General features: G+C 56.5%; 4 protein-coding genes and 1 non-coding gene across 6 annotated transcripts; 2 read left to right on the top strand and 3 right to left on the bottom strand.

Moving 5' to 3' along the window:
* Window positions 1-2879: 2879 nt before the first annotated feature.
* TRNAP-AGG (transfer RNA proline (anticodon AGG)) lies at window positions 2880-2951 on the bottom strand. The gene has a single exon. It is a non-coding gene; the product is annotated as a tRNA-Pro (tRNA).
* Window positions 2952-3900: 949 nt separating this feature from the next.
* Window positions 3901-9446, top strand: OPN1SW (opsin 1, short wave sensitive). The gene is made up of 5 exons (XM_065664893.1): window positions 3901-4246; window positions 5125-5293; window positions 5751-5916; window positions 7578-7817; window positions 9324-9446. Exons 1-5 carry the CDS (start codon window positions 3901-3903, stop codon window positions 9444-9446), a joined length of 1044 nt encoding a protein of 347 aa, XP_065520965.1.
* Window positions 9447-10288: 842 nt separating this feature from the next.
* Window positions 10289-24114, bottom strand: CALU (calumenin). 2 transcript variants are annotated; one of them, XM_065680127.1, is made up of 7 exons: window positions 24012-24114; window positions 20154-20390; window positions 16352-16545; window positions 12734-12900; window positions 12500-12560; window positions 11846-12045; window positions 10289-11676 (listed from the first exon to the last, which is right to left on the bottom strand). In XM_065680127.1, exons 2-7 carry the CDS (start codon window positions 20372-20374, stop codon window positions 11572-11574), a joined length of 948 nt encoding a protein of 315 aa, XP_065536199.1. In that variant the 5' UTR covers window positions 20375-20390; window positions 24012-24114; the 3' UTR covers window positions 10289-11571. The 2 variants fall into 2 exon arrangements, with proteins under 2 accessions (XP_065536199.1, XP_065536139.1); XM_065680067.1 differs by lacking the exon at window positions 16352-16545 and adding an exon at window positions 16616-16809 and having other exon boundaries at window positions 24012-24113.
* An 8488-nt stretch (window positions 24115-32602) lies between these two features.
* On the top strand, window positions 32603-39746 carry IRF5 (interferon regulatory factor 5). Its single transcript, XM_065679824.1, has 9 exons — window positions 32603-32979; window positions 34682-34873; window positions 35402-35591; window positions 36122-36177; window positions 36291-36318; window positions 36397-36633; window positions 37401-37790; window positions 38697-38815; window positions 38890-39746. Exons 2-9 carry the CDS (start codon window positions 34700-34702, stop codon window positions 39121-39123), a joined length of 1428 nt encoding a protein of 475 aa, XP_065535896.1. The 5' UTR covers window positions 32603-32979; window positions 34682-34699; the 3' UTR covers window positions 39124-39746.
* TNPO3 (transportin 3) lies at window positions 39389-68181 on the bottom strand. The gene is given in 24 exon segments (XM_065679707.1): window positions 39389-40273; window positions 40408-40493; window positions 41027-41139; window positions 41261-41428; window positions 41611-41767; window positions 41916-42010; window positions 42372-42488; window positions 43907-44047; window positions 44590-44650; window positions 44932-45008; window positions 45907-45998; window positions 46707-46898; window positions 46983-47122; window positions 47852-47943; window positions 48270-48377; window positions 48942-49088; window positions 50608-50746; window positions 51894-52069; window positions 53970-54113; window positions 57770-57926; window positions 58232-58305; window positions 59670-59870; window positions 67806-67880; window positions 67882-68181. Coding segments are annotated over 23 exon segments (2775 nt in total). The 5' UTR covers window positions 67930-68181; the 3' UTR covers window positions 39389-40273; window positions 40408-40432.
* Window positions 68182-68754: the final 573 nt, after the last annotated feature.

Below are 68754 nucleotides of genomic sequence, written 5' to 3'. Positions count from 1 at the left end.
TGAGCTCGATGGGTGCCGCGGGTGGTACCGGTGGCAGCAGAGGTGGTGGCAGTGCTGGAGCTGCCCTGCCCTGGGCAGGGAGTGTGCACAGGGCTCCTTCTCCTGCTGTTCCTGCGGCACCGGCGGCAGCACCAGCTCCTCTGCGCGGCCCATGAGACACACCTCAGCCCCACGGCACCCACCTCAGCCCCACGGCACCCACCTCAGCCCCACGGCACCCACCCCATGGCATCATCCCCACCATGGCAAACACCTCCTGTACCGCAACGTCCACCACCCCACGTCCACCACTGACCCCACGCCATGCCCACCATCCCATGAGCACCATCCCACCCCAGCTACCACTCACCATGCCCAGCACCCATCCCACTGCCCCATGTTCACCATCCCTCCGCTCAATGACCATGCTCTTGCCATGGACACCACCCACCATGCCATGCCCACCATCCATCCCACCATGGCCACCATTCCACTGTGGCAACTATCACCCACCGGTCCATGGCCACCATCCCACCACACAATGACCGCGTTCTCCCCATGGCCACCATCCCACCATGCCATGCCCACCATCCATCCCGCTATGGCACCCTTCACACCCCACCGTGCCCCCCCATTGCCCCCCCATGCCTGGCACAGGCACCTTTGGCGCGGGCGCTGCCGGGGCTGGGCTCCTGCTCGTGCCGGTGCCGCAGTTCCTCGCGCAGGGCTGAGACCTGGTCCCGCAGCGCCCGCGGGCTCTCCGGGAGCAGTGCTTCTGACACTGCATGGCTCTGCATGGCACCCACCCCGGGTACCTGCAGCGCCCACAGACCTGCTGAACTCAGTGTCACTGGCAGTGGCACCAGCACTGGTACCAGCCTACGGGTGCTCCTCCTTTGGGTGACCACCCCTGGGGTGCCCACAGTGCCTGTAGTCCCACTGGAAACAGCGTCATCAGCAGGGCTTGGACATGGGGACCAGCACCCACCCAGGGGGACATCCTCCGGGGAGCCAACCCTGTGGGGTACCCGCAGCACCTTCAGGCCCGCTGAGCACAGCATCACCAACAGGGACCCCAGCACCAGCCCTGTGGGTGCCCCTGTTTAGGGTGACCAGCCTTGGAGAGACCAGTCCTGGGGTGACCTTTACCCTGAGGCTGCCAATACCTATGGGTACCCCTCTTTGGGGTGCCCATCATTGAGGTGTCTATCCATAAAGGGTGCCAGTACTTACGGGTGACACTCTTTGGGGTGTCCCTCCTTGGGGTGACCGGCCCTTGGGTGACTAGCAATGAGGTGACTATTGTTGATGCGCCGTCCTTATGGGGTACCAATAGTAGTGGGTGCCCCACTCTAGGGTGCTCATCCATGAGGTGCTGGTACCAATGGGTGTCCATCTTTGGGGTGCCGGGCCTAGGGGTGGCAATACCTATGGGTGCCCTTCTTTGGTGTTCCACTCCTTATGCTGTAGCCTTCCTTATGGGTGTCCCAAGTATTGACGCTCATCCTTATAGGATGTCCATCACCCTTGGGGTGCCAGTACCTGGGAGTACCTCTCTTCGGGGTGCCCCTCCTTATGGGTGCCCCTCTTTAGGGTGACCAGCCTTGGGGAGACCAGTCCTGGGGTGACCATTACCCTGAGGCTGCCAATACCTGAGGGTGCCCCTCTTTGGGGTGCCCATCATTGAGGTGCTCATCCTTATCGGGTGCTCCTGCTTAGGATGCCCATCCTGGAGGGTGCCCCTGCCCATGGGTGCCCATTTGGGGGTGCCCACCCCGGGTGGGGGTCCCACTGCAGCACTTACTGCCCATGGATGGGGACTCCCTGAGCTCCATGCCCCGACCCCAATACACACACCCCTCCCAGTGCCCCGGTCCCCTCCCAGTGCCCGCCTCCTCTCCCCCCCCCCCCCCCCCCAAGCTCTGGGCTGCATTTTGACAAGTGTTCACTCTGGAACCTACCGATGACTCCTGCCTGCGGACCGGGTGTTCCTAAGTCAGGGAGGGGGGCCTGACCCAGTACAGCCCAGTATAGCCCAGTATGACCCATTACAGCCCTATACGACCCAGTACAGACCGGCATGACCCAGTACAACCCATATGACCCACTGCAACCTAGTATAGCCCAGTCCAACCCAACCCAGCCCAATGCAATATGGTACAACCTGGTGCAGTCCAGTTCCATACAACCAAGTACAGCCCAGTACAGTGTGTTTTGGTACAGTACAACCAGACCTGACCCAGTACGGCCCAGTACAGCCCGGGACAGCCCAGTACGGTACGGAACAGCCCAGTATGTCCCAGTAAAGCCCAGTAAAGCCTGGTATACTCTAGTATAGCTCTGTACAGTATGGTTTGGTACAGTACAGTACAACCAGACCTGACCCAGTACAGCCCGCTATGAACCAGTCCAGCCTAGTACAGTATGGTACAGAACAGTACAGCCCAGTATGACCCAGTCCAGCCCAATCAGACAGTACAGTGTGCTACAGCCTAGCACAAACCAGCACAGCATAGTTTGGTACAGTACAACCAGCGCTGACCCAGTACAGCCCAGTATGACACGGTACGGTCCAGTATAGCCTGGTCCAGTATGGCACAGTCCAGTACACTCCAGTACAGCATGGTACAGCCCAGTAGACTCCAGTACAGCCCAGTACAGCATAATACAGTACAGTTCGGTACAGCACAGCACAACCGCCACCCCACTTCTCTCCACCAGCCTTTATATGAACCCCCAAGCCCGGGGGGAGTGGGGGGGGGAGCCCAAACGCCCTTAATCTCCCCGCTAAGAAGCTTGTGCTCATGCTTCCTGCCCCACTGAGGCCCCACGGCGCGGGAGGGGCAGGAAGTGGGGTGCATGAAGGGGGGGAGCGGGGGAGAAGGAGGAGAAAAAGATGTGGGCTCGTCCGGGATTTGAACCCGGGACCTCTCGCACCCTAAGCGAGAATCATACCCCTAGACCAACGAGCCGCTATGTGGGAGTGCGGCGCTGCTGCGTGCTGGGGGGGGGCGAGAAACACCCGCATCGGGGGGGGGACCCCTGAATGTGACCCCCAAATGAGCACACACCCCTGCAGGGAACCCCAAAGCGACCCCTAAAAGTGCACCCCAAAATGAACACACAGCCCCAGCAGTGCAGCCCTAGAGTGACCCCCCCACACAAACGTGCACCCCCCATCAACGTATCCCCCCTCAATGCATCCCCAATCGTGCACTCCTCAGCACTGCACCCCCAAAGTGAATAAACAGCCATGCATCCTCGGCGCTGCACCCCAAAGTGATGCCCCCTGAAATGCACCCCCAATCGTGCACACCCAGCAGCGCACCCCCAAAGTGATCCGCAACCACGAACCCCTCAGCAATGCACCCCTTAGAAATGCACCCCCAAAGTGAATGCTCCCCTGCAGTGCACCCCCAAAGTAACCCCCAACTATGCACCCCCAAAGTGCCCCTCATTAATCCCCCCCCCCAGGGTCCTCTCCACCTCTATCCATCCCCTTGGAGCGCTGGGACCACCCTGAGGGTGCCCACGGTCCCATTGGGATCCCCCCATCACCCCTTGTCCCCCCAGGCCACCCCTGACCAACATCACCCACCTTGGGGTCCCTGCTGTGTCTCTGGGGGTGTAAGTGTCCCAGACCCCTCCTTTACTCCCCAAATCCCCTTTACCCCCCCCAATCCCTCTTTTACTCCGCCTTTACCCCCAAAAATCCCTCGGGAGCCCCACAATCGCCTCAACCCGGGTTAAGGAGCGGGATTAGGACCTGAGCCGGGCTTAGCCCCTCCTAATCCCCAAGTTTGCCCCTGGCTGAAGCCTTGATCCCCCCCTCAGCCCATAAGCGGCTTTGGGACAAGGGTATATGAGAAGGGGAGGGCTGGGACCCCCGAGCCCCCCCCCTCCTCAGCCGCCCCGAGCACGATGTCGGGTGAGGAGGAGTTCTACCTGTTCAAGAACGGGTCCATCGGTGGCCCCTGGGACGGTCCCCAGTACCACATCGCCCCGCCATGGGCCTTCTACCTGCAGACGGCCTTCATGGGCTTCGTGTTCATGGTGGGCACCCCCCTGAACGCCATCGTGCTGGTGGTCACCATCAAGTACAAGAAGCTGAGGCAGCCGCTCAACTACATCCTGGTGAACATCTCCTTCTGCGGGTTCCTCGCCTGCATCTTCTGCATCTTCACCGTCTTCGTCTCCAGCTCGCAGGGCTATTTCGTCTTCGGCAAGCACGTCTGTGCCTTTGAGGGCTTCATGGGGGCCACCGCAGGTAGGTGAGGGGGTGGCCATGGTCGTATAAGGGGATGGAGGTGGGGGTGACCACTGGGGGCTGGAAGAGTTGGGTTGGACGCCGTCAACTTGTAGGGTTGGAAGAGGTGGGGTGACCACCAGGGTCTAGGGGGGGCTGGAAGACAGGTTGACCACCATCATCTGGTAGGGTTGGAGGAGGTGGGGTGACCATGATGGACTGATGGGGGTGGAAGACTTGGGTTAGACACCATCATCTTGTAGGGCTGTAGGAGTTGGGGTGATCGGCATGGTCTGGTGGGGCTCACGGTAGGGTTGACCGTGGTCTGGGTGGGTTGGAGGAGTTGCGGTGACCACCATGGCCTAATGGGGCTCAAAGTAGGCTTGACCACCATGGTCTGCTGGAACTAGAGGAGTTGGGGTGACCACTATAATCTGGTAGGGCTGGAGGAGTTGAGGTGACCACCATGGTCTGATTGGGCTTAAGGTCAGGTTGACCACCATGGTCTACTGGACCTATAGGAGCTGAGGTGACCACCATGGTCTGTTTGGGCTCGAGGTCAGGTTGACCACCATGGTCTACTGGACCTATAGGAGTTGGGGTGACCACCATGGTCTGATTGGGCTCAAGGTAGGGTTGGCCACTGGGGTCTGCTGGACCTGCAGGAGTTGAAGTGACCATGATCAGCCAGTGGGTACTTGATCGTGCCTGTAGGTAGGGGTGACCACCATCATCTGATGGGGCTCAGAGGCGTTGGGTTGGTCTGACCGGGATCAAGGCAAGGTTGACCACCACGGTCTACTGGACCCATATGGATTGGTTTGACCCCCACGGTCTGGTGGGGCTGCCGAGCCGGGTGGCTGTGGTGCTGGTCCGAGCCCCCTCCGCGGTGTCCCCAGGGCTGGTCACGGGCTGGTCCTTGGCCTTCCTGGCCTTCGAGCGCTACATCGTCATCTGCAAGCCCCTGGGCAACTTCCGCTTCACCTCCAAGCACGCGCTCGTGGTCGTGGTGGCCACGTGGGTCATCGGCATCGGCGTCGCCATCCCCCCCTTCTTCGGGTGGAGCAGGTGGGACATGGGGGTGATAACGGGGGGGGGGGACACGGGGGGCACTGGGTGATAGAGAGGGGTATGGGGTGACGTTAGGGTGCCATAGGATGACGGAGGGGTGCCATGGAGTGCCACTGGGGTCGCATGGAGGCGACACAGGATGACGGAGGGTGACATGGGGTGACACAGAGGGGTATGAGGTGACATGGGGTGGCATGGGGTGAAACGGGTAGCACTAGGGTGACGTAGGAGTGACACAGGGGAGTCATAAGGTGACATTAGAGTGACACAGATACGCCATGGGGTGCCATAGGGGCGCCATAGGGCTCCATGGGAATGCCACAGGGGTGCCATAGGGTATCATGGGATCCCACAGGGATGCCATAGGGATACCATAGGGTGCCATGGGGATGCCATAGGGGTACGATGGGGTGCTGTGGGGTGCCAGGTGCGGTGCTGAGCGCGGTGCCCACAGGTACGTGCCCGAGGGGCTGCAGTGCTCCTGCGGCCCCGACTGGTACACGGTGGGCACCAAGTACCGCAGCGAGTACTACACATGGTTCCTCTTCATCTTCTGCTTCATCGTGCCCCTGTCCCTCATCATCTTCTCCTACTCCCAGCTGCTCAGCGCCCTGCGTGCCGTGAGTGCTGCACCGGGATGGGACAGGATGGGAGGGAGGGAGGGAGGGATGGAGATGGAGGGATGGGGACAGAGGTGGAGATGGAGGGATGAAGGAAAGTAGGGATGACCAAAGGAGGAGACAGAGTGCTGCTGGGTAGGAGGGAGGGAAGGAGAGATGGAGAAATGGAGGTGGAAATAGGGGGAAGGAGAGATGGAGAAATGGAGGTGGAAATAGGGGAAAGGAGAGATGGAAAGATAGATGGAGAGATGAAGGGAAGGAGGAAGGGAAGAATGGAGGGAGGAAGGAGAGATGGCCAAAGGAAGGGAGGGAGGGAGGGAGCGAAAGAGGGATGGGAAGCAGCAGAGATGTAGGGATGGAGATGTAGCGAGAGAGACAGAGGGAGGAAGGGAGGTGGGATGGAGATGGAGGTGTGGGGAAGGAGAGATGGAGATGGAGGCAGAATGGGGCAGGACGGAGGCAGAATGGATGTGGGATGGATACAGGTGCCCATGGGTGTTTGTGCCTGGGTGGAAGTAGGATGGATGCAGGTAGGATGGATGGAGGTGGGATGGATGGATGTGAGATGGATGCGGGTGTCAGTGCCTGGTTGCATGTGGGACGGATGGATACGAGGTGAATACGGGATGGATGAATATGGGACAGATATGGGATGGATGGATGCAGGATAGACACAGGTGTGGGTGCCAGGGTGCAGGTGGATGGATGGAGGTGGGATAGATGCAGGATGGATGGATATGGGATGGACGGATGGATATGGGATGGATAGAGGTACGATGGATGCAGGGTGGATATGGGATGAATGGGGGTGGTCCCCATGGGTGTCAGTGCCCAGGTGCAGGTGGGATGGATGAATACGGGATGTATGGATACTGGATGGATGGATGGATGGATGTGGGATGGATACAGGATGGACGGATGGGGGATGGGTACAGGATGGATGGATGCGGGATGAGTGCGGGATGGATGGATGTGGGATGGGTACGGGATGGATGGATGCGGGATGAGTGCGGGATGGATGGATGCGGGATGGGTACGGGATGGATGGATGCGGGATGGGTGCGGGATGGATGGATGTGGGATGGGTGTGGGATGGATGGATGCGGGATGGGTGCGGGATGGATGCGGGATGGGTGCGGGATGGATGGATGCGGGATGGGTGCAGGATGGATGCGGGATGGGTACGGGATGGATGGATGTGGGATGGGTGCGGGATGGATGGATGTGGGATGGGTACGGGATGGATGGATGCGGGATGAGTGCGGGATGGATGGATGCGGGATGGGTACGGGATGGATGGATGCGGGATGGGTGCGGGATGGATGGATGTGGGATGGGTGTGGGATGGATGGATGCGGGATGGGTGCGGGATGGATGCGGGATGGGTGCGGGATGGATGGATGCGGGATGGGTGCGGGATGGATGCGGGATGGGTACGGGATGGATGGATGTGGGATGGGTGCAGGATGCATGGATGAGGGATGGGTGCGGGATGGATGGATGCGGGATGGGTGTGGGATGGATGGATGCGGGATGGGTGCGGGATGGGTGCGGAATGGATGGATGCGGGATGGGTGCGGGATGGATGGATGCGGGATGGGTGCGGGATAGGTGCGGGATGGATGGATACGGGATGGGGTTGGTCCCCGTGCCCGGCGCAGGTGGCGGCACAGCAGCAGGAGTCGGCCACGACGCAGAAGGCGGAGCGGGAGGTGTCGCGCATGGTGGTGGTGATGGTGGGGTCCTTCTGCCTCTGCTACGTGCCCTACGCGGCCCTGGCCATGTACATGGTGAACAACCGCGAGCACGGCATCGACCTGCGCCTCGTCACCATCCCCGCCTTCTTCTCCAAGAGCTCCTGCGTCTACAACCCCATCATCTACTGCTTCATGAACAAACAGGTGACACCCGGGGACCGGACACCACGGGGCGCAGCCGGGACGTCCAGGGACGTGCAGGGAAACCCGGGTGGTGGGGGCAGCACAAGACACATGGAAAATGGGGACACCATGGGACACAAGGGCAATGGGGACACCCCAGGGCACCCAAGGGCATCTGGCAGCCAGAGACACCCCAGGACACCCTGGAGCGTGATGGATGTGTCTGTCCTGTGTCACCTAACACCTGTGTGACCTGCATCCATCCATCCCTTATCTGTCCCATATCCATCCATCCCGTATTCATCTCGTATCCATCCGTCCCACTTGCAACCAGGCACTGACACCCGCAAACATCCCACATCCATCCATCCGTTCAGTATCCATCCATCCTGTGTTCATCCATCCCACCTGCACTTGGGCACTGACACCCATGGGGACCACCCCCATTCATCCCATATCCACCCTGCATCCATCCTACCTCTATCCATCCCATATCCATCCATCCGGCATCTATCCCACCTCCATCCATCCACCTGCACCCTGGCACCAACACCTGCGTCTATCCTGCATCCATCCATCCCGTATCTTTCCCATACCCATCCATCCCGTATTCACCTCGTATCCATCCGTCACACATGCAACCAGGCACCGACACCCGCATCCATCCCACATCCATCCATCCTGTATTCATCCATCCCACCTCCATCCCTCCTACCTCCATCCATCCAATGGGAACATCATGGGATACACAGATGATGGGGACACATGGACATTGGGGACACCATGGGGTACACGGATGATGGGGACATCCGCTCACGAATATCTGGGGATGAGGGACATCATGGGATATGATGGGAACATAAGGATGATGGGGACATGCAAGGAAAGCTGGGTGATGGGGACACCCAGGGACATCAGGGCAATGGGGACACATTGGGGTGCTCAAAGACATCTGGAGACAAGGGACACCCCAGGACACCAGGGCAATGGGGACACCAAAAGGCACACCAACAATGGGGCCACCATGGGTTTGATGGAGACATCCAATAGCTCAAGAACATTTGAGGACCAGAGACACCATGGGACATAACGATGATGGGGACACCCCTGGGTGCCCAAGTATGGCCAAAGACACCAGGGCAACGGGGACATCCCAGGACACCAGGGCAATGGGGACACACTGGGGTACTGAAAGACATCCACGGACCAGGAATGCTGGGGACATTTGTGGAGCAGGATCACCCAGGGATGCCCATGGAGACCAGGGACACACAGGGACTGAGGCCATGCAGGAGCACCCAGGCACCGGGGACACCCTGGGATGCCCCTGGGGACAAGGATAACGCAGGGATGCCCATGGAGCGGGAGCCGTGAACACCTTGGGATGGGCATGAGGGACACTTGGGCATGGCCAGGCCATCTCCACGTCCTCAGAGCCAGGAGATGGGGCCAAGGTGCCACCAAAGGGGTGGAAGATGGTGCCAGGGATGGGGACCATGGGGCTGATCCCCTCCATTCCCCCCGCAGTTCCGTGGCTGCATCATGGAGATGGTCTGTGGCAAGCCCATGACGGATGACTCGGACATGTCCAGCTCTGCCCAGAGGACAGAGGTCTCCTCCGTGTCCTCCAGCCAGGTCAGCCCCAGCTGAGGAGCCGCCAGCCACAGCCCCCCCTGCTATGGGGCTGGGGCCACCCTGGGATGTAGGTGTTGGTGGAACAATAAAGCACCACCCTGGTCCCAGTTCAATGAGGAGCTTCTGTGGCCCCACAATGGGGTGGAGATGGGGGGACCATGTGTGGGGCTCAGCCCCACAGTGCTGTGCCCCATGGAGGTGTCACTGTGGGGCTCGGCACCATTGGCCTGCCCAGGACACACAGGCAGGGATGCGGGATGGTGTCCACCATCCATCCATGTGGTTGAGCTGCTTCTGGACCCCTCATCCATGGGGCTGGAGTGCTTCTGGATCTCATCTATGAGGCTGGGGTGCTGCTGAGCCCCCCACACACATGGGGCTGGGCTGGATCCCAGCATGAGACTGGGGCAAGGATGGATCCCATCCACAGGGTTGGGGGGAAGCTGGGGCCTCATCCATGGGGCTGTGGTTCTGAGCCCCACATCCATGCGGCTGGGGCAAGACTGGATCCCATTCATAGGGATGGTGTGAGGTTGAACTGCATCCGTGGGGCTGGGGTGGTGCTGGATTCCATCCATAGGGCTAGTGTGGGGTTGAATTGCATCCATGGGGCTGGGGTGGTGCTGGGAGCTCATCCATGGGGCTGGATTCCATCCACAGGGCCGGGAACCAATGGGCAGGGTGCCCCCAGCCCCACACATTCCCCCATGGTCTCAGGATCCCCATATCCCAGCTCCTGGTGGGGGTGGGAAGCGATGCCATTGGAGCCCATCCCGCTCCAGGCGAGCCGAGGGGAGGGCACCCCTCCAGGGCCTGATTCTGGGATAAAGCCAAAGGAATTCCATCAGGAGGCAGCATGGGGTGGATGGAACCGGGATTTATTGAGCCACAGTTGGACACAACTGAACCCATCCCAACAAACACCCAGGGAATAAACACAGTGGGATGAAGGGACGGGAATTCGGGAAGGGAATTAGTGTTTGGAGTCGTTAATGCTGCTCCCAGTTGCAAATCCATTTGGGAAGAGGAAGTTGGAGCCAAATCCCAGATTGGGATCGTTGGATCCACCACTGAGCTCTATCCACATCCAACCGGGAAGAGCACCTATCCCTGTGGTTGGTGGTTTAACCCCTGGAGTGGGATTGAGGGCAGAATCCGGGTGGATTTTCCATACACCCCCTCAACCAGTGACCAGCACCAACCTCTCAACCAGAGTCGGATCCATGTTGATGCCAGTTGGTGCCAGGATGGAATCATGACACTCCCGGATCCACGTGGTTTAAAAACAAGGGAATTATGGATAATATTAACATTATTAATCATCATCATCCTGCCCTGGCTGGGCCGTTCCTCCTCGGAATGGGGGTGTTTGGCTGGATTAAAGGCACTTGGAGCGACATTCCGGGGTGGAAAAGAGAGAAAACACTTGGATGGGCGACAAGAAGCCCCCACCACATTGGTGGTTCATTAACAGGCCCATTAATGACTGGAGGACACGGTGATGGCCAACTGAGGCCAATGGAGAGGGGGTTTGGTGGTTCCAGCTCTTCCAGCAGGACAAGAGCGGTTGGGATGGCCAAACCGGGTCTATCCCAATCCCAGCTCTACTCCAGCTCTGGTTTAGTGCTGGGTTTCCATCACGTTCAATGGATTTTGGGCTTAGTAAAGTCAATTACTTGGGTCTTGATCGGTTGAGTTTGCTGCAGTCCACCCCAAGGAGGAAAGGCCAAGAGCGAGGGTGGGTGAAGGGGAAGCCAGGAGGTGGCTTCTTGGGAGGAGGAGGAGGAGGAGGAGGAGGAAGAGGAGAAGTTCCTTCACGTCACACGGAACCCTCCGAGTATAAAACCCAGGAGACGCGGCTCAAACCACCAGAGAATGAGTCAATCTAAAAAAAACACCCCCCCAAAACCCCCCCAACTGAACCCCAAAAGCGCCGTTAAGAAGCGTTGGGTCTCCCAACGGCATCTCCCCATCCCTTCGGGAAGGAAGGAGGAGATGGAAAGAGGACGGGAAGAGAGGGTTTCGTTGGCGACATTGCACCTCAGTGCCTGACCCCACTGGGCTCGGGAGCCCCCAAATGTTTCCGACCATCAAATCCCAGGAATTGGAAGCAATAAATTATGTGGGAATGGCTCCAGGCTCAGAACTCGTCGTGTCTCACCAAGGCCTCCCCGAAGTCCGTGGCCTGGCTCCCCACGAACAGGTCGTACTTCTCCACGATCTCCTCCTTGGTCAATTTGCCATCCTGCAGGGAAAGAGGGATATTCCCATCCTCAGCCCTCCATCACATCCCATTTCCCCACGGTTTTCCCTTCTTTTGGTCTACCAAACCCAACTCAACCCCTCCACGGATGCTCAGCACAACCCTGGTGGGACACCCACGTGTCCTCCCCACGCCACGGGGCCATTCCCACCTTGTTCTGGTCGGATTCGTAGACAAGGTGCCGCGCTTCCGCCTCGGCGTGGTCGTAATCGGAAGGGAGGATCCAGTCTTTGGTTTCCTCTTTGTCCATTTTGCCGTCGTGGTTCTTATCCCGGAATTCCACAAACTGCTCCCGTTCTGTTTTCACCCACTCGGGTTCGTCGGCATCGCCGTCGTGGCTGTACATGTCACCTATAGGACACAGTATCTGCTTGGACGCCATTCCAGCATCTCTTCCCAAGGGAAGAACCACCGCTGAGATGCCTCCGTTGATGGACATGTTGACAAGATGCCCCTTTCCACCTTCAAGGATTCACTTTATATCCCTAAATCCCCCTCCAAATCCACGTGGAGAGGAAACCAGCATTTCTACTGATGGACTTTGGAGTTAGCAGCCCCCCACCGCGGATAATTCCCAAGTTTTGGGCAGATACACCCATCCCTCCGGGATGTGGGAGCTGCTTTTCCCACCCCGAGCCCCCAGCACCAGGATATAACACAGGAATCCCACCACGAGGTCAAAGCAAGGTCTAAAGTCAGGAGGTCAAGAGAGATAAAATTCCAAGGGGGGGAGGGATGGGACAGCACATTCCAGCAGCAAATTCCAGGCTGGATGAAGCAAGGAAGGGACACAGTGACATCTCACCTATGTACTCCTCCAGGTCAATGAAACCATCTCCATTCTTGTCTATGTCCTCCATGGTTTCCTGCAAGGAGATGATGGTGGGGCCTATGGAATCCCCTTCCTTTCCCAGCACTGATCCAGCCTCAGGATGTCCAAAACCCCCCAGCACCCAGGATCTTACCACAGGCCACTTCTTGGTGCCCACCCAACCTTCTCCATCTGCTCGCTCAGCACGAGCAGGATGAGGCCACCCACCTGCACAACGATGTCCTTCATGTAGTCGTACTCCTCGGGGTGCAGGAAGGCCGTGAACTCCTCCTTGGTGGCCGTCAGGTCCCCGTCCTTGTCGGCCAGCTTGAAGCGCCGCTCATCCCGCACCATCATCTGCTTGTAGTTGAAGCCATCGTCAGGGTCCGGGTCATCTGAGGGGAAGAAAGGAGCCAGGGGTCAGCTTGGGCAGGGGGAGGTGGCTCATGGGCATCAGAAGCGCAACACAGTATCAGCAGCATGACCTGAGGCTCCTCAATGCAACTCCAACATCCTCAATGCTCCTCAACCCAACCTCGACCTCTTCAATGCAACCTCAAGCTCCTCAATTCAACTCCCTCAACCTCAACTCAATCCCAGTGTCTCAATGTCCTCCACTGAACCCCAACCTCAACATCCTCAACTCAACTGTCTCAACCCAACCCCAACCTCAATCCCACCATCTCCAACTGAACCTTCTCAACCCAACCCCAACATCCTCAACGCAATCTTAACACCCTCAACTCAACCTCAATATCCTCAATGTCCTCCACTGAGCCCCAACCTCAGCATCCTCAAGTCAACCTTCTCAATCCAACCCCAACATCTCCAACTCAACCTCCTCAACCTAGCATCCTCAACTCAATCTCTACCCCAATATCCTCAACGAGCCCCAACCTCAACCCCAACATCTCCAACCCAATCTTCTCAGCCCAACCCCAACATCCTCAACGTCCTCCTCTGAACGCCAACCTCAACCCCAACATCCTCCACTCAATTCCAACCCCAACATTCCCACTTCAACCCCCTCGACCCAACCCCACCCTCCTAACCCTTGTCCACAGCAGCCTCACTCTTATCTACCAGCAGCTACCACATCCCTCCTGCACCAGCCCCAGCAGGAGCTGCTGGGAGCAGCATTCCCAAATGCCCTCTGGACCCAGGGAGCCAGGAGTGGGGGGGGTTATTTTGGCCGTCACGGGCCCAGCAGCTCAGCCCAGGCTATTTCTGGAGCAGAATGTGTAAGGGGATATTGCTCCAAAGCCCGGGATCCATCACCCACAGCGGGAATAGCTGGGCACATATGGACACCCGATATAGCCACAACGACAACGGGATACCGGCAGCAGCTTTGTTTGGGAAGCCTATAGGGAAAAGAGGGATGGAAGAGGCTGGAGCCGAAGGTGAAGCTAAGCAAGAGCCAAGGCCTGGACTAAGATAAGGCTCAGACCCTTCCCTGTTTGCATCCAGGACAAAAGGGAGGATTCAGCTGCTCTAAAGCACAATTAAACCTCATGTTTCCTATTGTATGCCTGGGGTTTCACCCCAAGAACAAAGGAAAACCATAGGATTGGATCGAGTTTAAACTGGGAAGAGAGCAAGATGCTGGTTTCACTGGATCTGGGGTTTAAGCTGCCCCCAGATACTTGGAATTTTAGTCCCTCTGACCCTGGTGGCATAAGGAAAATGTCTTTCAGGGCAGGTGGAGGGACTGAGAGCCAGGGAATGACTGGAGCAATTCCACAAGCTCCAGTTTTATAGGAGAAATGGATATTTGCGGTTTAGCAGCCAGCAGTGAGAGTCTGGGGGGGCTGAAAGAGGGAAAAATATGTGTTATTATTATTAGAATTCCTATTTTCAGGAAGTTTTAAAAGGAGTTTCACTCCCAGATGGAAGCTTTGGGACTCTTTTCACTTCAGCATCACATTTTATTCACCACAAGGCTTTGGATGCTTGGGAATGGATTGAAACCTGGCACCAACTTGCTCTGAGCTGCTTCATCCCGACAGCGGGTGACTAAAACCATCCCAAATCCACCCAAAAGCATTGCTCCAGGATGACAAAAGGCCGGCATTCCTGCAACCCTCAGCAGAGCAGCAGAGAGGGAGGTGCCTCGGCTCCCACGCGCCGGGACTGGGATGTGCTCACTCCAGGCCGGGATCAGAGGCCTCTTGGCCGCCTCTCAACTCTCCCGAGGTATTTCCAGAGGCATTTCCAACGCCGCTCCGGGTGGAGAGGGGAGCAGGGAGGGGAGAGCTTTGTGCTGGAGAACTGCTCCAGCAGAGAGGAGAGGCGGAAAAGCGATTCCAGCTGATACAAGGAGCGTGGAAGCGTGGCATTAGGCAGGAGAATGGGGGGATCGGGATGCTCCCTGTGTTCCACACGGATAAAATATGTGGGAGCAGCTTGATGAGCATGTGCCAAGGGCACTTGGCAGCAGGCACCAGGCCCTGGTGGCACCTTTAGGACACGCTGTCCGTGGCGGGGCTGAGGCACTCCCCTCTCTTGCTATTGAAGCTTAAGAACTGGTTTCCTCATTGAGGTTCTCCTCACTAAGGGGGTTTAACCCCTTAAGGTGGGGTTCATGAAGGATTCTACACCCCCATCTCACAAATCCCACTGCATGGACCCCGGAAAGCACAATGAAACCATCCTAGGACCTTTCCTCCTGCTTGAAGCCTGGATTTAGAGGAGGAGATAGGCCAGACCTTCTCTTGAGCTTCACAACACCACCCAACTAATGGGTAAGAGAAGCTGTCCCAGCCCTGAGGAGCTCAGTGAGACGTGGTGGGGTTTTGGGGGGCTCATTTCTCCAGCCAAACCTCAACCTTCCCCCCAGTTCCTTCCAAAGGAGCCCAGAAACAAGGATGATGGATGAGGCAAGGGCCTCCATAGGTCCTGCAGAGCATTTGACCATCTTTGGCAATATTTAGTCAATGAAAACCTTATCTCATGCTCTCAAGCTGGAGCTCATCACACCATATATGTCAGCGTTCCAAGAGGCAGGAACAACTGGCAGAGGAGCTGGGAGAGCTTCTTCGTGTCTTAACCCCCGAAGAGCTTCTTCTTACTTCACTCCTCAGGGTGGTTTAAGTCCTCATGGGGGCTCCTGACCTGACTTGGGTGGCAAAGCCTACAAGCTCTGTGGATAAGGGGAATAGATAGGGGGATACCCCCTCGATAAGGGGAAGGAGGGAGACATGCACAAGGAGAAGACTCTTTGCTAAAGATCATCCAACGATTTAGGTGGAGACACCCAAAAAGAGGCTTCTACAGCCCGGGGTTACTTGGTGTCTCTCTGCAGGGGCTAAATGCCACCAGGAGCTTGAAATTCAGAAGCAAGAAGGTAGAATTTAGATGGGATCTTAGGGAGCTCTTCCCTATGAGGGTGGTGGGACACAGAATGGTTTGAACTCCGGCTGCCCCATCCCTGGCAGTGTCCAAGGCCAGGTTGGACACAGGGGCTTGGAGCAAGCTGCTCTAGTGGAAGGGGTCCCTGCCCGTGGCAGGGGTTGGAGCTGGAGGAGCTTTCAGGTCCCTTCCAACCCAAACCATTCTCTGCTTACATAATTCCATGCCAAGAAGCACTCCACAAGGGCCTTGCCCCCAACTGAGCGTTGAGCTCCATTCCATAGTGAAGCACATCAATAAAGCAGAGTTAGAGCCACGTGCTGATGCCCAGCTTCACTTTGGGGGTGGTTTCCCCCCCCATCTTTACTTTTCCCTTTGATTAATGCCACCAGAAGGTCAATTTGGAGTTTGGGGGGGGGGGGGACACTGGAGCTCCTCATACCTCTGCTTTATTGATTCGAGCCCACCACCAGCCGGGGCCACCTCGTCCCTTACCGAGGTACGTGCCATACGTCACGTTCCTGTACTCATCCCAGGAGATAAATCCATCTTGGTTCATGTCAAACTCCTGCCACTGCCGTTCCACACTGTCATACACGTATTTCTTCTGGGCCTTCTTAATCCAGGCTTTGAGCTCCCCCTCGGTCACAAACCCATCCTTATCCGTGTCTATTTTAGCTACAATCACTCTACAAAAACAAAACAGCAAGTTTCAAGCGCCGGCTCCATACAGGTTGTATCCCATGAGTAGGAACCTACCTAAGATGTAGCCGTAGGTGGCATTTTTATACTCCTCCCATGAAATAAGGCCGTCCTCATTGAGGTCGTGCCCCTTCCACTGCCGCTCTACGTCCTCGTAGATCCACCGTTTTTGGGCAAACTTAATCCAGGCTTTGAGCTCCTCCACCGTTACAAACCCGTCCTTGTCTTCATCTATCTTACTTACAATCTTTCTGTGGGGAACGCAGAGAAAAATCCAGCACAAGTTAAAGGAAATGAAGGGGTTGGGTCTATATGGACAGGCCAAGGTGGTTCATCCCAGTGACCATACGGACAACTTGTCTGTACAACTAAGGGGTGGCTGAGGTGGTGGAACCCCCGTTGCTCACTGCTGAGCACATCAGGAGTTGTGCTCTTTGGGAATGAGGTGGTTTAGGGCGGAATGTTTGCTCCTTAGACCTTGGGAAATGAATCTGCTTACACCTGGGGGTGTTAGTGCATGAGAACCTCAATAGAACCCATCGTGTGCTGCACCCCCAGAGTGTGAGCAGCAGCTCAGGGAGGGGATCCTGCCCCTCTGCTGCGCTCTGGGGAGACCCCCCTGCAGTCCTGATCCAGCTCTGGGGCAGCAGCACAAGAGGGACGTGGAGCTGCTGGAGAGAGGCCAGAGGAGGCCATGGAGATGCTGCGAGGGCTGGAGCAGCTCTGCTCTGGAGCCAGGCTGAGAGAGCTGGGCTGGGGCAGCCTGGAGAAGAGAAGGCTCCTGAAGGGGAGACCTTAGAGCAGCTCCAGTGCCTAAAGGGGCTGCAGGAAACCTGGAGAGGGGCTTGGGACAAGGGCCTGTAGGGACAGGCCAAGGGGAATGGCTTGAACCTGCCTGAAGGGAGACTGAGCTGAGCTCTTAGGCAGAAGCTCTTCCCTGTGAGGGTGCTGAGGCGCTGGCACAGGGTGCCCAGAGAAGCTGTGGCTGCCCCATCCCTGGCAGTGCTCAAGGCCAGGTTGGACACAGGGGCTTGGAGCAAGCTGCTCCAGTGGAAGGGGTCCCTGCCCATGGCAGGGGTTGGAACTGGAGGAGCTTTAAGGTCCCTTCCAACCCAAACCATTCTGTGAGTCTAAACTGGGAAGGAACACAAAGGCTGTCTCTGGGGCTGAGCACACCCTCCCAGGGCACTGGTGGGACACATCCAGGTCCAATCCCGTTTATCCCGAGGCAGAAACCGGAGCTGCTGGCACAGGGCCGCTGTTATTTATAGCAGCAGCTGTGAGGGAGGAATGTGGATCCATAGGCAGATGCACACGGGCCAGGAGGGGGGAGAGGGGTTGCTTCAGCCTCACCATTCCTCATGGTTTACTCCTAGGAGCAGCCGTGGGGTCTGTAGGGCACAGGGCCAGCACAACACATCACAGCACTGGATGCTGAAGCCCAGGGATGAGAGCTCCAAAGTGTCCTTATCTCACAAAGCAAAGCCCACAGACGGCCCAAAGGGCATTCCCAAAAGGTGGATAACTGGGATAAAATCATTAAAGATGTTTGGGCTGCTTGGAGAAGTCTTTACGCTCAATTTAACCAGTTTGATGACCATGCACCATGTTTTGGACGCCAGAACCACCTTAAAACACATTATTCCTGGCTGGTGGGCATCATCCTTCCCTGGAATACCCCACAATGGGCTCTGAGGACTGGAATCCCTGGGGAATTTCCCCCAGCTGCTTCTCAGTGTTAAATCAGAGCCATGGTGGTTTCTGTGATACCAAAGCGCGTGGTGGCAGCAGCAGGAGGTGACAGAGCGGAGGCTACACCAGGAGGTTGGGACAGGGGCAGATACCACATAAGCCCACTTTTTGTGGGAATTCTGGCCAGGAATGACGGGACCACAGCTCCCAGCTGCAACACAAAGGGCTGCTGGGCACCGGGACAAGGATACGTTGGAGCAGAACCAGCCTTCGAGCTGGTCTAGCGGCTTCGTGCCCAAGCCCGACGTTCCCAGGCCGGTTTCCCAGGGCAGGAGCCACCAAATCCATGAGTTTTAGGTAAAATAATCCCGTCCTCTGGCGCTTTGGTCACGGAGGGAGGGGGTGGCAGCAGCTGCTCTGCAGGGCAGGCAGCTGGAAGGAAGGAAGAGGATCCGTGCGCTCTGCGCTATCACTGGGAAACTCGGAGCATTCCCAGAGCGTTCCCTTGATCCCGAAGCTTTTAAGGAACAACCAGAGCACGGGAACGCTGCTCTGAAATCCCAATGACCTCAAGAAACAGGGAAAAGAGCCACAGTGAAAGGAGCCTGGAAAACCAGGTCCTTCCCCCAGCCTTAAAGCCACGGCGCCATCAAAACATTCCAAGTGGAAAGTCTGAGGCAGCTCCCAACTGCCAGCTTGTTCCAGGAGATAACTCAGCAGAACAATGGAATTACAAAGCGTGGAGCCGGGAACACAGCCTCGGGGTCAGGAAAACAATCCGAGGTGGGGGGGGGAATTCCCAGTGTATCCCTATATCCCAGAGCTACATGTTGCCCTTTTGCATCCGCTCCGGCTTTTAGGGGGAGGGAGAGCTTCTTTCCAAGCTGTTTTCCTTGTAAAAAAACACCTGGATTGCCAATTTTGAAGTTGCTTGGCTGATATGGACGGATCCAAAGGGGTTTTCCCAGTTTAGAGCCTCAGGGTGGGGGGGAAATTCCCATTCCAGCCTCTGGAAAAGCCTCTTTTATAGGAGGCAGCATTGGCTTTGCCACACCTTTATCAGGGGCCGGCAGCCTGGATGGTCCATATGGGTGTTAAGAGCACATGGGAATGCTCAGATTTTGCCTGGCAAATCCACGGTTGGAATTAGATGAGCTTTAAGGCCACTTCCAAGCCAAACCATAGGAAAAAAACAGGGAAAACAGAGGGAAACCAGGCAAAGCTGGAGGGTTAATGGGCAGTTTGGACGGTGACAAACCAAGACCTTCAGCCTGACACGGTGAGGAACATCCCACCACAAAGCCAAGCCTTTTCCAAAGGTTTAAGCTTTCCTAAGCCCATTGGGAACAACTGGGAGAGCAGCTGCTGTCGGGAGCACAAAGGAGGAGGTTGTAGTGCTGTGGATCCAGGGATTTGCCAGGGCTGGAGCTGGGAGTCTCCAATAACCCCCGCTGCTGATGGCTGCAGGTGGGAAGGGGGGAAAAAAACACTGGAGGAGAAGTCAGTTTTCAAGGGATTGCCTGTTTTCCCGGACTTGTGGCTCTCCAGCTGCTTCCCAAGTGGGAATAACAACACACAGGAATCTCACGGGCCTTCCAGTGGTAACTGGAGCCCTGCGAGGTCATCTGGAGTACGGCAATGTGGGAGACGCTTCATTCCACGTGCAATTCCTACGGGATGGGGGGTTAGGAGCAAGTGGGAGCGGTTGGGATGAGTCAAATTGACCTTGAAGGCCAAGCCCAACATCTCCAGCGGAGAGCTCACCACCACGCGTGATAAAACGATGCTTCAATGGGTCTACCTGAGACAGCTCAAGGTGCAGAAAGACAGAGGTGAAGGCCAAGGTGAGGGTCATGGCCCCGGTGATCCATGCTGGATCGGTTCCTTCCCAACGTGGCCTTACCCCAGCCTCTCCTTGCTCTCCTCCGGCGTGAGCTGGTCGAAGGTCTTGGCCTCATCAGCACCCAGGAAGGCGTCGTGGTCGTAGTCGAAGCTCTGGGCATCGTCGTGGACCTTGTCGCTGAGCTGGGGCTCGTGGTGGACTCGGTCCTTCTTCTCCGTGGGCTTGGAGGAGATGCAGAGCATGGACAGAGACAGGCACAGCAGGAGCTGAGGGATGCTCATGGTGGCTCCGAGGCACCTGCGGGACAGGGAAGATCCAGGAGGTGACTAAGGGAGGATAAAGGGGGATTCTGGCACCAGAATGGGCAGAGATGAGGGGTTGGTGCAGGATGAGTGGGAAAAGTAGAGTTCATCCAGGTTTTCCACGCAAAGTGAGGCGTTACTGTGGGATATGTCAGGAAAATGATGGATTAATCCAGGTTATCTGGCAGAATGATGGATTAATCCAGGTTATGTGGGAAAATGATTACTTCATCCCGGTTATATGGGGAAAAAAAAGGAATTAGTCCATAATTATCTAGGTAAAAGGAGTTAATCCAGGTTATGTGGGCACAGTGATGGATTAATATGGATTATCCAGGCAAAATCATGAATTAATATGGATTATCCTGACAAAGTGATAAATCAGTGCAGATTATCTGGGAAAAATGATGGATTAATGGAGATTCCATGGGCACAATGATTAATCCAGGTTATCCAGGCAAAGTGATGAACTAGTCCTGTTTATGAAGGCAGAATGAGGAATTAATATGTATTATCTAGGAAAAAATGATGAATAGATCCAGATTATGGGAGCAAAATGATTCATTAATATTGATTATGCCAGCAAAATGATGAATCCAGGTAATCCAGCCAGAATGATGGATTAATCCAGGGCATGTGGGCAAAATTCCTACAGATTTGCCCGGTAAATTTATATACAGATTATATGGGAAAATGATTATTTAATACAAGATATCTGGGCAAAATGCTTATTTAGGTCAGGTTACGGGGAGAAAAAGTGATGAATTAATAGGGATTATCCAGGGAAAGTGATGAGCTAACACAGATTATGTAGGAAAAACACGGAATGAATCCAGGTTATCCAGCCAAAGTGATGAATTCATTCAGGTTATGTGGGCAAAGTGATGAATTAACACAGGTTAACTGGGAAGAATAGTGAATTGATCCAGCTACGTGGACACCGTGATGAATGAATCCAGGTTATCCAGGCAAAACGATGAGTTAATCCATATTATATGCTCATAACGATAAAATTAATCCAGTTCTGTAGGGAAAATGATGAATTAATCCAGATTACTGCGCCTGGTTACAGGTAACACAGGTCTCAGAGCCTCCTGGTGCCCACAGAACCCCTCTGAAGTGCCCCATCCCACCTCGTTCTCCACATAGAATTCCACTGGTGTGATCCTGCCCCAAAACTGCCTAAAATGATATTTGCCCTGTGGAAATGAGAAGTTTAAGTGTCCACGCAGCTCAAATCACTCATAGAGGTTAGAAAGGAGCAGGAAAGGGGAAAAAGTGCTTCCAATGGAATAAAAGGAGTTTCCTGCCTCGAGGGGTTACTCGCAGTGTGAGGACAAAGGAATTCCTTTTATTTAAGTCATTCCCATTAATCTGTGCTTGGGATGAGGTGGAGGAGTGCACTGAATCCCCTGGGATTTATCCAGATGTATTTATCTGCACAGGCTGAGGCAGTGAAGGAGAGAAGCCAAATGCTGAGGAGGCCGGAGCATGGCCAGGTTTCCTGTTGGGAAAGCTGGAAACCGGGAGAAGAACCCAAAAGCAAGAGGAATCCCATTGCCACGACAGCATCCAGCAAGGTGAGGATGCTGAGCAGAGAGGGATGGGATGAGGGTTGAGAGCTGAGAGGAGAATGAGGAAGGATACATGGAACCAACCAGGGAGACACCAGAGGGGGGATTATGACATTGGATGTAGGGATAGGACACAGTGAATGGCTTTAAATGGGACAGCAGGGAGAAGATCTTCCCTATGAGGGTGGTGGGTCACAGAGAAGCTGCGGCTGCCCCATCCCTGGCAGTGTCCAAGGCCTGGTTGGATGGGACTTGGAAGGACTGTAAAGGAAAGGGGATGCGATCCAAGCTCAATCCACATGGAAAACCCACAATTCCCATCCACTTCTGATGCAATCCAGCGTGGCCATGACCTCGGGAATGCCACCAGGATCTGTATTTACACACAGCCCAGGCTCTGGCTCACTCTGAGCACATCCCAGTGCTGAAACCTCCTGCTCACCCCAAGAGCAGCCCGGCCTGGAGCATGGCCTGACCTGGAATACTGGAAAGAGCCCGATTTCTATCTCCAGCGTCCACACGGCGCAGCCTGGAGGTGGTTGAAAGGGACAACCTGACCTCAGAGCCACATCCTGGCCTGATGCCCGGCGCTGGGAGGCAGGAGCCTCATCTCTGCAGGTGGAAGATGCAGGCTTAGTGCTTGGAATGGTGAAACCCCCATAAACCAGCCCATTATGCATCAGCAACTCACAGCTGTGCTGCTCCACCAATGGGATTGAGTCCCAAGAGCCCAAATTCTCCTCAGAGCTCTGAGTTTTAGGAAGAAATGAGGCTTTGAGGTCGGTTACTTGTTACTCCACAGGGAAGCAAACCACAAGCCAGGGATATGGTGGCAACGCTTCTCCCTGTTCCCAGATAAAAGGGGTCTTGGCAGCAAACCACAGGGTAGTGGGAAGCAGCAATTAGCAGTGGGAAGTGTTCCCTCGGAGCAGGGTCTCCCGAGGAACTGGGGACTGTGGCTGGTTTGGCTGCGATGCTGCTGGAGAAACTGGGATTCCATGCTGGGCTTGATGGGATATTCCAAGTGGATTCACAGGTGGTAATCCCTTTGGAAGCCTGGATCCAAACCTAGAAGCCCAGCTAACCTCATGGAATAAAACCCTACAGAGAAGAGAACTGGCTGAAATTTGGGAATTAGAAGCCAGTCTGGCTTGGGAGAGGGTCAGGCTGTCAGGTAAACCTGGATCACCAGACAATGGGCTGAACTGGGGAATTCCAAGCCCCTGTTTTGGCTTGGAAAGGGTTTGGGCTGCCAGGTAAACCTGGCCCACCAGCTAACTGGCTGGAAGGTGGGAATTAGCCCCTCTTTTGGCTGGGAAAGGCTCTGGGCTGCCAGGTAAACCAGGGGCACCTCTGCACAGCCCATTACAACCAGCCCCAGCACTGAAGGGCCAAGGGGACACAATGGGGGGGACACAGTGGTGGGGGGGGTCCCAGAGCCCTGCACCGGTCACAGCTCCTTCGGAAGTCCCTTTGATAAGCTATCACCAGCGCGTGGAGTCACCAGCGGCACCGACTGAGGCCTTATCGCCACCCACGGGGCTTATCAGGCGCTGAAAGGTAACGGGGGGGGGGGGGGAGACCCCATTTACACCCCAAACCAAGCGCTCACGGAGGAACCGGACGGCCCCGGTTGGCCATTGAGGGTGATGGACTGCGGGGGACGAGTTCGCGCAGGTCAGGCCCCCCCCGCCTCTGCAGCCCGTTATCCCGGTGCTGGGTGGGGACACCGGCATCAGGCACCTGGGCCGGGGGTGCCAGATGGGGACGGCCCCCCTCGTTCCCCCGGGGCTGCTCCCCCGCAAAGTCCCGATTGGAACAACACGGGGGGGGTCACACAGCGATGCCCCCCCCCCCTCCTTGTTGCCATAGCGACGAGCCCCGGCGGCGCTCCGAGGCCCAGCGCGGCCGGTCCCGCAGCACCGCTCGCACACACCACACACACACACAGCGGCCCCGCAGAGCGGTCCCGGCCGCTGCCTGCCCCCGAGGGCCGCGTCCCGCACGGCCCCGCTCCGCTCCCGGCCCTGCGCAGCCCTCACCGTGACCGGAGCCGCCGCCGCCGCCGCCCGCTCTGCCTCAGCCGCTCCCGCCGACCGGAAGCAGGCGCCGCGCCACGCCGCACGGAACCCCCCGACACCGCGCGCTGGCCAATCAGAGCGTCGCTCCGCCTCTCCCGCGGCTACGATCTGCGTTTTGATTGGTGGATTCAGCTGTCCATCCTCTCTTCCGCCCGCCCACACGCCGCTCTGCCCCCTCCCCTTCTCTCCGGTTCACTGCCACCCCTCCCTGCTCCGTAGCCCCACCCCCCCCGGAGGGAGACGCGGACGCTGATTGGCTGGAAAGCGCCACGTCCTCACGCGCGCGCCGGCAGGCGGCCACGCCCACAGCCCCGGCGCGCTCCTCACCGCGCATGCGCCGCGGGAAAGTTAGCGCGGCGTGGCGCGGGTTAGCGGGGGCGCGCCATCGGAGGGCGCGCCACGTTGTGCGGGACACGTGGCGGCGGGGGCTGCTGAGTGCAGCCCTCACCGAACCGGGGCCGTAAGCACCACATGCCCGGCCTATAGACCCCGGAGGTGGTGGCGGCCCCCCCCCGGCCTGTCCCAGTGCTTCACATGGAGAAACATTCCATAACCTCCAGTCTAAACCCCCCTTGGTCAGGTTGAGGCGGTTTGCTCCCATCCTGTGTATAGAGTTGAGGCGCCTCACGCTGCTTTGTGTCTGTTGTGTCTCTAGTATGCATGTACCCTATTCCATGCCCCATAGCAATAGAAGCAATAGACTCCGGGCAGCCTCTTGGGATCTGTAGGGAATGGGGATGCTCTCCTTTGGATCCCATTCCCTGCCCAGAGAAGCCTCCAGACCCATGGAACCTACCACCTCCTTTATGCTCCTGCCTCTCCCATGTCCCTCCCTAGCCCCATTCCTCTTCGAAGCCCCTTCCCTGATGGAACCCAACACAAACTCAACCCCAGCACTCTCTTTTGTTTTATTTGGGAGAACCCCTGGAATTAGGGTCAATTTAACTGTGTACCTGCCCTAAAACCCCGTTCAATGTGGATCTGTGCTGTCCCATCCCTGGCAGTGTTCAAGGCCAGGCTGGATGGCGCTTGGAGCAACCTGCTCTAGCGGAAGGTGTCACTTCCAACCCAAACCATTCCCTGATGTTTTGTGTCTGCCTTCAGCCTGTTCCCTGGCCCTGCTCCATGTCATTCCCATAGCGCAGGCCCATGGCATGGAGCCCATCACGAGCGTGTGGTGACTGCATCGATCCCAAAAATAGCTCAGGAGAGTGTGCAGGGATCCAATGCCGGGAGCCGGGAGCCACAGCCGCATCCCTGCTGCGTGATCCCATCGGGAGGGAATGTCTCAGTCTAGTACATCCCCCCAGCAGCATCACATCACCGTTTCACTCCATGACACATCCCGGCTCCCAGTCCAAATATCAGCGTGGATGAGGTCAAGCCTTAATCCCGTTGGATGTGGTTCAGGCGATGAGACGCGCGTGTCCGCATCAGCACTGGCTCCTCTTGGAGTCATTGGGAAGAAATAGGCACTTTCCAGGGCATGATTCATCTCATCCCGCAGCAAATGCCTAAATTAGGGCAGAGGAATGATCCCAGAAGAGCTAGTTTCTCCGGAGGGAGCTGATCCGCACCATCCCTGGCAGATCCTCACACCAGATAGTGCAGGACGCTGAGATAATTCCCACCAGGATCAAGCTGACACATTAAATCCCATCCCAACCATTAGGTCATGGGCTCAAAGGACTGGTGTGGAAGTTCCTTAAAGCACTCAACGCTTCATCCTTCTTTGGTATCTCCGGATATCGGAAGATCTCAAGGAGATAATGGGATGTGTAAGGGTACATCCCTGTTGCACAGAAGGATCCACACTGGGGGTTAATGGTGTGTGGTGGAGCTGGTATGGGATCAGAAGATAATGGGTTAAAACTGGTTTAGATTGGATATAGGGAGGCGTTATCCCTGTGAGGGTGCTGGGACACGGGAATGGGATGATGGAGAGGCTGCCCCATCCCTGGCAGTGCTCAAGGCCAGGTTGGACACAGGGGCTTGGAGCAAGCTGCTCCAGTGGAAGGGGTCCCTGCCCATGGCAGGGGTTGGAGCTGGAGGAGCTTTAAGGTCCTTCCAACCCAACCCATCCTAGGATCCATTCTGTGTAAGAATCCTGGTTTTCCAAGGATTGATCACACATCGGACTCTTTCAGAACCATGGAATCAAGACCACATGTTACTGATTAACCGGCTGTTCGTTTGTCACCATGTTCACCTGTGCTCCTGGCAGCAGGGGTTTGGATGCATTGACCTTGGTGCCTGCACAAAGCAGAGGGAATTCCCTCATCCCATTGGCGTATCCATCACCCCCCCCCCCCCACCCAGGACCAAGGCATGGACCCGGCTCAGGGGCTGGTTTCAGCTCAAAATCTTTGCGAGCCCCTGGAGAAACATCTCTGGGGGCGAATCCGGGATGGAGAGGGACCAGGGGCCTCCTGCGGGCTGCCCCAGCCCAGCTCTCCCAGCCTGGCTCCAGAGCAGAGCTGCTCCAGCCCTCGCAGCGTCTCCATGGCCTCCTCTGGCCTCGCTCCAGCAGCTCCACGTCCCTCTTGTGCTGCTGCCCCAGAGCGCTGAGCCCCTCACCCACCAACCCCCGAAGTCAAACCTGATTCATTCCCAACGTCTATGGAGCAAACACTGCCCCTAACCCACCTCATCCCAAAGAACACAGTGAGCAAAGGGGGTTCCACCACCTCAACCATCCCTTGCTTGTGCGGATGAGTTGCCCATGCGGTTGCATTCCCATCACTGGGATTAAACTGCCTCAGTTCGCCCCAACAAGAAACCAACATACTAAGACTGCCCAAACACACTCCAGTGGCTCAATCCTGGTTTATTTGGGAATAGGGCTCCTGAAGGGGAGACCTCAGAGCAGCTCCAGTGCCTAAAGGGGCTGCAGGGAACCTGGAGAGGGGCTTGGGACAAGGGCCTGTAGGGACAGGCCAAGGGGAATGGCTTGAACCTGCCCGAGGGGAGACTGAGATGAGCTCTTAGGCAGAAGCTCTTCCCTGTGAGGGTGCTGAGGCGCTGGCACAGGGTGCCCAGAGGAGCTGTGGCTTCTTCCCATGACGCCTGTGTGACAAAGCCTGAACCCAGCGCCAGGCCCTTGGCTCCTCCCGGGATCCACGTGGATAAATCCCTGCTCGGATCAGCCCCGTCACCGCGCTGGCACTGGGGGGGGTTTATAAATACCCTCCATGAGCCGTGCCAGGAGGTGCTGAGAGGGGACAAGCAGAAGCCCGCCTGGGAACAACCCATGGGACCATGGGATCGCGGCATGGGATAATGGGAGATTAAAGCTCCTCCAGCTCCAACCCCTGCCACGGGCAGGGACCCCTTCCACTGGAGCAGCTTGCTCCAAGCCCCTGTGTCCAACCTGGCCTTGAGCACTGCCAGGGATGGGGCAGCCTCTCCATCACCCATCCCAGTGTCCCAGCACGCTCCCAGGGATAACTCTCCTCTGATTTCCCATCTCAACCTCCCCTCTTTCAGCTCGAACCCATTCCCTGCTGTGGTCCAGAGCCTGGGGGTGTCGGAGGAGCCGCAATCCTGCTGCCCGGAGCCGGGATGAGTGCAGGCTTTAATATAGCCATGAGCAGCACATCCCGGGGTCAGCGCCCGGGGGCATAGGAATGCCCCAGCTAATCCCGACGGCTATTTAGGGAAGCGGAGCAGAAGGAGGCCCTTTGCACAGCGTCCTGGCATTCCTCCACGTCGCGCCTGGCTGCATTCCCAGCCCGGCCACCCGCTCCTTCCCGGCCGCTCCGGGACCAAACCCGCATGGAGCCGGGATGGAGCAGAGCTCTGCCCGCACCCCACAGGCACTGACATCCATAGGGATGGGTGAGGAGCGGGGCCCCGGCCGCTCCTCCGCCCTCCCGCGGATGATCCGTGGGGAAGGCATTCGGAGCCGGTGATCTCAGGGAGCAGCAATGCGAGGGAGCTGCCAAGGCGCTGCTGGAGCCCCGGGAGCGCCGCTTCCACCGGGAGAAATGTCCTTGTCCGTGCACGGAGCCGTAACCGGGCACCCGGAGCGGGGCTCCGGGCAGGGGATGAGGGTGGCGATGATGCTTCCAGCTCATCCCTGCTCCCGTTGGCAGTGGGCTGCGTGCCAAAGGGGTGCTGAACCCCCCAGATCCCTCCTGCTTCCCATCCCAAACAGCCGGCCGCAGGCACAGTGTGGGGGGGGGAAGCACGGAACGAGTGTGAAATGCCTGGAACTTGGATTAGGATTTGGTTTCCTGCGTGTTTTTTTAAGGAATAAAGGAGTTTTGTGCTCTTGACCTTGTCCCCTCCACTGGGACGCGTCCTCGTCCCGATGCTGTTGGATGAAGCTGCCTTCCCGTGCTCCGGGGTGTTGGATTTTCCCATCCCCTGGCTCTCTGCTGAATCAAGGATCTTAAGCCAAAACCAATAGAGGAAACAGGGAATTCCTGTTTCCGGAGCAGATTGATTGAATTATAGCCATTTAAATCATTCCAGTGAATCTCCAGCTAAATCCTCCAACGAATCCCAGCCCTTAGTCCTGGTGTTTGCCTGTTTTAATCAGTTCCTTATGGACACTACCAGGGAGCAGCGACTGGGATGTGCCCACATCCTGATGCAAGGGATGGGAATCCCCCGAGGCCAACCGTGTGTCCCCAGAGGGGCCATCCCCATGCTGCAGGATACCCTGGATTCAATCCATGGATCCCTCCTCCACCTCTGGTGCTGAGGAGCCAAAGCACAGCTGATCCAGTCTCCCTCTCCTGGAAAACCGGGATATTTCTGCGTCGTTTCAGCCTCTCAAGCACACAAACCCTGATGGAGCTCTTTGCCGTGGTGCTTCCACGTTATCCCTCCACAGGGAACGCAGCAGCACCCCAATGGCACAGGGGGTCGGGTGCTGGTGCCTACCCCATGGGGACCCCTCTTGGTGCTTCCTGACTGAGCTCATCCCTTAAATCAGCGCCGGGATCCGGCCTTTGGATGGATTCAGCCGCCGGGAGTTAAACACGAGCAGCTCCTGCCCATAAAAAGGAAAGGGCTTTGGGCTTGGAAGCACGGAGCCGCGCACGCAAGCGGTGGGGAATGCTCCCGAAGGATGGGCGCTGGGAGAAGGGACCTGGCACCGGCCCCACAGCGGGGCTTCATCCCTGCCCTCCGAGGGGGAAACACGCTCGAAGCTTCACTTTGTGTGATTCCACTCCTTGGGAACACGGTCCTGCTGCCCAACACGCAGCCCGGAGCTGGGGTTAGGACTATGGAAGTGGTGGTGTCCATCTGTGCATCAAGGGGGCCACAGATTCCTGCCTATCTCGTGGCACTGGGGCAGAGCTGCTCCAGTCAAGGCATAGCCCAAACTGAGGGTCCCTGCGAGCTGACTGGACATTCCCTCCTGGAAGGGGGTGAGGAAATCAGGATCAGGATACCGAACCACCTCCAGAATCAGCATTGGGACCCACCGGAGGAGCCCGAATGGGGGGAAGGAGAAACGGGAAGTCATTCCCATTGGAAAGCCACGTGTTCCAGGCAGGAAGAGGAACATCACCTCGCTGGAGATGGTGCGGGAGATCACATCCTCACTCAACGGGTTGGGTAAGGAGGTGTTTGCATGAGGAGAACAGACAAAGCCAGTCCCACCGGTGACCATGTACCTACTGCACAGCAACACGAGGTGCCGAGGCTCTCCTCATGGATCTCCTCATTGTCCTTGTTGTCAGCACTGGGTGCAGTTCTGGTGTCCTCAGCATAAAAAGGACACGGAGCTGCTGGAACAAGTCCCGAGGAGGCCACGAGGATGATCAGGGGGCTGGAGCACCTCCCATATGGAGACAGGCTGAGGAAGTTGGGGCTGTTCAGCCTGGAGAAGAGAAGGCTGCGTGGAGACCTCAGAGCAGCCTTCCAGTATCTGAAGGGGGCCTATAGGGATGCTGGGGAGGGACTCTTCGTCAGGGACTGTAGTGACAGGACAAGGGGTAACGGGTTAAAACTGAAACAGGGGAAGTTCAGGTTGGAGATAAGGCAGCTCTTCCCTGTGAGGGTGCTGAGGCGCTGGCACAGGGTGCCCAGAGAAGCTGTGGCTGCCCCATCCCTGGCAGTGCTCAAGGCCAGGTTGGACACAGGGGCTTGGAGCAAGCTGCTCCAGTGGAAGGGGTCCCTGCCCATGGCAGGGGTTGGAGCTGGAGGAGCTTTAAGTTCCCTTCCGACACAAACCATTCCATGATCCTTCCTTTCCTCTTCTCCTTCATTCAACCACCCTCAACGCCCTCAACCACTTCCGATGTCCCCAGGATCCATCCTTCTGTCCACCCTTAGGTTGATCTCCACCAGCCTGACGGCACGGAGCAGGACAGCGACCTGGGAGCAGGCATGGGCCAGGATGTCCAGGAGGGGATCCCCCAGGTCCCGGAGGCCGCGGAGGAGCCTGAGCAGGAACAGCAGCAGTGGCTGCAGGAGGCTGCTGAACGTGGCCACCAGGAGGGGCTTCAGGACGTGGTCAGCGATGGCTGTCACCAGCCCGACCAGCAGCACCTGCAGAGAGGGATTTGGGTTGAAATACTTGGGTTTGGGGGGTATTTGGTGGCTTTTGGTGGCCTGAGGCATGGTGGGGACACTGTGAGTGAATGGCAAGGACCTCCCCACTCATCTGAGAGACACCAAAACCGAGACCAAGAGGCAAGAATCTCACTAAGGGAGAAGATGGAGGTAGTTGAAGAACATGAAGCTTCTCCTCCCAAACCTGGAGTGTTTTGACATGGAAATACCCACAGGAAAGGAAGGAGAAGGTTTGTCCTCAGGGTGGTCACCACCCCTCATCACCTCCTTTTGCCTTGTCCCCACTGAGCGACCCCAGACCGGGCATATCAATGGTGGGAAGGTTCCTGGTTTCGGGATGTCACCAGGGGGTTGGAGAGGAAACCTTCTGGGTCAGCCTCAAGCATGGTTCCCATTGTACCCAACCTGCTCAAGGCCAGGCTGGACACAGGGGCTTGGAGCAAGCTGCTCCAGTGGAAGGGGTCCCTGCCTGTGGCAGGGGTTGGAACTGGAGGAGCTTGAAGGTCCCTTCTATCCAAAACCGTTCCGTGATTCCAGCATCAACCATTGTGTTTCTCGCCTTGGGGCTTTGGATTTCTTTGGAGAACAAGCCCATAAACGTCTCCACCCTGACCCTGAGCTTCAGCAAGCCACAGATCATCAAGGCAAAGGGGACTGATGGATAAAAGTCAACCAAGTCTCAATGAGATGGAGGAGCCTCCACTGGAGGCTGGAGGGACCAAGTGCTCACCTGGACCACGGATTCACCGAGGAACCGAACCAGCTCAACCAAGAAGGCAGCGAAACCATTGACCAGGAGCCGTGGGATGGCGAAGCATTCCCTCAGCTTCTGCTGAAGCATCTGCTTGGAGCTGTCATGGAGAGAAGGAGGCGTGAACCCACGGAAGGAATGGAGCCCAGGACATCAGCGGGCTTGAGGAGCACTTGGATGTCGTAGGATCCCGGAATGGTTCGTGTTGGAAGAGACCTTAAAGCTCCTCCAGTTCCAACCCCTGCCACAGGCAGGGACACCTTCCACTGGAGCAGCTTGCTCCAAGCCCCTGTGTCCAACCTGGCCTTGAGCACTGCCAGGGATGGGGCAGCCACAGCTTCTCTGGGCACCCTGTTGCCTCACCAGTGCGCACTGGAGCATCTCCCACCCACGCTGGTTTTAAACCATCCTGGAGGCACCATCCCCAGTGCTGCAGGACCTGGATAATAATGGGACACCTGGAAAACCCCCTGGAAGGGAGGTGTTCCTCATCCTGCATCCAGCTCTGGGGCAGCAGCACAAGAGGGACGTGGAGCTGCTGGAGAGAGGCCAGAGGAGGCCATGGAGATGCTGTGAGGGCTGGAGCAGCTCTGCTCTGGAGCCAGGCTGAGAGAGCTGGGCTGGGGCAGCCTGGAGAAGAGAAGGCTCCTGAAGGGGAGACCTGAGAGCAGCTCCAGTGCCTAAAGGGACCAGGTTGGACGGGGCTTAGTGGGAAGAGGCCATGAAATCCGGGCTGAGAAGGAGCCAAAGGGGGTGTCTTGCCGCCCTTTAATTAACTGACGATCCAACAACTCCGTGCTCTGAGGCAGCCGCCACATTCCCGGAGCTGGGAATGCCGCGCGCTCCCTCTCACGGCCGCCGGGAGAGGCCGAACCGAGGTTTCCCCTCCATGAATACAGCGCTGGAAAACGCTGGGAAGGGGAAACGGTGCCGGGTCGGGCGCCGAACACGCTGTTGGGGACGGTTTCGGTTCCCGGTGGATGGAGCGGAGCGGGAAGCGTTTCCTCTGGGATTTCATGCGGATAACCCCAAAATACCTTTTTCCCCCCCCAAAGTAAGAAAAGGAAAGTGAACTCTCTGCACTTCCCGGAGCACGAAGCGGGTGGGGATGGGGAAACCCCGCGCCGGTCCCGTTTCGTTCCCCTTTCCCCAGCCCCCTGCCCGGAAGCACGTAATAACAAGTGGAAAAGCCCCAAATTTGCAAGTTAAAACCGCGGTTCTCCCCAAAAGGGGAAGCGCGCCCGGCCCCGCACCACGGCACCCCCAGGGCCCCCCCCGGACACCCCCGCTACCGGTCTTGGGGTCCGCTCCAGGGGCCGGGCCGGGGGCAATCGGCGGGGTCCCCAGCAGCATCGCGCTGACCCCGGCGGCGGCGTGGCGCGCCATGAGGGGAGCGCGCCATTGGCTAAGCCACGCCCACCGGGCGAAGCCACGCCCATCACTTGAAAGCACATTCATAAGCCACCCCCATCACGTTGCCAGGCAACCGCCCCGCTGATGGGCGGGGCTAAAGGGGTAAAGGCGCGCCCACGGGTGCGTGGCGGCGAGCTCAGCCAATGAGAGCAGAGAGAGAGGCCCCGCCCGCGCCCCCGCGCCGCGCCCACCCGGAAGCGCCGAGCGGCGGCAGCGAAGGCGGACGGGAGCGTGGTGAGTCCCGGAGCCGGTTCCGACGCGTGTGACCGTTTGTGTCCGTTTGTGACCGTTTGTGTCCGTTTGTGTCCGTGTGTGACCGCTTGTGACCGTGTGTGACCGTTTGTAACCGTTTGTGTCCGTTTGTGACCGTTTGTGTCCGTGTGTGGCCACGTAACCGTGTTTGTCCATGTGTGACCGTGTAATCGTGCGTGTCCGTGTGTCTGTGACCATCTGCGTGACCGTTCGTGATCATGTGTGTGACCGTGTGTCTGTGTCCATGTCCTGTGTCCCAGTCCCATGTTCCCATATCCTCATGTCCCCATATCCCATGTCCATGTCCCCATTGCCATATCTCATGTCCTCATATCCCTATGTCCCATGTTCACGTCCCCATATGCATGTCCCATATTCCACGCCCGTGTCCCCATGTCCCATGCCCATATATCCCCACATCCCATGTGCCCGTCCCCCACACCCCCGTGTCCCCCATCAGTTTCGATTCCCTGCAGCAGCTCCAGGTTCTGCTTTCGGGCGCTGCGTCATGCGCACACCCCCACCCATGTCATGAGCTGCCCAGGCCTCAGCCCTCTCACACATCACACACACACACACACATCACACATACACACATCACACACACACACATCACACATACACACATCACACACACACACATCACACACACACACACACGCACATCACACACACACACACACTCACACACACGCCATGAGCTGGCAGAGCCTCAGCCCCTCATTCGCACGTGTCACAAGTTACCCAGGTCTCAGACCCTCACCCATGTCCCGCAGCTGTGTCCTGTGTCCCTTAGCCTGTGTTATCCCGTGTCCCTTAGGTCGAGTTAACCTGTGTCCCTTATCCCATGTTATCCCATGTCCCTTAACCGGTGTTAGCCCAGGTACCTTATCCCACATTATCCCATGTCCCTCAGCCCATGTTATCCCATGTCCCTCATCCCATGTTATCCCATGTCCCTTATCCCATGTTATCCCATGTCCCTCATCCCATGTTATCCCATGTCCCTTACCCCATGTTATCCCATGTCCCTCATCCCATGTTATCCCATGTCCCTTATCCCATGTTATCCCATGTCCCTCATCCCATGTTATCCCATGTCCCTTACCCCATGTTATCCCATGTCCCTCATCCCATGTTATCCCATGTCCCTCACCCCATGTTATCCCATGTCCCTTACCCCATGTTATCCCATGTCCCTCATCCCATGTTATCCCATGTCCCTCATCCCATGTTATCCCATGTCCCTCATCCCATGTTATCCCATGTCCCTTACCCCATGTTATCCCATGTCCCTCATCCCATGTTATCCCATGTCCCTTATCCCATGTTATCCCATGTCCCTCATCCCATGTTATCCCATGTCCCTTACCCCATGTTATCCCATGTCCCTCATCCCATGTTATCCCATGTCCCTCACCCCATGTTATCCCATGTCCCTTACCCCATGTTATCCCATGTCCCTCATCCCATGTTATCCCATGTCCCTCATCCCATGTTATCCCATGTCCCTCATCCCATGTTATCCCATGTCCCTTACCCCATGTTATCCCATGTCCCTCATCCCATGTTATCCCATGTCCCTCATCCCATGTTATCCCATGTCCCTCATCCCATGTTATCCCATGTCCCTCATCCCATGTTATCCCATGTCCCTTACCCCATGTTATCCCATGTCCCTCAGCCCCCGTTATCCCGCGGGATGAGCGCGCCCCCGCGCCGCGTGCGCCTGCGGCCCTGGCTCGAGGCGCAGGTCAGCAGCCGGCGCTTCCCCGGCCTGCGCTGGCTCGACCCCGGGCGCCGCCGCTTCGCCATCCCCTGGAGACACGCGACCCGCGGGCCCCCGGAGCCCCCCGACCAGCACAGCATCTTCAAGGCGAGCGGCGGGGTGACCTGGGGACACCGCATGGCGGATACAGGAGGGAGGTGATGGGGGGACAGGGACACGGGATGGGGTGACAGCGGGGATAGGGGTGACAAGAGGGACGTGGGCTGGAGGTGACAGGGAGACAAGGAGGACGCAGGGTAGGAATGATGGGGCGACATGGATGATGGGGTGATGATGAGGACGTGGTAGATGAGGGGATGACGGGGTGACATGGGGAACGGGGACTAGGGGTGATAGTGGGAACACGGGAGCGGGTGACAGGGAAGATGGGGTGACAAGGGGGATGTGGGGGGGCACAAGATGGAGGTGATGGGGTGGCAAGAGGGACACAGAACGGGGGTGATGGGATGACCACGGGGATGTGGGATGACAGCGAGGGGGTGATGAGGAAGAGGTGGGAGACGGGGGTGGTGCGATGAGAAGGGAACTCGGGCCAGGGGTGCAGGCGCTATGGGGTGACCGTGGGGACCCGGGCCGGGGGTGCAGGCGCTATGGGGTGACCGTGGGGCTCCGCAGGCGTGGGCGCAGGAGACGGGGCGGTTCCGGGAGGGGCAGGACGAGCCGGACCCGGCCAAGTGGAAGGCGAACCTGCGCTGCGCGCTCAACAAGAGCCGCGACTTCCGCCTCCTCTTCGACGGCACCAAAGCGGCGCCGCTGCGGCCCTACAAAGTCTATGAGCTCTGCGACCGCCCCCCTCAAGGCACCGGTAATGGGGGACGAGGGGGGTTTGGGCATCCCTGGGGGGCCCAGCACCACACAAGCACCCAGCACCCTCTGAAGCTCCAGCACCCCATGAGTCCCCCACACCCCCTATAGACCCAGCACCCTACAGTACCCCAGGACGCTTCAGTGCCCCATAGGGACCTGACACCCCATTAATCCCCTACACCCCAAGAGGCTCCAGCACCCCAAAAAGCTTCAGCATCCCACGAGGACCCCACATCCTGCAGTGCCCCAGCACCCCACAGCCCAGGAGAAGCCCTAGCACCCCATAGGGACCCAGGACCCCTCAAAGCCCCTGCACCCCAGGAGGCAGCATGACCCTATGAAGCTCCAGCAACCCACAAGTCCCTGGCACCCCATGAGGTCCCAGCACCCTACAAGTCCCCAGCACCCTGTGGAGCCTCTACACCCCACAAGTCCTTAGCACCCCACAGCTCTCCCTGCACCCCAAAATGCCCCAGCACCCTGTAACCCCCCTGCACCCTAAGTCCCCCCATCCATCTCCCCTTGCAGATGGGGGGCCCGAGGATGACTACGACTATGCTGAGGAGGAGGAAGATGTCAACCAGGTAGCTGGTGATGGGGGGTCAGGGTGAGGGGACCCCAAAGTGGGGTCACCTCAGGGGGGTTGAGGGTGTCCCTGCACCCCAAATCCCCATAACCACCCGTTGTCCCCCTGCAGCTGCAGATGACAGCTCTGAGCATCAGCGGTGAGTGGGGGCGATGAAGGGACGTGGGGAGCACCCATGGGACCATGGTCACCCTCTGACCCCCCCTCTGTGCCCTAGACACCCATCACGGGGGGGACCTGCTGCCCCCTTTCAGCAGTGGCTGCCCCATGGGACCCTTCGTGCCACCTCCCTTGGCTGCGGAGCTGGGGAGCACCCATGGGACCCCGGTGGAGCTGGGGGGCACCCACGGGACCCCCGAGCTGCCCCCCCTGGGGCCGCCACCTGCCTGCCCACTGGAGGCACCCCTGGAGCACCCCATCCCCAACCTGCTCGTCAGCCCCCACATGCTGCCACGTGAGGACGGGGGCACTGGGGGGTGGCCATGGGCATGGGGTGACCATGAGTGGGACTGGCTATAGGGCGGTGCTTGGGGGTGGATGGTTGCGGGTGTGGGGTAGTTGGATGGAGGTGGCCATGTGCGTGGGGTGGCTATGGGGTGGCCATGGAGTGGATAGATGGAGGTGGCTGTAAGTACGGGATGGCCATAGGGTGGCTGGTTGGAAGTGGCCATAGGTGTGGGGTGGTTGGATGGAGGTGACCATGGGTGGTGGGTGGCCATGGGGCAGCTGAAGGAGGTGGCCCTAAGTGTGGGGTGGCCATGGGTGGAAGGTTGGAGGTGACCATAGCTGTGGGGTGGTTGGATGGAGGTGACCATGGGTGGTGGGTGGCCATGGGGCAGCTGAAGGAGGTGGCCCTAAGTGTGGGGTGGCCATGGGTGGAAGACTGAAGGTGGCCATAGCTGTGGGGTGGTTGGATGGAGGTGACCATGGGTGGTGGGTGGCCATGGGGCAGCTGAAGGAGGTGGCCCTAAGTGTGGGGTGGCCATGGGTGGAAAGTTGGAGGTGGCCATAGCTGTGGGGTGGTTGGATGGAGGTGACCATGGGTATGGGGTAGCTGGATGGAGATGGCCATTGGTGTGGGGTGGCCATGGGGTGAAAGGACAGAGGTGGCCGCGGGTGTAGGGTGGCTATGGGTGGCGGGTTGCCATGGGGTGCTGGTGGCCGTGGCCGTGTGTGCCCGTGGCTCGCTCCCCATCGCTCACCTCTGCGTGCCCCCGGCAGTGACGGACCTGGAGCTGCAGTTCCAGTACCGCGGGCGCCAGGTCTGCGTGCTCACCGTCAGCAACGCGCAGGGGTGCCGCCTGTTCCACGGCAGCCTGGAGCCCAGCGCCGCGCAGGAGGAGCTCTTTGGGCCGCCGGCGCTGGAGCAGGTCCGGTTCCCCGCCACCGACGCCATCCCCAACGAGAAGCAGCGCTTCTACACGCACCGGCTCCTGGACGCGCTGGACCGCGGCCTCATCCTGGAGCTGGAGGGCCAGGACCTCTTTGCCACGCGCCTCTGCCAGTGCAAGGTGTTCTGGACGGGGCCCTGCGCCACGCGCCGCGCCGGCCCCAACCCCATCGAGAGGGAGAAGAAGACCAAGCTCTTCAGCCTCGAGGGGTTCCTCAATGGTGGGAGGAGAATGGGGCTACGGGAGGAGGTTGGGTGGGATGGGGGGACACGAGGTGGCACATGGGGAGGTGGTGGGATGAGGTTGTGATGGGGAGACAGGGCCATGGTGGGACCAGTTTGGAATGGGGGACACCAGGTGGCCCATAGGGATGGGGTAGGACCAGGCTGGGATGAGAGAACACCAGGCAGAACATGGGAATGTGGTGGGAGCAGGTTGGGACAGGAGACACCAAGTGGCAGACAGGGACTTGGTGGGACCACATTGGGACAGTGGGACACCAGGTGGCCCATAGGATGTAGTGGGACCAGACTGGGATGGGGGGGACACCACATGGCATATAAGGATGTGGTGGGGCAAGGTTGAGATGGGGGACAACAGTGAGGATGGTGGTGGGACCAGGTTGGGATGGGGAACACCAAGCAGCACACAGGGACGTGGTGACACCAGTATGGGATGGGGGACATGAGGTGGCCCATAGGGATGTGGTGGGACCACGGTGGGATGGGGAGACACCAGGCAGCATGTGGGAATATGGTGGGACACCACGTGGCACACAGAGGCGTGGTGGGATCAGGTTGGGATGGGGGACATCAAGCAACACATGGGGACATGGTGGGACCAGGTTGTAACGGAGGACACCGGTGGGGATGGTGTTGGGACCAGGTTCGGACGGTGGACACCAGGCAGCACATGGGGATGCGGTGGGTCCAGGTTGGCACAGCGGACACTATGTGCCACACAGAGATGTGGGGGGACAAGGCTGGATTGGGGAACACCAGGCGGCACAAAGGGACACGGTGGGACACGGCTGGCATAGGAGCACACCGCCAGAGATGCTGGTGGGACGCGCTGATGGGATGGGATGTCCCATCCTGCTCCTCACCATGGTACCCATCCCCTGCAGGCCTCATCCTCTTCCAGAAGGGCCAAACCACCACCCCGCCGCCCTTTGAGATCTTCCTGTGCTTCGGGGAGGAGTGGCCGGACCAGAAGCCCAAGGAGAAGAAGCTGATCACGGTGCAGGTGAGGGCCGGGAGGACACGGAGAGGGGGGGGTCCGGGGGCCGCGCCGTGCTGACCGTGGTGGTGATTCCCAAGGTGGTGCCGGTGGCGGCGCGGCTGCTGCTGGAGATGTTCTCTGGGGAGTTATCCTGGTCGGCCGACAGCATCCCGCTCCACATCTCCCATCCGGACCTCAAGGACAAGATGGTGGAACAGTTCAAGGAGCTTCACAAGCTTTGGCAGAGCCAGCAGCGGCTGCCACCACCACCACCACCAGTGGGGGCACAACCAGCGTCCGGCCCCACCGCCGGTACCTGGGTGCTGCCCTAGTGATGTGGGGGGACACAGGGAGGTGGGAAGCACCACCATGAAGGCCTTTGGGGTGGTGACCCTCCATGCTGTCACCATCCAGGGTGATGGAGCTGGGGCCACCCATCCCGATCCCTTGGGGGCTGCCACCTCCTTGGTGCAGCGTGGAGGTGGGATGAGGCCACGCTGGACCTGGAACCCCCTCAAGCTGGAGTTGTGGCATCCAGCTCAAGCTCCCCTCAATGAGGAAGCTCCCATGAGCTCGGAGAGAAGACCCAGGGCGGGATTTGGGGTTTTCAGTTCTCTTTGTTCCAGGTTTTTTGTGGTTTTTATTGTTCTCGAGATGGCTACAACACCCCTGGAGGGCCCAGCATGCGCCCCAGCCCCGGCCCCGCGCGCAGCTCCACCCCGCCACGAAACCCAGAGAACCCCAAATCAAACCAAAGAAAACCCCAAAACAAGAAGAAAAAACCCCAAAATAGAATATATATTTCAAGAGTCTGGCCTGCCTGCGTCTTCTCCAGGAGGTCACCACCAGGCAGGACGCGGCAGCGCAGGGAGGGCCGAGCCGTGGCCTTCCACTAAACCTACTTTAAACCCTGACCTTGCCTCAAATAATGCTCAATTCTTGCTTTTCTTGGTCATTTTTTGCTGCTTTTCCAATTTTTTTTGGTGTGTCTCCATAGCACAAAGTTCTTCCTCTTCGTGCTCTTCTACCGAGCGAATCCGTTTCCCTCTGGGTGGTGTTTTGGTGGTAGGGGGTCGGTTGAGCTGGTCATCGAGTTCAGTTTGTCGCTCTGTTGGTTGCGTGGTCGACTCGGTTGCGTTTGTTGATTGGTTGACCTGGTGGTTGAGTTGGCTGGGTTGGTTGACTGGTTGAGTCGATTGGTTGGTTGAGTTGGGCTGGTTGGATTGGTTGAGGTTCATTGGTTGAGCAGTTGACTAGGTTGGGATGGTTGGGTTGAACTGGTTGAGTGGTTGGTTGGTTGGGTTTTCTTCCCCCCCCTCTCTGTTGTTTGGTTTCTCGTTTCGGAAGCCGACCTTCAGGAAGCGAATCCGCCGGGATACTCGCGCTGTCCTCCAGCCGGCTACAGGCAGTGGAAGAGCCCCGTGGCCACGATGAACTTTGCTGATGGTGGGACACGTGCTTGGGGTTTTCTTCGTTTCCTGTCTTTGAATTCAAAGACATTCCTGGGCAAGTTGGGAAGAGAAGGGCAAGTCCCTCTTCCCATCTGCCTCTTCCAGGTTGGCACAGCCCCATGGATGTGACCATCACCCACTTGTGGTCTCAGTGGTGGCTCTTACCTGGGAGACAGGCGCCATGCCGGAGCTATCGGAACAGGCGGGTGAAGTCCCTCAGAGCCCAACAGACTTGTCTACATTCCTCACCGCTGCAAGACAACGGGCAGGACGTCAGGGGGACATCATGGGGTGACATTAAGGGGATGTTTGGGAAGTGGGAATGGTGTCCTGCACCCGGCATGGGACATCTTGATGCTATGTGGTAGTGACCAGGAGCATGGCAATTTGGCACTGGGATGGTGGGGAATGGCAAATGTTGGATAAAATGGGGTCAAACGCCTCCATGACCATCACTGGAGGGGACACATAGCATGAACCCAGCTCTGAAGTGCTCAGAAGACCAGACAAACCTGCTCACTGATGGAAAGGGCAACACTGAGCCCCTCAAGGCAAGGATTTGGGAATGTTCAAGGCCTGGTTGGACCAGATAAACCTGCTCAGTGATGGAAAGGGCAACACTGTGCCCCTCAAAGCAAAGCTTTGGGAGTGTTCAAGGGCAGGTGGAACGGGGCTTGGAGCAACCTGCTCTAGTGGAAGGTGTCCCTGCCTGCGTCAGAGGGTTTGAACCAGATGAGTTTTAAAGTCCCTTCCAACCCAACCCATCCCATCCCATGACTCTTACCTCGTGACCTGCTTGTGGAAGTCCGTGAGCTGTTTGTGTGTGACCTGGATGGCTCCTCCTGTCGTTTCCTTTGGTAGACCCTTCAGTGAGTTCTCCAGCCAGCGACAGAAGGTCTGCGGGAAGCAGAAGGACATAACTCAGGCTATGGAGCCACATCCAGCTCCTGCATCCCAGTTTGGGGAAGTTTTGGGATCTGTCCATGCCCATCACCACCTCCTCATGCTGTCCCCTCACCGGCCGGTCGATCTGCATGATCTCCCAGAGCACCTCGGCAACGTCAGGCAGGGTGTAGGGTGGGAGGCAGAAGCAGCACGTGTGCAGGAGCTGGTTGACAAGCTGCTGGCCCAGTTGGTTCATCACCTGGTTGATGAGCTCCTTTCGCACTTCAAAGTCTTCCTCGTGCTGTGGGAGGAAGGAGAAAGGGGGTGAGAAGAGCCTAAGGATGGAGACATGGTGCTCCTGGCTTGATGGCTTGGCTACAGCAGTGGGACAACCTTCATGGGGGACCACAGTGGCAAAGAATGATGAGGATGGCATTCCAGCTCCATGGAGGAAGACCTTCCCCACTGAGGAACACAACTCACATCATTGGCCACCCCGGTGTGGATGAGATCCCGTAGGAACTTCATGACACTGCAGTTGGCATCCCGGTGATCCAAGGTGGTGGCAGCAATAGCCCATTGCAGGATGGGGATCATCACTTGGCTTCGTAGCAAGGTGACAGGGCTGCGCTGGATAAACCTGGCCAGGCAGAGCACACACAGTCACCACCACCCTGCCCATCCCCACGAGAAGGCAGGACCTTCTCCCACTCTATGATTGCCCCCATGGGTGCTTGAGGACCAAAGAGATAGGGCTGGGGTGTCCCGGTGCAGCAGAATGTGGTTACCTGGCTGCTAGTCGAAAGAGGTCATCCACGGTGTCGGGGTGGTTCTGAAGGCCGTTGGGTTGCTCTAGGAGTTGGAAGGTAGGGATGCACAGCGCCTAGGACAAGGGTTGTGAGGAATCCATTAGTTGGGATTACACACCAAACTGCTCTGATCTCTGATAGGGAGATGTCCAGCATGGACCACAACAGAGTGATCAGGCCCTGGGTTCTCCCAACAGCCACCGTTTACATTGGATATTAGGAATTCCTTCACCCAAAGGGTTGTCCAGCATTGAAAGAGGCAGCCCAGGGCAGTGGTGGGGTCACCATCCCTGGAGGGGTTTAAGAGATGAGTAGATGTAGCACCTGGGGACACGGTTTCATGGTGGGCTGGACAGTGCTGGGTTAATGGTTGGACTCAATGGTCTTAAAGATCTTCTCCACCCTGTCCATTGGGTGGTTGAGGTGGGAACCCACCTGCAGCATGTCGAGCAGCCCCTGCCTGCAGCCTTCCTCCATGCCGTACTCATCCACCAGGATGCTGCCCAGGTAGAGGAAACAGGAGTGCTGGTGGGCCCTGTAGACATTCACCATCTGTGGGGAGACACGGGAGACACTTCATGGTGAGCCATGGGAGGATGAAGCCGTCTGGTTACCTCCCAGCATCTCAAACAGGATCTCCATGATGTTCCCACCATCTCCCTTGAGAAAATCCAGCTCTTGTTGAGCACTAAGACAACATTGAAAGACCTTCCCCCAGCCCCATGGGATGGTCTAAAGTATTTGCTCTGGTCTCATCTGGTCCTTCAGAGCATCTCCATTCTGCAGCTCCCAAAGCCGACACAGCTTTTCCTTGCTTTTCACCCTTCCTTAGCCCCATGGAAGCACAAAGAGGACACCCAATGTTGGACTGAAGAGTCACCTCTTCAAGGAGCCTCACTGTGTGGAGTTGCACACATACCTTTCAAGTCACAGCTACACCTACAGGGCTCCAGCCTATAGAGCTCCAGGCAGAGCTCAGCTCTTTCCTGCAGCTTAAAGGCTCTCTCTGCTCCTCGAGGATTTATGTCGGAGCTTCCCAAGACCACCAGCATCTACCACAGCCTGGCCATGCACCACTGTGTGACCAGCTGCCTTACATGACCAACTGGAGACTGGTAACAACTGATGTCCGTAAGGGGTTCGTGTTGGATTAATCCTGTTCAACATCTTTGTCGTGACACGGACAATGGGATCGAGCAGCCTCAGTGAGTTTGTGATGACACCAAGCTGTGTGGTGTGGTCAACATGGTGGACGGAAGAGATGGGATCCAGAGGGACTTGGACACACTTGAGATGGGGCCAGTACTTGAGCTCAGAACCCCCTTTGTGCTGGGCTGCATCAAAAGGAGTATGAGCAGCAGGTTGAGGGAGAGGATCCTGCCCCTCTCAGAGGGGTGAGACCCCACTTACAGCACTGTGTGCAGTGCTGGTGTCCTCAACATCAGGAGGCCACGAGGATGATCAGGGGCTGGAGCACCTCCAATACGGAGACAGGCTGGGAAAGTTGGGGCTGTTGAGCCTGGAGAAGAGAAGCTGCATGGAGACCTCAGAGCAGCTTCCAGTGTCTGAAGGGGGCTACAAGGATGCTGGAGAGGGGCTCTTCATCAGGGACTGGAGTGATAGGGCAAGGGGTGATGGGTTCAAACTGAAACAGGGGAAGTTCAGGTTGGAGATAAGGAAGCAGCTCTTCCCTGTGAGGGTGCTGAGGCGCTGGCACAGGGTGCCCAGAGATGCTGTGGCTGCCCCATCCCTGGCAGTGCTCAAGGCCAGGTTGGACACAGGGGCTTGGAGCAAGCTGCTCCAGTGGAAGGTGTCCCTGCCCGTGGCAGGGGTTGGAGCTGGAGGAGCTTTAAGGTCCCTCCCAGCACAAACCAGCCTGGGATACTGTTGTTCTAAGAGGTTTCTGGATGCAAACCCCAAGCTGGGGGTGTCGGGGGGGTGGGAAGGTGCTGAGGAGGTGGTGTCCATACCTGGGTAACGAGGGGCTGCAGCAGGGCAGCAGAGCCTTTGCCCACGCAGCGCACGGCAAAGCGCAGGCAGCGGCAGCACCGCTCCACGATGCGGTTATCGGCACTGTGCTTGTTCAGGGTCTCCGACAGCACGGGCCAGATCTGGGGGTGGAGACATGGGAGAGGGGTTAAAGCTCAACCTGGTACGTGGGGTATCCCCATCACATCACCTTCATCCCTGTACCATCAGGTAGATGCCACTCATGTCCCAGACCAAGGGGCACCTCTGTTCTGGGACACATAAATCAGCTTTATGGAGGAGTAACAACCTCAAGAGTAGGTTAACACCTCCAGTGCTCCAAACCTCACAAGAGAAGGGACGTTAAAGAACCTGGAACATTCCCAGAGGCAGGTGGGGTTTGAAGACCCAAATCCTGCCCCAATCCCTGTTTCCAGGAGGGAAGAAGGTCCACCAGCAGCTCAGAGGAGCTCAACACCTCCAGTGCTCCAAACCTCACAAAAGCAGGGACCATAAAGCATCTAGGACATTCCCAGGGCCAGGTTTTGAAGACCCAAATCCCTGCTTCCAGGAGGGAAGGGGCTCCACCAGCAGCTCCTCTCCCCAAAGCAGAGGTGATGTTGGAGACTTCCATCCATCCCCCCGCAGAAATTCCTTCCCCAGATCCATCCCCACCAGCACTTACTTCCTGAATGACTTTTTGGCACGGATGGATCTGTCCATTTTCTACAATGGGGTTGGTGTGTCTGTGGAAAGGAGTGAAGATTCCATGTTACCTTTATCAAACACGTGGGTCTGGTGGTCAGAAGATGGGTTTGGAGCCCCAAGCACCCACCAAAGCTGCTGGAAAAGGACCAAACACTGCCTTAGATGGGCTGGAAAACCTTGAATATGGTAAAGAAGCCCTTAAGAAGAAGAACTCCATTCTTCTTGGGTCCAGAGGGAAATGAGCCACCACTAACTGGGTTTAAGTCCTGGGATGGTCAGGTTGGACTCACAGCTCATGTCCCAGCCCCTTGTTCCTTACCTAAATATGACAGCGAGTCGATCCAGGGGCACAGTAGGGTCTGAGGAGAGGCCATTGCTTGGCTCCTGAGAGAGCAGCTGGAAAACAAGGGAAAACGATGGGATTTGGGGACTTTGGGCAGCCCCACTCCAAATGAAGACTGAATGAACACTGCCTGGCACCAGAGCCCACCAGCAGCACCTTCACATCTCCTCTGGACCTGAGCAGAGCAGACAGCTCCTCAGCCCTTGCCCAGGCAGCTCCTAGCCTCAGCCTCATGCATGAGGTTACTCTGAAAGCTCAGAGCAGCTTCTTTTCACCTCCTCCCCATTCAGAACCTATTCAAAGGCGTCTCTGAAGGAGAATGGAGAAGAACCAAGGTGGAAGAGAAGCCTGGGAGCTGCTAGGAGCGGGCAGGAGCTCTCAGGGACCCCTCTTGTGCAGCTCCAGGTCACCCTGAAAAGACACAGGATGGACACGTCCCTTTTCTTGGGGCTTCCCCCCTTCTTCCTTGCCATTATCTGAGATTTCTACTCTGTTATCGTGGATCTGCATGGAAGTGTCACTAAGGGCCACCATGCCTTGGCGACAGGCGGAATGTGGCCTTCTGGGACTATGTGTGCAACAGGGGAGTCAAATTCCCATGTTCTCCATCCTGGAGATGCAGGGTAAGAGCTGCCAACTGCATTCAAGGCAGCTTCGGGAAGGCTTTTTGGCTTCTAGCACCTAAACTGACTTCTAGGGACCATTTTCTTCTCACTGAACCCATCCCATGCTCTTCCAGCTGCATAGTTCTCATCCAGGAGAGACTTAGGGACAAGTCTGGTTTCAGTTCTGGTCTCCTCATACACCTCTGGCTTTGAGGACACACAACTGCTGCAGCAGATCAAGCCACCAGGCAAAAATGGAACCACAGCAGCTTGATGGTCTCCATCCATCCCACCCAAACAAGTGATGGACAAGGAGCAGGTCAAGGCAGCTCCAACCAGGATGTACCTTCTTGAGCGCCATCACTTGCACGGCACAGAGTTCACTGAGGCATTCTGCTATCTTCTCCAAGGGGAGCCTGGCCAGGACCAAGGCTGTCCCTGCAAGGCAAGAGGAGACAGGCTCAAGGAGCAGGAATGCAATTTGGGAATGTGGCTGTTGAAACACAGCAGGAGGGAGGATCCCAAACAGCTCTAGGGAAAAAGCTTCCTGAGACTGAAACATGCTTCTGTGTAGCCTGTTCTTGGATTGAACCAGATGGCAAAATACCTCTGTAGGGTGAGAAGAAGGAAGGGAAGCTGGAATGTGGGAGAATTCAAATGATCCTTGACAGGACAAGAGGAAATGGCTTTAACCTCCAGAGGGGAGACTGAGATGAGCTCTTAGGCAGAAGCTCTTCCCTGTGAGGGTGCTGAGGCGCTGGCACAGGGTGCCCAGAGAAGCTGTGGCTGCCCCATCCCTGGCAGTGCTCAAGGCCAGGTTGGACACAGGGGCTTGGAGCAAGCTGCGCTGGTGGAAGGGGTCCCTGCCCGTGGCAGGGGTTGGAGCTGGAGGAGCTTTAAGGTCCCTTCCAACCCAAACCAGGCTGGGATTCTATGATTTCAAAGCGATTTCCTCTTACATTTCAAGTTCAGAGCAGGGATGGAGATAGATGATAAACCCATGAAAGTGTTTTTTCTGCCTCCTAACCGAAGAGAAGACTAAAGGGGATACAGACTGCCTCAGGACAAGCTGAGCCACTCACATTGAAGAAAACCCACGTGAAAACAGGCTTGACCCCCAAAATAGCCCCAACTTGATGTACTCACCCTTGAGGAGCCCCACAGCAGCCTCTGGGGAGAGCGTGAAGGAGTCGAGGGAACGGGCGATCTCCAGCAGCCCATTGAAGTGCTGAGCCATGTGGTCCCGGCACACGGAGCAGATGTTGTGGATGGCCTTGGCCGCCGCTGAAGCCAACCTCCTGTCACACAGCCCCTTCATCAGGTACCCCAGCACGGGATCTGCGGAGGGAGGAAGATGAGGAGGGTCCTGGAGCCCCTGCTTGGCCATGGGGCAGAGCGGTGGGGTGGCAGCAGGAGACTCACCCAGGAATTGAGGGTTTCTGTCCACCACCTCGCTCATCTCGCCCACCAGCTCGATGCTGGTGTAGCGCACGGCCGTGTGCACTGTCTCAGGGAGGCGAACCACCCCCTCCAGCACCTCCACCAGCGTCGGGTTGTTCTCCCTGGGCAGGGGAAGAGGCAGCCAAGGTGGGCTCCATGGATCGGTTCCATGGATCAGTTCCATGGGGAAGGTGTTGTAATGAACATGGTCTGACTGCTGGGTTGCTTGGAACCAGCTGGGCAAACACTGCGGTGGGGTGGGTGTTGTTGATGTGGGTTGGGTACAAGCCTCCTGGGAGACCTGAGAGCAGTTCCAGTGCCTAAAGGGGCTTCAGCAAACATGGAAAGGGGCTTTGGACGAGGGCCCGTAGGGACAGGCCAAGGGGAATGGCTTTAACCTGCCAGAGGGGAGACTGAGATGAGCTCTGAGGCAGAAGCTCTTCCCTGTGAGGGTGCTGAGGCGCTGGCACAGGGTGCCCAGAGAAGCTGTGGCTGCCCCATCCCTGGCAGTGCTCAAGGCCAGGCTGGACACAGGGGCTTGGAGCAAGCTGCTCCAGTGGAAGGGGTCCCTGGAGGTTGGACTCAAAGATCTTTAAGTTCCCTTCCAACCAAAACCATTCCATGATTCCATTATTCAAGTCCGCAGCACAGGCAGAAGAGACCCAAAAAGGCCCAACTGCTTCACACAGTCCCAGCTCCATCCTGGACCCATATTCCTGGCCAGGAAGCTGAAACCTCCAAGAAAGAGCCATGCTATCATTCCATATTAGTGGTGTCCCTACAAAACTCACTTGGAGGCAGCTCCTGACCCCACAGCCCCTACAGACACGAGCAGCGTGGTCATCACTCACTGGTCAACGCTCTTGGCTATGGAGGCCATGATGAAGAGGACAGCTTCCGTCACCTCCCAGGGGGGATTCCCATCCTTCAGTGTGGCATAGAGCTGCAAGGGAGACGACTGGTCACAGAAGAGGCTACCAACACATCTCAAGGATATGTGGTTGTGAATCCCACCCTGTGAGAGCACCACGTGCTCCCCCCACCTCCTCCCATACACCTGAAACACCAGGCTCCAGGCGTGGACCTGCACAGTTCCACACACAACCCTGGGATGTTGGGACCACAGGAGCTCTCCCATGTGGTGTGGGTCCTCCTGCTCCTCCTGGAACTGTGTCCCCCACCTACTTCACTGCCTTGTGCATGAGATGTGCGTGACCTCCTCCTCATCCCAAAGGCCATCAGTGCTTCATGATGCTCCTGCAAACCCACCTGAGCAAAGCACTCCACTGAGCCCACCAAGAAGATGAGGTCTTTGACCAGGTCCGAGACCCGCATCCGGAACTCCCCAAAGTCATCTGTCTCCTCTGGGACACCTTCCTAAAGGGATGAGGAACAGCGTGTGAAGCTCAGAGGAATCCAGGTTCTCACTCAGTCACAGCCAGGACAATATGAGCAATTCCATTCCACAGAAGATCCATCATTCCTGCCCTCTTCTCCCTGGATGAAGCTACTGAAGGGAACTTGAAGGAGACCCATGCACACACACTGTGTATTCCTGCTCCAACACAGAGATGAAGGGATAGGAGTCAAGCGGATAAGGAGATGGAAGGAGCATAAAGCACCCCACAAGGAGGAAGAGCTGTGACTTATGCAAGCTTTATCCCAACTAAAACACCCCGGAGCAGGGAATGATGCAAGTCCCAAAGTGGGAACAACCTGGTGGAAGGTGGGAGAGGGTCATCCTGCAGGAACCAGACACCAGGTAACTCTGTTAGGACAAGACTTCATGAGAAGAGCTTTAACACAACAGTTCTCATCACTCCCAATTGTCCCTCTCTGCAGTAACTCCTGAGCCCTACAGCCATGGAGGGTCAGCAGTGAGGATGGGCACATCCCACCATCCCAGGTGCTTCTAGGGAAGGAAAACCAAGGCAGCCTTACGTGGTCTGAGTCAAGCTGGCAGTGTCTGGCCAGGGCATGGAGAAGGCGCTGGATGTAGGCTTTGAAGATGCTGTGGATGATGGCATCGTCTGTCTTGTAGAGGTGCTCCCCAAGTCTGTACCAGAAGTTAAAGGAAATTTCTACCACCTATTTGGGGAGAAAACTGTTGTTACCAACACAATTCTCTCTCCTCTTTGCTCTGCTGATGCTCCCTAAACCCTCTCTGCACCTGGGGTACCACCAAGTCCCATCAGTGCTTCACCATGAGGAGCAGCTCCAAAAGGGATCTGAAACAGGCTGAGTGCACCTGAAAGCCTGCGAGCAGTGAAGCTCTTCTGCAAACCTAACACTGGAGCAGAACAAACATCTCTTCCTGCCATCACTTCCTTTCACGTCATTAAACCTGCCAGGAGGAGGTTTGATCTGCCTGATCCTGGCAGGATTTGTGCCCTTCTGCTGTCTCTGCTCATCCATCAGGAGGTGTTTAATGCTTAGCCTGACCCAATGAGCTACAGAACATTTTGCTCTCCTCACCAGAGCCACGTTGGTGGAAGGATTTCACCACCTAGAGCTGATCCTCACCATCTATGGCCTTGCATCTGATGGCCTGATGGCCACCATGGGGTTGGGCTAACAACACGAGGGAGATGGCAACCCCACACAGGAGCAAACATCTCCAAGAGAGCAGCTGAAGCTGGAAGGGATGTCGCTCCAAAGCTTGTTCTGGAGAGGACATTAGCTCACTCGAGACCCACCTCCCATTCATCACTTGAGGAGCTGCACCCCAGTGGGACCTTAAGTACAGAAGGAAGGATGAGCATCTCAAAAATCCCAGTTGGCACCCCTCTGTTCCCCACATTGGGTTGAGCCCCTCCACAAAGGAACCTCCATCTGCTGAAGTCTTCCAGTGCCTAAAGGGGCTGCAGGAAAGCTGGAGAGGGGCTTTGGACAAGGGCCTGTAGGGACAGGCCAAGGGGAATGGCTTTAACCTGCCCGAGGGGAGACTGAGATGAGCTCTTAGGCAGAAGCTCTTCCCTGTGAGGGTGCTGAGGCGCTGGCACAGGGTGCCCAGAGAAGCTGTGGCTGCCCCATCCCTGGCAGTGCTCAAGGCCAGGTTGGACACAGGGGCTTGGAGCAAGCTGCTCCAGTGGAAGGTGTCCCTGCCCGTGGCAGGGGTTGGAACTGGGTGAGCTTTAAGGTCCCTTCCAACCCAAACCATCCCATGAAATCACCCAGGGATCAGCTACTAGGATTTAGCAAAGCTTTGGAAGAATAAACTGGGGTTTTAAGGAGCTCATCTTGCACATAAAGCTCTGTACTTAAGGCAGGGTTATTTGGGGAGCTCTGATGCACAGCGTCCTTTCACTTCCTCAGAGGGCAAAGTTTCCCTGAGCCACACTGCAACCCCGCCCGAATTTCACTTGCACACGTGCAGAGAACACCAGGGAGGGTTTTGGTGCTGTACTCACAGCCCCACAAACCCAGAGGCTGGGAAAGGGAAGCAGAGCTGGATTCCTGCCTCACAACCCAGAGCTGGTGCTCCAAAGCCAGGAGCTCACAGGAACTGAATCCTGCCAAGAATGTGGCCATACAGGAGGAAGGTTTCCTTCCTGCTGACTCAACTCTGGAGCAGTGAGAGGTGGTGAGGAGAGGAACCCTCACTCACCTCGTACTGCGGGTGACCCGCACAGATGAGCAGCAGCTCCAGCGTCCTCAGGTCTCCCAGCCCTTGGCCTGGGGTGCACACTATCTTATCCAGGAAGGTCTCGCAGAGCTCGGTGAACACACGGCAGTAGTTGAGCACCCTGGGGAGGAAAAGCAGCAAGTCAGAGGGATGGAGATGGGATCATACGGCGCAGCACGGAGAGGTTGGGGCTGTGCAGGTAACACGCTCCTGAGCTTCAGCTCAGGCCAAGAAGCACCAAGTTCTGCTTCAGCTTTCAGTGAGCAGCTGGGAAACAAAAAGGGGAACTTGGCTTTGCTCAGAGTTAGGTGAAAACACCCAGTTCCAACCAGCAAATGTTAATGAAATTCTCACATCACCCACTGCAGCTGAGAAGACTTCTCCAAAGCCACAGCATGGGGCAGAGGGACACGTGAGCAGCTTGGGTCTAAGGCAGCCCCATGAAGGTGCCACACTTCAGAAGGCAAAGGTACAAACCCGCTTTAAAAGTACACCCAGGATGTCCTAATGCCCAAGCACTGGGTGACAGCAGAGCTGCTCTTCTGATAGAAACAGTTCAGTGCTTGAGTTTGAGATGATCTATGAGCCTACTCTGCTTGAAGATGGTAATGGAGACAAAGGGGAATGGCTTTAACCTGCCAGAGGGGAGACTGAGATGAGCTCTGAGGCAGAAGCTCTTCCCTGTGAGGGTGCTGAGGCGCTGGCACAGGGTGCCCAGAGAAGCTGTGGCACAAACTGGCCTGGAATCAACTGGGGCTGCAGGTCAGGGGGGCTCCCATCAGAGCAGCAACGTTTTGTAGCTGCCAACATGTGTACAGCACTCGGGTCAATGTGCTCCAAAGTATGAAGGCTTCTGTTTCGCCTAAGACAAGAATGAGGAGCTCTTGACCCAGTGGCACATCCAGTGGGAATAGCTGAGCTGGGTATGGGTATCCGGAACAACAGGTTGCGTCTAAACTCTATTTTAAGGCTGGTAAAGAACCAGCCGCAGCTCAGGACACTTCCTTGTGCTTAACCCACCCCAAGGAACACCAACACCACATCCAGAGCTGCTGACAGTGCAAACCTGAGCCCAGCCTCATGCCTGGAGCACAAACCGGTGCACCACGGCCAAGGAAGTCATCTGCTCACTTGTTGCTGCTCCACGGACACTTATTTGCATTGCAGGCTTCAGAGTGCTGCATGGAAACCAACACCGACTGCATGCAGGTGCCGGCACAGTTAATGCTGGTGCTTCTCCTCCCTTCCCAGGCTGGAAGCTCACTCACTTGTCCAGGTCCTCCCGTGCTACAGCCATGTGATAGGCACTCTCCAGGGTGAGGACCCCCTGGAAGAGCTGCAGGGCCAGGGGCAGGTTGGTCTCCACATTCTCGATGGCATAGAGGGCTGAGCACACGCAGTCCGAAGCGGCTTCATGGAGGTTTGATGATGTCTTGTCTTGTTGCTGCAAGGAAGGAAGGAGAAGAGCCCAGTGATCGTGTTCTGGAGTGAGATGGTGATGGAAACACAAGGGTTTGTTCTTCTTGTGCCCAAAATCCATTGTAGAGGTTCAAAACTCACCACAACTCGCTCCCACCAGCCCTGCAAAGCCTGTGCTGCTTCACCAGCCTGGACACTTGAGGTCCAAACTGACCCCATCGCACTGAGTCTACCTTGAGGGACGGGAAAACCCCATCTGAAATCCATGGAAGTTCAGAAGGAAAGAAAACACAAGTGCTGCTCCTCAGGGGTTGTGGTGGGACTGATCCTATTCAACACCTTTGTTGACGACACAGACAGCAGGATCGAGCACCCTCAGTGAGTCTGCTGATGACGCTGAGCTGTGTGGTGGGGTCATGCTGGAGGGAAGGGATGGGATCCAGAGGGAGGCAACTGAATCCAGCTCTGGGGCAGCAGCACAAGAGGGACGTGGAGCTGCCAGAGGGAGTGCAGAGGAGGCCACGAAGATGCTGCGAGGGCTGGAGCAGCTCTGCTCTGGAGCCAGGCTGAGAGAGCTGGGCTGGGGCAGCCTGGAGAAGAGAAGGCTCCTGAAGGGGAGACCTTAGAGCAGCTCCAGTGCCTAAAGGGGCTGCAAGAAAGCTGGAGAGGGGCTTGGGACAAGGGCCTGTAGGGACAGGCCAAGGGGAATGGCTTTAACCTGCCCGAGGGGAGACTGAGCTGAGCTCTTAGGCAGAAGCTCTTCCCTGTGAGGGTGCTGAGGCGCTGGCACAGGGTGCCCAGAGAAGCTGTGGCTGCCCCATCCCTGGCAGTGCTCAAGGCCAGGTTGGACACAGGGGCTTGGAGCAAGCTGCTCCAGTGGAAGGGGTCCCTGCCCGTGGCAGGGGTTGGAGCTGGAGGAGCTTTAAGCTCCCTTCCAACCCAAACCAGTCTGGGATTCCATGATTAAATAGAAGCCTTTGAACTTCTTTCTTGTGCTCTCTGCTGCTGAGTGCAGCTCATGGAGGTGGAAGGCTCACTGATGGCAGCACAGCAGGAAGCTTCCTGCAGCCCAACACCTCCTTCTCTGCAGGAGCTCTGCCTCAGCCCAACACACTGCAGGCAGCAGTGACCTCTGCTGTCCCCAGCTGCTTGTGTCCTTCCAGCTCCACAGGGAAAGCCAAGATTCCCAAGGCAGCATGGAAAGATCTCATAGAGGCTGCTGAGCTGGGTGGTCGAGTAAAACCAGGCAAGGGCATCTGCTCAGGAGAGATGTCACAGTCTTTCCAAGAACAGCGAATGGTTCTCAGCTCTGGGCTCATATTCTCTGGATCAGTCCAGAAGAAGGGCAGGAAAGAGTAAAACCAAAGGAGCTGCAGAGCCTCTTCCTTCCACACAAACAGCCAAACACACACGTTCTTTCCTGTTAGGGTGGTGAGGCACTGGAATGGGTTGCCCAGGGAGGTTGTGAGTGCTCCATCCCTGGCAGTGTTCAAGGCCAGGTTGGATGAAGCCTTGTGTGGGATGGTTTAGTGTGAGGTGTCCCTGTCCATGGCAGGGGGGTTGGAACCAGATGATTTTGAGGTCCTTTCCAACCCTAACTATTCTATGATTCTGTGATTCTATGTGATGTTCTGTGAAAGCTCTCAGAATACTTTTGGTCCATCAGCTTTGTCTCCACATCAAATTCCTGCACTAAGGACCAAGCACACAGGCAGAGGAAACTCCTAAGGGTACTTTTTGTTTCTCCCTTGGGAGCTTGTTCTTCCCTGTCTGCTAGCAGAGCAGGACAACCTGCCTTGTGGAGCTGATGGAGGTAAAGAAGCAAGCAGTGGCTTCCTACCCGAGACAGGAGGGATGAAACGCACCTTCCCCACTTCCTAGTCCTCGAAGCCCACCAAACCCTCATTGCCAAGAGGAATACTCACCAGCACCTCAAAGAGGAGTGACAGCAACTTGCTGTTGGCCATGAAGGTGCTGTCCAGGACGCCCAGGTTGAACCAGCTCCCCAGGCACCGGAAGATCTTGATGAGCATCTTCTCATCATTGCCTGCTTTCTCCACACACGTCATCTACAGTAGGACGAGGAGGAACCGGTTAGGAAGCCAACAGGTAATTCCACAAGCAAAATAATATCTAATTCTTGGAAAGCCATCCTGGAGTGTCCACAATTAGCATGAAGAACTCCTCCATGAATGTGGTAAGACAAAGAGGGCCTGGGACAGTCAGGATAGACCCCTCCAAGAGCACACAGAGAATGAGCTGGGGCAATCCCAAGCACAGACACACGCTGGGAAGAGGACAGATGGAGCAGCCCTGAGGAGGACTTGGCTGCCCCATCCCTGGCAGTGCTCAAGGCCAGGTTGGACACAGGGGCTTGGAGCAAGCTGCTCTGGTGGAAGGTGCCCCTGCCCATGGCAGGGGTTGGATTTGGATGAGATTTAAGGTTCCTTCCAATCGAAACCAGTTTGGGATTCTATGAGTGTTCTATCAAGCAGCAGTGCTGGACCAATGTGGAAGCAAGAAAAGCACTTTGAGTGTTTTCACTCATTCCCAGTTTCCTACAGGATCCTGTCTCAAACCAGTGGAGCGTGGACACAAATGAGTTTCCTACATGATAAGCCCCTAAACTCAATCCCATCTCACTTTACATTCCTCACCACAAAACAACCATTGCCAAAGAGAAGATGGGTCATGAGGGTCAGATTCACCCCAAAGGCCACCTTGATGACCTGTGAACCATCATTCCTGAAAGGAACCTTTCCCTTGCCCGGCTGAGGGAAAGGAAGAAGAGGTGGACAGGCAGGACCTGGAGAAGGATCCCAGACTCCCTTTCTCCCAGAAGAGAGCCTGGATTGGCCAAGCAATCCTGACCAGGACATCCTCCTCGCTTGACACTTCAAGCCTGAAGGTAGAATGTTGCCCTTCATCACAGTATCCTTTTGTAAATCCCCTTTTTGTCACTCAAGAAAGGGAATTTAGCATTTAAATCCTATGGAGAAGAATTAATTTTGGGATTTACTATGAAAGCTCCTGGTAGAAGCAGAGGAAATCTGAATAGAAACTCTCATGACAGCACTATGTCCCTTGGTGACCCTCACATTGTGCTGGTGAGGCTGGGAGCAGCCAGAGCAAGGTGACACTGCCTGTCTCATTGATGTGACAGCCAGGCTTCTCCCACATGTCCAAGGGAAGGGCTGGAAGCTGCTGGGAGGGATGGCAGGAGTGCAGGAGGGATGGTGCAGGGATTGCAGGAAGGTGAAAAGGGTTTCAGGAGTGAGCAAGGACTTGTGCAAACTCAAGCCAAAGGCAAAGGTGGCACTGAGCTCCCCCAGTGGCTGTGCTGGTCACAGCATGGAGCTCTGCTGGGCAAAATACAGTGGGAAGAGTCTTCTCAAGAAGGTCTGAGCTGCTGTGGAGCAGAGGGCACAGCTCAACTGTGTCACTGCATGGGGAGGATGAGAGGAAACGGCCCAAAGTTGTGCCAAGGGAAGCAGAGACTGGATATTGGGGAAAATGTCTTCACTGAAAGCACGGCCAGAGGAGGCCAAGGAGATGCTGCGAGGGCTGGAGCAGCTCTGCTCTGGAGCCAGGCTGAGAGAGCTGGGCTGGGGCAGCCTGGAGAAGAGAAGGCTCCTGAAGGGGAGACCTGAGAGCAGCTCCAGTGCCTAAAGGGGCTGCAGGAAAGCTGGAGAGGGGCTTGGGACAAGGGCCTGTAGGGACTGGCCAAGGGGAATGGCTTTAACCTGCCCGAGGGGAGACTGAGACGAGCTCTTAGGCAGAAGCTCTTCCCTGTGAGGGTGCTGAGGCGCTGGCACAGGGTGCCCAGAGAAGCTGTGGCTGCCCCATCCCTGGCAGTGTTCAAGGCCAGGCTGGACACAGGGGCTTGGAGCAAGCTGCTCCAGTGGAAGTTGTCCCTGCCCATGGCAGGGGTTGGAACTGGATGAGCTTTAAGGTCCCTTCCAGCACAAACCATGCTGGGATCCTGTGATTCTCAAGACCACAGTTCCTTCTATGTACAACAGCTACAACTCAAGGAACACTGACCAGGAGGGTAGGAATGTGGCTGGAACAAAAATGGGTGACCACAGACCCATGAGTGCAGGGCAGCTAAGCACAGGAAAATGGGACGGCAGAGCAGAGGAACTGCTGCTGATGAGGTGCTGCAATGAAACACCCCAATCCCTGACTCCATTTGGAGCCTGGTGACATTCACAAGTAGCTCAGTGGAATCACAGGCTTGTGACACACTGCTGAGGGGATGTTATCTTTCCTTCTTTAGATAAGCAGCATGAAAGGGCAGACATTGATGGGAAGCCCTAGGGACTATGGCACATGCTCCATTTGAAGCCTGAGACAGGGTTGGCTGCTCTTTTATGGAGCTCAAACAACGCTGAAGAACATGAGAAGTTTCCCTGGCAAGGAAGGAGCTGGCAAGGAGCATTTCTTTTCAGTCCATGAAGAGATTTATCTCAATGCTTATTCTCTGCTCCCCAAACTTGCTTTCTTTTGGGATCCACAACAGTCTTTGAGAGCAGGAATGGTCCCTGAATGGAGAAACCTTTGGAGAACCACCAGGAGATTCAGCTACAGTGTCCCTGTTTGCCAAACACCAAGTGTGACCTGCAGCAAGTGTATAACCTCAGCTTACCACAGCAGGGTCAGAAACTGGGCATGTTCTTAGGTTTGAAAGGGAGAAGAGAGAGAAAACCCAGGGTTTAAGTACCTGAATGCCTTGCTTCTAAGAGCCATGAAGTTCAACAAGGCTAAGGAGCTACAAGAAACATGGAGAGGGGCTTTGGACAAGGGCCTGAAGGGACAGGCCAAGGGGAATGGCTTTAAACTGCCTGAGGGGAGACTGAGATGAGCTCTTAGGCAGAAGCTCTTCCCTGTGAGGGTGCTGAGGCGCTGGCACAGGGTGCCCAGAGAAGCTGTGGCTGCCCCATCCCTGGCAGTGCTCAAGGCCAGGTTGGACACAGGGGCTTGGAGCAAGCTGCTCCAGTGGAAGGTGTCCCTGCCTGTGGCAGGGGTTGGGACTGGATGGTCTTTAAGCTCCCTTCCAACACAAACCATGCTGGGATTCTGTGATATATCAAGTCACAAGATGGGCAGATCTCAAGATGATGACCTAGAGACCTACATACACACAGCCATAATGGGCTGAAGTAATTTCTTGCTTAGCCCTCAAACAACACAAAACTAGCACAGCCTGCACAGGAATCCCAGCTTAGCCAACGACTGAACCTAAAATCTAGGAGACTAAAGAGCTCTTCCTGAACCTACAGCACAGAATGCTGGAAGAGAAGCTCCATACTTGGTACCACCAACGAAATCAACGCAGTGCTCACAGGGACGGTCTGGTTGAGAGGATGAGACAGCTGAGTTCCCAGAACCACCTCTGTTGTCAAACCAGTGCTGACAACAAGAACCTGACTCTGATTTTGATCTGCTTGGAACTGAAGTATATAAAACCATCTTGTTTCATACATCCAACCTGGAATAGCCTGGACCAGTGATGTGGAGGGGGAGAAGAATGAGGGAGCCTCATCTACAAAAACCATGTAGATGTGGCCCTCAGTGCCATGGGTTAGTGGTGGCCTTGGCAGTGCTGGGGAACGGTTGGACTGGATCTGGAAGATCTTTTCCAGCCCAGTCGATCCTATGATTCCAAGCTGGATGAAGCTCCCCAGCAGCTGACCAGTGCCTGGTCACTCTGCGGTCTCCTTACCAGCAGGGAGACGACCGTGCTGGAGTAATAGGCCAGATCCTCTATGATCTCGGTGCGGCGGTTGGCTCCGATGCGCAGGGACCGGCTGTGCACCTCCTCCGGCAGCACCGTGAGGATCTCCAGCAGGAAGGGGAGTGATGTGACATCATTGCTGTACCTGGAGCAATGGGGAGGGAGGACGGGCTGTGAGGGCAGGTGACAAACAAGTGTTCAAGGCCAGGCTGGACACAGGGGCTTGGAGCAAGCTGCTCCAGTGGAAGGTGTCCCTGCCTGTGGCAGGGGCTGGAGCTGGAGGAGGATTAAGGTCCCTTCAACCCAAACCAGTCCATGATTCTATGAAAGAGAAGATTGCTGTATCATGGGCTCTTTGCTGCTGGGGCCTTTTTGAACTGTGCAGCTCCACCCCCTCCACATTTACTCAAGGATCGATTTAAGAGTTTAATGATATAAAGATTTACTCACTTTTCCACCAGTGTTTGTACACAGCCTTTCCAAGAAGCCATCTGCAGGGCAAGGTCTGCTATTGCTAAAGCAAGCTGGAAGGAGAAGAGGGAAATGGGTTCAAACTGAAATAGGGGAGATTCAGGTTAGATCTTAGGCAGAAGCTCTTCCCTGTGAGGGTGCTGAGGCGCTGGCACAGGGTGCCCAGAGAAGCTGTGGCTGCCCCATCCCTGGCAGTGCTCAAGGCCAGGTTGGACACAGGGGCTTGGAGCAAGCTGCTCCAGTGGAAGGGGTCCCTGCCTGTGGCAGGTGGCTGGAAGCAGATGAGCTTTGATAGGCTGAGAAAGTTGGGGCTGTTCAGCCTGGAAAAGCTGCGTGGAGACCTCAGAGCAGCTTCCAGCGTCTGAAGGGGGCTACAAGGACACTGGAGAGGGACTCTTCACTGGGACTGTAGTGACAGGACAAAGGGTAACGGGTTAAAACTGAAACAGGGGAAGTTTAGATTGGAGAGAAGGAGGAAGTTGTTTACTGTTAGGGTGGTGAGGCCCTGGAATGGGTTGTCCAAGGGAGCTGTGAATGCTCCATCCCTGGCAGTGTTCAAGGCCAGGTTGGACAGAGCTTTGGGTGGGATGGTTTAGTGTGAGGTGTCCCTGCCCATGGCAGGGGGGTTGGAACTGGATGATCTTAAGGTCCTTTCCAACCCAAACCATTCCATGATTCCACGTTTCTATAAATAAAACAGCACATTAAGTGTGGGGACTGATACAATCTGCCCAAGGGCTCAGGAGAAAGGGTTCTGTGACCATCAGAGCAGTGCTCAGCAGGGGATATTCATCCACATTATCCGTGCGGTGTGCATGATCCCTGTGGAACACCCATTGCCCCAGTGGGGTGATATTATTTGATGGAGCTATTTAAGGGTTGAACAGGCAACTCTGCCTCAGTCTGTGCAGTGTCGGACACCCCTGTTATTATGGATAATGAGATGAAAGGATTTCCAAGGACATGCCAGCACCTTGGGAGAAATCCTCCTGGATACCCAGGGCGCTGCTGGGCAGATCACTGGTCTGTCTGCACTGCAGGCTGTTCCTCCTTCTCAGCCTCTCCAAACAGCAAAGAAGAGGATAAAGGATTGATTTAACCAAAGGAACTAAATAATGAAGGAATTATGTACTGGGAGACACAATGGAGGTGGCTGCAGGCATCAACCTTCCTGGTTGTCCATGCTGGAGGAAAAGCAACCAAGGGGTTTGCCTCAGTATAAGTCAAAATGGCAAGAGCTGGAGGTGGCCACCATCAGCATCAATTCTTCCTCCTCCAAGCTCCCCACTGGAATGGCTCTGGCAGGGCTGTGACACCAGCCTGGTACCAGCCTGCTCCCAATGGGAAGTTAGGACCAGCCCTCGCTGTGTCATGGACATTCAGAGCAGCTTCTTCCACCCCTCTGCTCAGCACCCACCTGGGTTACGATGACCGGTGACAGGTCTTTCAAGTTCTGGATGTGGGACAGCAGTGAGTCCCGTAGGGAAGCGTGGGAATCCGTGGGGAGTTCATAGAAGGAAGTTTGGATCTTCATCTTCATGGTCTGTGCCGCGAAGTAGCAGGATTCCACATCCTGATGGATCTGCAGCAGCTGGTCAGAGATCTCCCAAGCGTGGACCTGCAGGAAGCACAGCCAGCGACTGAAACCCCAGTTCCCTTTGGCAATGATGATGAAAACGGATCCTCTCCCCCAAAATCCCACCCTGATGCTCATCAGGAGAGTCCATTCGCGTTGCCATCACACCTCAACTGATGGAGCTGGTTAATGAAGGTGCTGCAGCTGTGACACCCACCCAAGGAGTTGAAGGAGCTCCCAGCACCGGTGCTGATGCTCATGGCCTCAGTTACCACAAGCCGTTTGGGAGAGCAGGTTAGAGAGTGATCTGATGCTCACCCTTGCAGCGAAGAGCATAGAGAGATGGTTTTGGGCTAAGGTGGACAATTCCTGAGCCTATTACACGGCAATAGAAGCAGAAAGAGCCCAGCTAGAGAGAAATGGGGAAAGGATGGGATAAAAACCTCTTCAGGTCACAATAACGGCATGTAAATGCAGAACTGAAGACACCAGCCCTGCCCAAGAGCACAGGCTGGGACTGGAGATGCTGCTGCAGATGATGGACGTGCCAAAGAGCTTGGAGGAGGGCCAGCAGTGAGGGAGATGAGCATCTGCCAGGGCTGTGTGAGCCTGAAGGCACCAGAAGCTACAAGGAGAGCACTGGGTGAGCCACAGGACTCATAGGCACAGCCCGTGCCATGCTCACCTCACCAGGGTCAACATCACAGCACAAGCACTGTTCAGAGCTGCTGAAGAACTCAGTACATAGGGTCTGGTAGGAAAATAAACCAGGAAAGCCAGGCTGGGCCACCAGTTGTCACCAAACCCCACCACTGCTGCAGCACATCAGCATGGCTTGGGAAGAAACCCTTGGATTAAGGGTCTCCTGTTAAGGAATGCTTCAGAGGGCTCAGATGATCCAATCGTCTTCCTTTCCCAAGCATCAGCAATATTCCAGCTCTGGAAACATCATTCGGCTCTTCCTTAAAAGTTAAGGTTTCATTTTTCCACAGCACTTGAAATCTGCATAGTTGAGCTTGAAATAATCAACCTACACCATGTGTGTGACCAACACTGAGCAACTCGGCCAATTCTTTGGACCTGCACGCCAAAAGCTGCTACACACAAGCCATGGGCACCCAGAAGGAACACGGTGACCACATCCAACACTCACCAGACTGTGTTTGCTATCACTATAATCACTATTAGAAGGGACCTTAAAGCTCCTCCAGCTCCAACCCCTGCCACGGGCAGGGACCCCTTCCACTGGAGCAGCTTGCTCCAAGCCCCTGTGTCCAACCTGGCCTTGAACACTGCCAGGGATGGGGCAGCCACAGCTTCTCTGGGCACCCTGGGCCAGCGCCTCAGCACCCTCACAGGGAAGAGCTTCTGCCTAAGAGCTCAGCTCAGTCTCCCCTCTGGAGGTTAAAGCCATTCCCCTTGGCCTGTCCCTACTTTTCAATAGGTGCTCACCAAGCTTTGAAGCTCACAATGGTCAAGGAGAACATCCTTGCAGAGCTGCCTTCTTCCAGACATGCTCCTTCCCTCCTACCAGGCTTTGATCCCTCTTTTCCAGCTGCCCCTGTGCCCAGGGGCTGTCAAATGAGCTTTCTCCAGTAACTCCAGCTATTACTAGTTTAGCTTTAAGGTCCCTTCCAACCCAAACCATTCCATTCATATGGCTTATGTGTTGGCTTATGCACCTTTAGGCAAAAGGTTCCAGAACTTAATAAGGAGGAAGTTGTTTACTGTGAGGGTGCTGAGGCACTGGAATGGGTTGCCCAGGGAGGTTGTGAGTGCTCCATCCCTGGCAGTGTTCAAGGCCAGGTTGCACAGAGCCTTGTGTGGGATGGTTTAGTGTGAGGTGTCCCTGCCCATGGCAGGGGGGTTGGAACTGGATGATCTTGAGGTCCTTTCCAACCCTAACTATTCTATGATTCTACGATTCTAAGAGCATCCTCCATTGGAAGATGATGTCCTGTGGCCATTGGGTTGTGTGAGGAGGATCTTCACCAACCACCTCAAGTCCTGTGGGTGATACTCACCTTCCTACTGACAAGATATGATATTATGGGGTGGAAGAGGCTGCTCTGCAAGCCTACAATCCACCTTTGTCTTGGAAGACTGGAAAGTAAAAAGCTCGTTCCTTGTTTCCTACATGGACTCTTGGCTCCAGCTGGATTTCCAGAGTTCCATGAAGATGAACCAAGCAGGCTGGTGACAACATCCCCTTCCCTACCCACAGAGGGTGACACCCACAAGGACCTTGTAACTGCTGGTTCAAACTGAAGCAGCCTTGGCTTTCCACCCAAATTACATTTCAGTTTGGTGGCCCAGCACCTTCAGCATCCTACCACATGGACCCTTCCAGAGTAAAGGTGCTCATCTGCAGGCTGTTGTGCTTGAGGGTCAGCACCAACCCTGCTATAAACAGCTCAGATGTGATGCTACTACTACTTTACAAGAGGATTTTTACCTACAGTCAAGGCTGTTCTTCACTCAGAAGCAAAAGTGATCCTGAAGAGACACAGTGAAGCTTTCATGGAGGAAGGAGCTGCTGTTCCCACCTCTATGGATGAGGCCATGGGCTTCAAGCTCACCTTCCTCCAGTCCCATGGGATCTATGTGCACACAGTCTTGCTCACAAGTGTAACATTTGTTTTTACCATCGATCCAGCTCCACAGGGGCGTTCAAGCCTGACTTTTCATGTAAGAATTGAGCAATAGAAGAGGCACATAAGGCAAAAAGCCAGCTCAAGGCCTTGTCACTGAGCTCTGAAGACCATCACCCAAAGAGCTCTGCCCAGCACCCAGCCTCCCGAGGCAGATAAAGCCCAAACCCCCACACTGAAGGGTGGAACATCTGCAGCTTGATGTTTAACAGTGGATGAAATGGGAGTCGGGGATTGATGCAGCTGTAACAAGAAGTGACCAAGATGGAAACAAGCAGCTCAGGGACCTTCTCTGCCCGAAGAACAATGATCCCCGCAGAAAGAGCAACTTTCATTCCAGGTTTACCAGATGGGCTGATGAGGATCCACCATTTACAGAGGACTTGTGGTGGTAGAGGTCCAGAAATTATAATTGAGAACACTGGACCAAAGAACTAATGTGGTTTCAACTTTTTAGGGTCCACTTTCTGCAGCTCCACCACTTCTCTGCAAGGATTCCAGCTTCCCACCATTCCAAAGCTTGTTCACAACAGCAGCCACGTGCCCCCAGTGTCAGGGCTGCTTTTCAGTGCTCCTCCAAGCTCTTACACAAACAGAGACTTGATGGAAGAACCTTGGTGCAAAGAGCCTCAGCCCTGGAGACGGGTGGAAATGGAGCTGGTAAGATCACAGAATCCCAGATTGGTTTGGGTTGGAAGGGACCTTAAAGCTCCTCCAGCCCCAACCCCTGTCACAGGCAGGGACACCTTCCACTGGAGCAGCTTGCTCCAAGCCCCTGTGTCCAACCTGGCCTTGAGCACTGCCAGGGATGGGGCAGCCACAGCTTCTCTGGGCACCCTGTGCCAGCGCCTCAGCTCCAGTCCCTTCCATGACACGTAAGTCTTCCTGGAGAAACCATCTTGGGAAAAGGAGCATCCAGCCCATTCAATCCCGGGTAGTGGAATTGTTCCTCACAGAACAAATCTTCCAGCTTTATGGAAGCTGCAGCCAGAGGAGATCTTCAGGCAGCCTCAAATGTTATGGATCACTTTCAGACCAAAGCTGGTTTGAGCTGTGAAAACAGGAGGGCTCCCACTTGAGAGGTACCCACAAAGTGTTCCTCTTCCAAAAAACAGCTCTCTGTGTCCGCTCCTTGGCCAAGCAGCATCTCCAAGACGCCCAAGGTCACGATTCCCAAGCCAAGGCAGCTGCAAACCCTTCAGCTATTGAGCAGCCTCTCCCTAAGGTCTCATAGAGGCTTTTCAAGGTCGGTTCTAATGGCCATCACTGCACTGAGCTCCAGCTTTAGGGAGAGGAGGAGCCTCCCAAGACAAGTCTTCTGCTCAACAAGACTCTGAAGATGCCTGGAGAGGGCCACTGAAGGTGACATCTTCCAGGGGAGAGCCTGACAGCCAGACCTGGGTCTGTTACAGAGGAATACAGACAGCTTGTGTGCTGGAGATGTGGTGGCACCACGAAGCTGGGGTCGGTCATAGATTCCAGCAAAGAGCCCTGGAATATCCTTCCTTTTCCAAGTGGAAAGGGAAGAATGGGCCTATTCAACACCAGACAAAGAGATGGACACCAAACCAGCACAAAGATGAAGTGTGAGTTGTAGGTGCTGTCCGAATCAAGAGCTTCCAGCTGAAAAGGAAAGTTTTGGTGTGGAGCTGTGGGTGAAGCCTTCTTGCAGAGGCAGCTTTTCCTTCTAAACTTCCACCAACTGGTTTAACTTGTCTATTCCCCCCAGATTCCTCTTCCCTGGAAGGATCCAACTGCTTCCATGGGCAAGGTTCACCACAGAGGATCTATGTTGTAGCCAGGAAGACTTTGGGAAGAGAGCAGAATCAGGTGGGAAGCAGCAGCCTGGAGGTCTCCGCTCAAAGCAGAGGCAACTTCAGTCAAGCCCATTCAGGGCAGTCGTGAAGGTCTCCAAGGATGGAGACCTCCTCACCCTGGTCTTTGTGCCAGGGTTTATCCACCCTAATGCAGCGCAGGGGCAACCTGGCCTCCTAAATCCCAAACCACACTGATTTCCATCCAGTCATCCCAAGGCTGATCCATGAGGTGTTCATATCCAGGAGCAAGGACTTTGAGTTGGTCTTTGATGTTGAGGTCCCTGTTTCTCCACCCAACCAAGATCCCTTGCAAGCAGCCCTGCCTCCAGAACATCAACTGCTCCTCCAACATGGCACCATCCATGAACTTGCTGTGGTGGATCTGTCCTATCATCCAGTATCCACACTACTATGGATCCCTGAGGAATGTCACTTAACTGGCCACCAGCTGGACTTCAGGTCGATGACCACTGCTGCTCGAGCCCAACCACCAGGTCCATCTCTCTGGTTACTGTAGAACAATGTGCTGGAAGCCTTGCTAAACGTCAAGGAAAAGGACATCCATTGCTCTCCCCATCCACCACCTCAGCCAGCTTAGCACAGGAGGCTAGCTGGGTGGGCAGGAAATGTGTGCTCTCCATCGCCAGGCCAGAAGACACGTCATTCTCTCTGTCACAGCCTTTTCTACCCATTGCTTTTGATATGAGCAGCTCATGAAATGATGCTTTGAGACCCGTGCTGCCTCTGGGTGTGCCCAAATGGACTTCCAGACGTCCTGCCACAGCTTTAAAGTCCCTTCCAACCCCAACCAGTGTGGGATTCTATGAGCAGACAACCCCAGACCTGCAGGGTGATGCTGCTGAGATGCAGCTTCACCGTTAATTTCACCCCTATACCCATCAGTAAGACTCCAAGGGACGTTCTACCACAGCCAATGGGTCCTTGTACCCCACAGCTCCCACCTACCATGGGGTTAAAACCACTGGTGCCACCACCACGGGGCCACAATTACCACCTCAAGGTGCTTCAGTAGGTCACTACAGAGCTCACAGCATCACCTCTTCTCTTCTGGCCTGGAGCAGGTCCCATGTGTTATCTGTCTGGATGTTAATGCTATCAAAGTGCTCCTGAAAGCTGGAATACATTCAGTGAAGAGGTGATGGATGAAATCAGGTGATTTCCCAGAGCACCCAAAAGGCTGGGAAATCACTGGGCTTAATCCTAATCCTGAAAGGATCAGGCCAAATAAGCACAACTAAAACTGAGAAGCAGGAATGCTGTTAATCTGGAGACAAACTAAGTCACTGCTTGAGTTTAAACCACCCTGGTACATACAACAGAGCCAGTCCAAGCAAGGAAGAGATTCCTGAAGGCATTTCTCTTGAGGAGTGGTATTCCTCTCTGAAAAGGAAAGGGATCCCTTTGGTTTCCCGGGCACCCATGGTTTACATTAAAAACAACCTGGATGACACAGAGAAGAGCCAAAGAAACCACAACAGAGCAAAACCAACCCCAACACTTGCCACAGACAGAGATCCTGACCTCATGGGTGCTCAGGGGGTTAAAAGTCTTCAACACTCCCAGCTCTGCTCCTGGTCCCAGTGTTTATACCCAGTGTGTGTGGATAGAGATGAGCTCTTAGGCAGAAGCTCTTCCCTGTGAGGGTGCTGAGGCGCTGGCACAGGGTGCCCAGAGAAGCTGTGGCTGCCCCATCCCTGGCAGTGCTCAAGGCCAGGTTGGACACAGGGGCTTGGAGCAACCTGCTCCAGTGGAAGGTGTCCCTGCCCGTGGCAGAGGTTGGGACTGGATGGGCTCTAAGGTCCCTTCCAACCCAAAGCATGAATTGCAGAGTCAACACCTCCCCTTGTGCTCTAAGGTCAGAGTCCTTAGGGTGCTCTGGGTGCCCTCAGGCAGCAAGCAGAGCACTCAGGCCCGCAAGCACAGATTTGGGTGGTTTCTGGAACAGGAAGTAGCTCTGAAATAGTAATTTCCCTCTTTTTTAACCCAAATGAGATCTGTATCATTTCTAATGTATATATCTGTATATTTATAATATATAAACAGATATAACCACATCCCGCAGTGCTCAGATCCACCAAAGAACCACCATAGGATTGGACCTGCCACTGAGCCCCTCCATGGGACCCAAATTCTCCCCAGGTGCTTTCCAAATGGCAAAGCCCCTTCCCAAGAGGATAACGCATGGGAAGCAGCTGCTTAAATCCACACACCCACACAAGTGATGGGTTTCCAGGTGCAGAAACTGCTGCAAACTCAGGGTGCAACAGGAGTAAAGTAGGGAGGAAAAAAGGGGGAAAACCAGGAGTTTGGGGGAAAAGAGATCCACCAGCCCATGGGCAGCTGAGGGAGATGATGGGGCTCCAGGAAGTGTGTGTGGGAAGCACGGAGGGGAAATATCCCATAGGATAAAGAGCCCAGTGTGGGGGAAAAGGGAGGAAAAGGGGTTGTGGGGAAGAGCAAAGGGGGAAAAGTGCTCCAGGGTGGCACAGGCTGGGAACAGGGAGCGATGCTCCCGGAGGAGCTATGGGCTTTGCAGAGGAGACGCAAAGCCACCTCCAGGTTACAGCCTAAAGGGAGCAAATCTGCTTCCGCCGGGACGACGTGAGGAAACAACACACCCGTCAGCCCCCACATTTAGGCTGAAGTTTGGGGTGAAGGAGCTCACTCTGCATCACACAGAGACTCCAGAGAGCAGGAACGGGGCTTTGGATCCATCACTGACAGAAAACACGCGTTACCTCCCAGGTTTAGGCTCTTTAGAGTGAAGCTGGGGGGGGGGGGAAGGAGCTCAACGTAGGCCACCTATCAACTCCAGGGCACAGGGATGGGGCTCTGGACCCACCACTGACACATGGGTTAGGCTCTCCAGGGTGCAGTCTGGGGTGAAGCAGCTCGCTACCTGTCACATAGGAGACTCCAGAGTGCAGGAATGGGGCTCTGGACATGGGTTAGGCTCTCCCAGCGTGCGGTTTGGGGCGAAGCAGCTCGCTACCTGTCACATAGGAGACTCCAGAGCGCAGGAATGGGGCTCTAGACCCACCACTGACACATGGGTTAGGCTCTCCAGCGTGCGGTTTGGGGCGAAGCAGCTCGCTATCTGTCACATAGGAGACTCCAGAGCGCAGGAATGGGGCCTCTAGACCCATCACTGACCCCCCCCCCCCCCAACAACGCCTCTGGGGCAGGCGGGCGATGCCCCCCGCCCCCCTCACCCCCACCAGCGGGATACGCTCAGGATAAACCCACACTGCCCCCCCCCCCCCCCCCAGGGCCCCATTCCCTCCCCCGGCGCAGTGAGGGCTCATCCCAACCCCCCTCACCCCGTTATTCCCGTTGTTGGGAAGCAAACCCCGATCACGGAGGGGGGGCGGGGGTATCCCCAAAGCCGCGTTACCCCCCATAACGCCCCCGCGGAGCCCGGCCGCGCCTCACGGGCACTGATGCAGGGACGGAGCGGGGGGCATCACCGGGTCCCCGCCGGGCCTCACCGATCGCTGGAGCTCCCCCAGCCAGCAGCTCGCCCGCTCCTTGCCGCTGGGGTCGGGGTCGTGGTAGAGCGCCTGCAACGGCCTGGTACACCACCTGCAGCCCCGGCTTCCCGCCGCCCTCCATGGCCGCGGCCGCGTCCCTCCTCAGCGCCGACCGCCGCCCGCCGCCATGTCCGGGCCCCGCGCTCCGGTACCGGGCCGGGCCCGTGCACCCGCGCAGCGCGGCCCCCTCCGGAAACCACGCGGCCGCTTCCTTCCGTTCCGCTGCGATCCGTTCCGCTTCCTCCCGTTTAGCCCTTTCCGCTTACTCCGGCACCGCTCGGTACCGTACGGTCAAACCGGGAGCGATGCCGCCGCCACTGCCGGGCTCAACCCCTCGCCGTTAACCGCCGGCTCCGGCCGCTCCGCGGGGCTCCTTGCGGGTGCGCTGCTCAAGCTGTCCGGGCGGGCGCGGCCACACGCGGAAGGAGCCCGGGGGCACCCCCCCCCCCCCAGCCAGCGGCACCGGCACCGGGGGGCTCAGGGCACAGGATTCCCCCCCTTTACCGGAGCAGTCCCCCCCCCCCGGACCGGGCACGGTGCTATGGGACCGGGCACCCCGGTACACACCAGACCGGGATGGGGGGGGTCGTGTCGTCGTCGTGTGTCCCCCCCCCCCCCAGTCCCATCAGCCCGTGCCATGGGGCCCTACTGGGGTACCACCGCCCCCCCAGTCCTGTCACTGCTCCCGCAAGGGTCCCGTATCTCCCAGTCCTGTGCCTCCATCCACCGCAGCCCCCGGTCCTGTCACCGTGTGCAGCCGGGGCCCCATTGCCCCCAGTCCCATCATCCCCGTCCATTGGAGTCCCACCTTTCCCCAGTCCCGTTACCCCATGCAACCAGGGTCCCATCACACCCCCCCAGTCCACCCTCTGCATCCCACTGGGTCCCCCCACGCCCCCAGTCCCAT

Source organism: Lathamus discolor, chromosome 1 (genome assembly GCF_037157495.1).
Source record: "Lathamus discolor isolate bLatDis1 chromosome 1, bLatDis1.hap1, whole genome shotgun sequence".
NCBI lineage: Eukaryota > Metazoa > Chordata > Aves > Psittaciformes > Psittacidae > Lathamus > Lathamus discolor.
This window is presented reverse-complemented; position numbering and strand designations above follow the sequence as displayed.

Coding starts and splice junctions, on each gene's coding strand:
- CALU (XM_065680127.1), bottom strand. CDS start 20,374: ATGAGCATCCCTCAGCTCCTGCTGTGCCTGTCTCTGTCCATGCTCTGC. Junction 12,046..12,499: donor TGACCTGGAGGAGTACATAG/GTGAGATGTCAC, acceptor TGTGTCCTATAG/GTGACATGTACAGCCACGAC. Junction 11,677..11,845: donor ACGAATCCGACCAGAACAAG/GTGGGAATGGCC, acceptor CTTTCCCTGCAG/GATGGCAAATTGACCAAGGA.
- OPN1SW (XM_065664893.1), top strand. CDS start 3,901: ATGTCGGGTGAGGAGGAGTTCTACCTGTTCAAGAACGGGTCCATCGGT. Junction 4,247..5,124: donor CTTCATGGGGGCCACCGCAG/GTAGGTGAGGGG, acceptor CGGTGTCCCCAG/GGCTGGTCACGGGCTGGTCC. Junction 7,818..9,323: donor ACTGCTTCATGAACAAACAG/GTGACACCCGGG, acceptor TTCCCCCCGCAG/TTCCGTGGCTGCATCATGGA.
- IRF5 (XM_065679824.1), top strand. CDS start 34,700: ATGAGCGCGCCCCCGCGCCGCGTGCGCCTGCGGCCCTGGCTCGAGGCG. Junction 36,634..37,400: donor CAGCCCCCACATGCTGCCAC/GTGAGGACGGGG, acceptor TGCCCCCGGCAG/TGACGGACCTGGAGCTGCAG. Junction 37,791..38,696: donor CCTCGAGGGGTTCCTCAATG/GTGGGAGGAGAA, acceptor CATCCCCTGCAG/GCCTCATCCTCTTCCAGAAG.